This window comes from Miscanthus floridulus, chromosome 3, assembly GCF_019320115.1.
Source record: "Miscanthus floridulus cultivar M001 chromosome 3, ASM1932011v1, whole genome shotgun sequence".
NCBI lineage: Eukaryota > Viridiplantae > Streptophyta > Magnoliopsida > Poales > Poaceae > Miscanthus > Miscanthus floridulus.
In genome coordinates, this window is record NC_089582.1 from 110,182,196 (window position 1) to 110,254,284 (window position 72,089).

The window sequence follows — 72,089 nt, forward strand, 5'->3', positions numbered from 1 at the left end:
ACGCAATAGTTGACACGATCTGTATTTTGTTGTTTCATCAAAACTATTATCCAGCCTATAAAGATTTTCTAGTATCAGACTGTCTTAGGACCTATTTGGATGGACTATGACTAGTTAGCCATGGCTAAAAAAGCAAACTAATTGTTGGGTTCTATAGACTAGAACTAGTTGTTAGCCCCTGATAGTTGGGTTCTATGGACTAGTTGGATAGTAAAAGGTCCTAATATGGCTAGAGGGGGGGGTGAATAGCCTATTTAAAAATCTACAAGATCACTAGAATAATTTGATTAGTATGACAAATAGCTAAATGCAAACTTATTCTAGCTCTACAAGGATTGCAAGCCACCTATCCAACAATTCTAGTTGCTATGATCACTAAGCACACAAATTGCTAAGTCACTACTCACTAAGAGCTCTCACACTTGCTACACTAAAGAGCTACACTAGATAAACTTAAACTGCAAAGCAAGCTCTCAATTCTAGCTATACTAAAGAGCTTGCTACAACTAGTTTGCAGGAATATAAATAAGTGAGTAGGGTGATTATACCGCCACGAAGAGAAGTGAACCAATCACAAGATGAATACCAATTCAATCACCGGGAGATTACCAAAGGGCAAGAGATAATAAATTTTTCTTCTGAGATCCACATGCTTTCCGGCACGCTAGTCCCTGTTGTGTCAACCAACACTTGGTGGTTTGGCGGCTAAGAGGTGTTGCACAAATCTCGTCCACACAATTGGACACCGTAAGAACCTACCCACAAGTGAGGTAACTCAATGACACGAGCAATCCACTAGAGTTACCTTTTGGCCCTCCACCGGGGAAGGCACAAGACCCCTCACAATCACCAGGAGATGGCCATGAACAATCACCAACTCATGCTAATCCTCCTCCACTACTCCAAGCCATCTAGGTGTCAGCAACCACCAAGAGAAATAAGAAATCCATAGCCACTAGATGCAATCACTCAAGCAAATACACTTGGAATCACTCCCAATCTCACTATGATGATGAATCAATGATGGAGATGAGTGGGAGGTGTTTTCTTAGGCTCACAAGTATGTCAAAGTACCAAGAGAGTGAGCCCCAAGCTGGCCAAACACTATTTATAGATGGCCTCACAAAATAGAGCCATTGCCTCTGCCATGGGCTGACCAGATGCTGTGATCGGACGCTGCCCTGCGTCTAGTCGGGTGAGTTCGGTCACCCGATGGATGCCATGCGTCCCCCATTTGAACCAGAGCCGCTCGATCTCAATGGTCAAAACTCGATCACTCACGTGTTAAGTTGTGACCGGACTCGCTGATGGAAACAACTAGACGCCACGCCAACAGAGTCCGGTCAACTCCAGTAAGCATCCAGAGAGGATTTTTCTAGACTAGACATGTCCAATTGCAAGCGACCTAACGTGCCCTAGCGTCTGGTTAGTTCAATGTTCCTCTCCACATGCCTGTGAGCTTATGTCAGCTTACATCAACAATTGACCTGATGCAGCCCCTGCGCATTCAGTCACGCACTGGCGCCTGAGTCCACTTGATCAAAAAAGTGACCGAACATGCCGATGGCAACGTCCGGTCATTCCTTGCCCTTCTTGTTCTCAACACGCCCTCGACTAAAAATGACTAGACGCGCTCGGGGTGAGTCCAGTCACCCCGCATCTAGCGTCCAGTCATGGACTTCCTCCTCCTTTTGTTTTTCTAAGTCCACAACCACTTTACCCTTGCTTCCAAGTTGCTAACCACAAAGTGTAGAACTTGTGTGCACCAGTGTTCACATTTTTCAAAGCATTTTACAAGGGTCAAAGTTAGCACACTAGGTTTCGAAATGCATATACAAGAATCATGTCACCTAGTGGCACTCGATAAACTATTTAGCCAAAGATTTCTCCTCTTTATAGTATGGCTATCGATCCTAAGTCACTCACACCCTCTATGGTGTCTTGAGTGCAAAACAAAAACCTATCTTATACCTTTGCCTTGATCATTTTGGTTTTTTATTTTTTTCTTTCTTCTTTTCAAAGTTGAGCTTGATCATCTTGAACATATGTCCATCTCCAACTCCATGGACCTCATCTTGCTCAATCACTTGGATTGCACCAACCTAGCCCATATCACAACTCATGACAAAGGTTCATGCTAGGTTTAATCAATTATCGAAAAGCAAACTATGACTTTCAGATAGCCCCTAATAGTTACCAACACTGTATTTCATTGTTCATTGACTCATAGTGATCTAGAGCGTCTATATTTCGTAGGGTCAGATTGTCTTAGGGTCCCAAAAATCTCAATAGCTATACACCCACATCCTTTGATAAAAAGGGCAAACTTTGACGGTTGTGATGCCCATGGCAATGCGACGGACGCGGCCCAATCTCAATTCAACCGCATTGATGTAGCAGTTATTGATCATCCTCCATCTAGTGTTTGAAACTGCTGCAACACATTCCCATACTTAAGTGAAAAAGTTAGTAGTGCACAACTTCTTTTGCCTCCCACTTTGTTGTGATGTCCATCCACACAACTATCGCTGCTTCCCACGGCCTCCGATGAGCCCACCGATGACAACATCTAGCATACGGCGCTAATAGAGCACAACACTAGCGCTGTGCTTGGCACTGCAGTTGTCGATGCTGATGGCGCAGTAGTTTGTGGATGTTGGTGGCGCCATGGTTGTCGATGTTGATGGCGCTGCGGTTGCTAACAAGGATGTCATGCCTATTGCTACCGTCGATTATAGGCGACCCATGCTATTTGTCTCTAGGGGCCTGGTGTTGTGGTCTGGCCAATCCACTCCGTTGGATGTGCATCGAGTGTTGCCCTATCTGACGGCGCTGATGACAACTGTTGTGAACAACTTAGCAATTCACCGGATAATGGAATGCAGGGCTACAGTGCTGGCCATGGCCTCAGACTGCACCACTAAGGGGACGTTAACCTCATCTAGGTGCGACTGCACCATAGGTACTCGAGTCTCGGCACCGACCATGTCGACGCCTCCTGATGAGGACATCGCCACGCTGGACACATCGACGCCATGGTCTTCCCCAAGTTGCAATTCGTTTCCAACTCAGCTGCCACGTCGTCCTCGGATTCAGCAGACACGTCGTCACTGTTTTGGTCATAACTTCCTCATACGACATCGAAACGGGCCATTCTTGGATGCGTTGGAAAGGGGACGACGATGCTGTCGTTTTGGATCTGGTCCCAGCTCCAGAAGGTCCGTGGATCATTCTGTGTGACCACGGCAAGGTGCTGCGTCACCTATTTGGGCCAACTTGGCCATGTATCGTGTCGGGCCTTAAGCCCAAGTTGTGGGCGCCCAACCCCTGGCTGTCCCCAACCCTAGGTCGAGTCTTAGACTATAAACACAGCCGCCGCTGCTGCTACACAATTGGGTTTTGTTTAGAGTTTAGTTTTCCATCGAGAAACTGAATCGTTCACTGTAACTGTGGTGACAAATCCTTTTACAGTGATCCAGGGCCCCCGTTCTTGATCTCCTCCACTGTGTCGATTAGTCCTTTGGAACCGAGTTCTTGAATCCTCTATTGATATCTGCGTCATTCATATTTGCAATTTCAGATTGCGTGTTTTACCTTCTTGCTTGTGCTCTTCGATTCGCTTGCAGGAAAAGCCTTCTTGGCGAGGTCAATCAAGTTGTGCTTGGTTGATAACCAATGGAGCAGTGGTGTAACGGTTGCAGGGTTCGAATCATGTCTGATTTGAAGCCGAATCGCCAACGTCGAGATCTCCCCAAATCGAACTTATCGGCTACCTCTTAGAAGATCGGGCCTGTACTCATCACCTCCTACATCATCCCTACAACCAATAATCCCTCCAATGATTCAACCTCGTCTGATGACGAGGGCGCAAGCAATTTGAGTCCTCATGATGATAAGGTCATGCAACCACCAAGCCCACAGGAGAGCCACACCAAGGTCATCTTGGATATGGTTATTAGTGAGTTCACAAAGTTGCTGACTGGGTATCCCTCCTATTACAAGGAGATGTCCCTACCGAACATAGCGCGCTAGATGTTGGTCCCTATCATGCTGGAGATGTTCAAGCAGTTGACATGGTATGATCTGCTAGAGCAACCGAATAGGAAGATGGAGGCTGAGCAAGCTCAAGTACATACTCTTGGACGATGGGTCTGCCTCCTCACCATATACCGAGCTACTCATTGAATTGGTGGTTGACCCCATTATGAAATGGTTGAAGGAGACGTGGACTCCCACTATGTTACCACAACAGGAACAACTGGTATAGTTCTTGCACAACCTACCACCAGAGTTCCCTCATGCTAGGGAATTCTTGCATGATGTAGTGTTGCCTGGATTGTCCAGCATTGCCGATAGGTACGACGCTTCCTGGGAGATTGTTCCAATTAACATATTTTTATTGCCGTGGATGTTGAAAATTGACTGAGACTTGCTATAGCCGATGCTCACCAAGGTGCTGACCACGGTCCAAAAGTTCATGTTGAAGTGTACTGGGGAAAACACACACAAAAATTACGACATTGTGCTGCCATGGAAGCAAGCGGCTTGGCTTGACCTTTGGAACGAGTTTGTCGATGGTGTCATCATTCCTTACCTAAAGCGTGGACTTGGAAATGTCCACAACAAGCCACCGTCGGGAGGAGTGGCAACTATGGATGCGCAGGTTGACCACCTGATGAGGTGGGCATCTGAGATTTCACCCTAGAAAATGCTTGACCTCCTATAGGGTGAGTTCCCTAGAAAAGATTGGTAGGGTGCTCTATGCAAGTGGTTCTTCACGACAAATTGCAACGACAAGATGGTTGTCGACAAAAGATGCTCGATAATCTACCGAGAGGTATCCCACGATGGTAGATTTGTCATAGAGGTGAGCGAGATTAGGAGCGGGATGGTAATACAAGCACCAAGACATAAAATTTAGACAGATTCGGCCGTCAGTATGATGTAATATCTATATCCTGTGTACTGATGTATTGCATTGAGGTGTTGAGTAGGGGACCTCTGCCTCTCCTTATATACTCTAGAGGGGTAGGGTTACAAGGAAAGTATCCTATTTGGTACTATACAATAGCTTGCGGTGCACGCCGAGTAGTGCCATGCACGTCTTGATCTTGTGGGCTAGGCCACCTCTGATGGTGTGGCCCATGTCTTGTCTTATGGATACCGGGGGCCATACCCCCACAATGGTGCTGTAGTATGAGCTCGCTTTTGGTGTGATCGATTGGTGGACGCCATTTGTCGACAAGCTTGTTATACCGCGCTTGGTGTCTCGATTCGTTGCCATTAGTATCGTCCCACTGAATGAAGGGTACAATGTGTTCCACATGCTCATCACCAGGTGGAAGCCAGTCGTGTCATCGAAGTCGATGATGAAGAAGGTCCTAAAGTGCTTCATGGAGAAATGGACCGACAGGCTATGCCGCTGGTTGTTCGATGTGCAACCCACAAAGGAGGAGACCGTGGCCTGGTGCTAGGAGTAGATGCGGCTCCTGACGTCGGATCTACTTGCCATTGATAGTGAAATGCACACTGGCCTCCAACTGATCTATGAAACATATGACATACCATAGGTAACTTAGTAACTTATTAGTGTATTTCTGTTCTAAATGAATGCACCTCCATCAGGCATTGTAAATGTTAATCGTTGGCATAATGTGTATTACTCTTTTCTAAATGCACACGTGAGAAAGTTTGAAACTATGTGATTGTAACGCATCAGACAATGACTGAATGCTTTCACCTACGTCAAGCATTGTATAAATGTTAATCATTAACACAATGTGTACTACTCTTTTCTGAATGCAAACGTAAGAAAGTCTGATACTATGTGATTGTAACATGTTGGACAATAACTAAATGCTTTCACCTATGTCAGGCATTGTATAAATGTTAATTGTTGGCATAATATGTACTACTCTTTTCTAAATGCACATGCAAGAAAGTCTGATACCATGTGATTGTAACGTGCCGGGCAATATCTATTACTCTTTTTCTGACTGCACCCGCTGCAACCTATTGCTTGGAAATCCACAACAATTAAATCAGTATTAAATTTGCATGAAACCTAGAGAGACCAGTGTGCCTAGTTTAGCCATAAATCTATGAGAGAGGTAAGAGCAATGCAACTGCTTTTCTCTGTCTTCCTATGGTACTCCTTCACCTTCTCTCTAGCCTCGAGCGAGTCATGTCTTTGGCCGGAGTGATGGACAATGAGAAACGCCTGGCGAAGAAACCTCTAGAGGGGAGTGGGCCTCTGCCACGTCTCCACTCCCATTTGCGGCGCCCTGGGTAAGGCAATCTTGTTCTTAGTTGCCGCAGTCATTCCATTCTAATCTCCTTAATCTTTTTAGGGCCATTTCTCACGCCACGACACTAGAGGTCGGTCGTTTATCCGGTGTTGCCCGCTCTCTAGACGCACGCCCTATGGAACTGAATGTGTCTTCTCCCCCCGGCTATCGGGAAGTCCACGAGCCCCTCCATAATTGGGATGCGGCTCATGACCCGCGCTTTGACCCTAGGGGCGAAGTTAGTCAGCTCGCGCTCTGCCTCGACACCATCCAGACTACCCTTACTGCCTCAGAGCGAGAGGCTGCTGATGCCCAGGCGACACCTGTTGATGCTCAGGCTAGGATGATTAGTAAGGTTTCCTTCATTGAGAAGCTCTATCCAAATGTCCGTGGCCTTGTTTTGACGGTTTTTAGTGTTGTCAGCCCTAGAGGAGTTGGTCGCTCTTCGAGAGGTGGCCCTCATCGTCATCAATGATGTGAACACAGGGGGTGTCCTGCTTGAGGACTGTCTATAGGCCATGCTAGCTGGGGTTAGGATAGTGGCCCCTAGTGGGGTGCACCATGGGGCTATCTTAGCCCTAGCCATGGCGCAGCTTTGTTTCAGCCACGATCTCCGCCAGCTTGAACCTGGCTTTCCAGTTGGCGCTGATAAGGAGGAGGAGCTCACTGGCGACTTTACCACCACCACAGAGGCCATCATTGTAGCCATGCAAGCAGGAGACATCGTCCTCGCCACCTTCTTTAAGTCATAGATTGTATCTAGGGTCATTCCAATCTTAATGAAAGGCTAGTTTGTTACTTTAAATCGAAGAGCAACTTATGCGTGTCGCTTTATCTTTCACGGTGTTTGCTTCTTGTGCTTCAATGCGATTGGCTTGTGCGGCCAACATGCTCGGATGAGGTGATTAGGAGGTCATGGGCCAGATCCTACCTCCCCTCTCCAAAGGGAGTTAGGTTTTAGGGAAGCTTCCTTCCCTCTTATGAAACACCATAGGTAATTAGTAACTTCACATATTTCTGTTCTAAATGCTTCCACCTGCGTCAGGCATTGTAAATGTTAATCGTTAGCACAATATGTATTACTCTTTTCTAATTGCACACATGAGAAAGTCTGATGCTATGCGATTGTAACGTGTTAGACAATGAATGCGCACCAAGATTTAATTGTGCATGAAAGAAAGTCCCCTACTCTATGATTGTAATGTGTTGGACAATAGATTTCATGTCTGGGCGACTCCTCAACTTGCAATGGGGTTGTTTGACCCTGTAGTTCTCTCTTAAGAGGAACGACTTGAGTTGCAATGAGGTAGTCAGACTAATAGATGTTGCTCATATCGCACTTAGATGTTAGGTTTAATTTACAGTGGCAACATAGTGATAAAAATGGTTCAACATATACAACTTATTACAGAACTATAAAATAGACATTGTGTCATAAGCAAGACTTCAATTATTACATCAAGAATCGTTTTAAATCTAAATTTTGATGCCTACGTGGCAACATAGTGATAAAAAGGGTTCGACATGTACAACTTATTACAGAACCATAAAATAGACATTATGTTGTAAGCAAGACTTCGATTATTACATCAAGAATTGTTCTAAATCCAAATTTTGATGCCTCCGTTCCCTCACCTTCTACCGCATCCCTCCCTTCGATTGTCGAACTATCACCAATCTCTTGTATGTCCCTTCCTTGGTAGGGAATCAAGGTGACTATGCATTCGAAGGATGTGGTGATGATGATGAAGTAGGCATCGAAGTCATGATGGTGTTGTTGAGGTCAAACTCGTCTGGTGAGTGCATCTCGCCTGGTGAGTATGCTAAAATGACATCGTTTGAATCCAATGTCTTATCATGCTCAGTGACATGGTTACCTGGACGAATGGTGGACTCTTCGGTCTACTAAACTGAAGTAGGAGTGTCAGACCCTAGGGTCGACTCAACTCTATTAATGGTAGGATTAGTAGGCTTAGTGGTCACATTAGGCTCCGTGATTGTTGGGGAAGCACTAGGAGGATCTGTATGTGCCCCTATGGCATCGCACGTAGTATCTGGCCCCTCGACTTGATTGGGTGGAGAAGGTCAATCAGCTGCCTCATGAGCTAAATTTAAACTCTGCTTATGTTCGACTATAGTAATACTAGCATTAGCAGGTTCATACATCTTAGTCGTTGGAGAAGCCCTGAGAGGCTTTGTATGTGTCCCCATGGTGGCTTGCACCTCGACCTGAGGGGGCGAAGAAGGTGGATCACCTACCTCATCAGAACCTAAAACTGGTACAGGTATCTCGGGCATTGGAGAAGTCCTGAGAGGCTCTGTATGTGCCTCTGTGGTGACTTGCACCTTGACCTGAGGGGGTGAAGAAGGTGGATCACCGACCTGATCAGGACCTGAAGCTAAACTCTATTTATGTAGCATTGTTGCAATGGGTAACTCTATGTGGATAGTTGTATTATCAGGACCAATCAAATAACCAGCAATGGGGTTGACCTAGCTACCACATTACAACTAAAGCATCTGAAAGTCAGGGGCCTTAACCCCTGTGGCACTGTACAGTTGATTAAAGCAACCGGTGAACAAATTTCACATCAGGTTGATTTTTTGGCCTTGTTTGTTGATGGCCTCACAAGAAGCAGATGATTGCTGGCTCATCTGCTCTTTAAGAAGGACCACACTCTCTGCTTTATTATCAATACTTATTATCAAACACCTCTCTTGTCATTCCATAGGCTTCTGGTTTTCTTCCTAGCCAACAACTAGCCTAGCAAGTATCTGTCTATGCTCCGACGGTTGCTGAACGGACACTGAAGGCGATGCCTACTTAGCTAACATCTCTATAGTAGGTGGAACATCGTCCATCTCTTTATCATCCACACCACCAGAGGACAACCCTCCCTCATTGTGGTCATCTAACATAGGGTCATGATAGTCGCTATCATCGGAGTCTGAATCTTGCATTCATACATTCAAGATTCCTCCAATCCTAGACTGGTGCTTCGCCTGCTCTAGGGCTGCATCCACCATTTCATATCTTTCTCTATCCTATATGGGTAATAGCTCTTAAAAGGACCTAAGGGCACACTGTCCATGACGACAATCATCCAAACTTGCTGGCATGTAGGTCATAACCTCGTAGGTCGACTCATTGTACAATGACCAATTCTTTTTAGAGTCAATCATGCATAGCAGATAACTGATGATGTGAGGGTACACATGCTGCCATCTAGTACTGATAGCGTTAGCTATCACATCCTTGATCTTAGATAGAAAAAAGTGTAAGAAGTCAAACTGCTTGCCTCTCCATATTGATAGTAGTAGCCACTGCTACAGGCTTGTTAATGACTCCCTATTGCTGCCACGAGGAAGGACTGTCTTCCTTAGAGCCATGTGTAGAACATAAGCCTCTGGATGTAGTATGTCCGGTGTATGCAAGGACTCATTGGTGAAGGGCTCCATGAAGAGCTACCGAATCTCTTGGTCTGTAGGAAAAGTACCTCCAACCCTGCTACGACATGGAGGTAAAGCATCTCCGTAGACAATCTTGTGGAGCTTCCTGTCTGAAGTGTCAACCCTACGGAGTTCTTGTAGGTGGTCATAGGACATTCGCTCTGGCTAACCATGGAGCATAAAAACAATGTAGTCATGCTCTGGATGAATCCACGTTGTTGCATAGAACTAACACACCCAGCTTATCACAATTTGATCAACCTATGAAAAGGTGAACGAAGCCTAGGAACCGCTCAAAGAGGGGCCAGATGGGTATACCAGCTGCTCTCTCGAGCTCATCCCAACCAAGTATCCTTTGGTCTACTAGTGCCATCCCTCTAGCATGGTAGCTCCTGAAGAAACTCTTCTGAGTCACAGTCCAGAATTGTGATTTTGTGCCAGGCTCTTTGAGTAGTGGAAACTAGGCTCAATATCGTAGAACCTGATGCCCCGTATCTTCTTTGAGCTATAATACCGAAAGTCATAGAACTGAACCACCACTTTCTTTCTCTCAATATTACTACTCCTCATAGCACCATTGGTAGATATCTAACCTCCTCGACTGCTCCTTGTACCACCATTGGCAGACATCAAATTACCTCATTGACTGCTCCTCGTACCACCAATTATGGCACACATCAATTTACCTCCTCGATGGCTCCTTGTACCACCAATTGTGGCACACATCAAACCACCATGAGTGCGAGCGTGCGTACCCCATGAGTAGCTGCATATTTGATCTAGGAAGGTGCAAAGCGACTGGTCTGGTTTTTGGAGTGGAACTCGGTCATTTGCTATAGTTGTTCCTTAGTGACCTCCTCCTCCCTAAGCTCCATTTCATCACTCTCCTGATGCTGCTGCTGTAGGTGGGCCATTCGAGTCCATCTACGAGAATTCCTAGACTCCAGGGCTAGCATAGCTTTGGTTGCTTCTTCCTCTGCTTCTCGGATACTATTCGTCTTCCTTTGCCTCTTCCTAGGCTATGGTGGTGCTTGTTCCTTTGCTTCTAGGACACTGTGAGCCTTCCTCTGGCTCTTTCTGAGCTATGGTGGTGCCTGTTCTTCTACTTTTCAGAGAATGGTTGCCTATCTCTAGCTCTTTCTATGATGTGGTAGTTCTACCCGCTTTGATTTAACTCGTGCCATATGCAACAATTAGAAAAATTACACATGCATTTCATCAAACACCATAAATTCATGAAGAAAAAAGTGGAGATTGCAGATGGCCTCATCGTGCTAAGGCGAGAAGGCAATCTCGACTGGCTTGCTCGCTGGAGGAGTGGCGCATTAACAGACAGCAGCACGGTAGATCGCCATGGAATAGTAGATCCCTGTGGCGTGGAAGGATCTAGGCAAGAGGTTTCGGTGTGTGGGGGGAGAGGGTGGGTGGAGGGGGGAGGCGGCGTAGGGTGGGTGGCACCGGAGGGGGGCAAACGGTGATGAAAACAGCGCGCAAAAGAGGAAAAGATGGGTATTGATCAGATAATGCCTTTATTAGCGGACTGTCCCATGTGTCACGTAATTACATCACCGACACATAAACGCTGCCAAAAGTCGTCGTCCATCGAAACTTGGGGGATCCACCGAAACTTGGGGGATTAATATTGGTGATCCGACAATTAATACACATTAGTGTATTACTCCATATATATCATCACCATTCATCATATAAAATTTGGTCTTTGCTCATAAGACGCCAGACGGGGCGGCGATCTGCCCGCGCGAAAATTTGATTTCGGCTAAAAATGAAATCCCCGCGCCTAGCAATGCCACCAACACAAACCAAAAATTAGATCTCTTTTTTTGCCCTCCTCGTAGAAAATTGGTTTACCACGCCATTGATTTCAGACAAGGGTATTTATAGTATTGTTATGGCCACATAAAAGTGCAAGGAGTCGTCGTCTCCGTCTCCACCTCCATTCTCTAGTCGACCCAGCCGCACCATCTCTTCTCTCGCTCCAAAGCCTAGCCCCCTCTGCCACCCTAGTCTAAACCCTAGCTAGGCCCATTAGCATAGTAGCTTGACTCCCTCTCCACTCTCTAGCCACACCCTCTCTCATACCTTTATGAACCCTAGCCGAAACCAGAGCCAGATCTAGATCTGATCCCCTTCATCGACAGCAGGTCCACTGACAATGAAAGGACCATAGTCAGCGGTGGTACACATTGGATCTGGACCCCCTAGATCGGCATCTATCATGATCGAGCCCTAGCATCATCGTTGACGACCGCACACCAGATCTGCTACCCCTTCATTGATGTCGGTCGCACCATTTCCATGACTAGGATGACAAGAGGATGGTGCCGACAACGTAGCGTAGCCAAGAATAGGAAGAGGTACCCAAATTCCTTTTATGATGCGTGCTGTACTCTAGTGGTTGAACCTAGATCATGTAGATATATAGTGACAGGGTTATATGTTTCTTAGTTGAGATGTAGTTCACATGTGCTTTATTCGAGTATAATAGCTTCCGTATAAGCTATAGTTCACATGTGCTTTATTCAAGTAATGGCTTCCATATAAGCTATAGTGTAGGCACCTAATTTGCATGCTCCTGCTCTGTTTTGTTGACATTTGGTATAAGGTTAACTCAATAAATGCCTTTGTGATCTACATATTGACATCCAGAATATCTCCCTAAAGCAGGGGAACGTGTTTAGGGATATGGTGATACAGATACAGATTTAGAAGAGCGAGTACCACTTGCAATTGAGGTGCTTGTTCTATCTTGTCATGTTGGGATGGCAGGGGGTTGGTTTAGGTAGCAGTGCAATTCAATTCTTTGTTGTGTGGATAGCAATGCAATTTTTATATACTTGCCGCTTAAGTTTGTTTCTCTAATTTTAGGCTATGGGTTGAACAAGCCATAGTGAAGTCCCTGCCAGTAGGGCAAAAGGTAGCACCAATATGAGTCCTGGGGTATGGCAATCCAAGAGAGTGAAGCCAACTAGTCCAGCAGAGTTGCAACATCTTATAGTTCCAACTAGGTCCAAAAGTTAGCATGCACAAGGCAAACAAAGCCCTATGAGGGACTGGTCACGTGAAGATGACCTTAGCCATGCCGAAGAGAAGACTCCACCTCCCCACCAGCAGAATGACCAAACTTACGAAGGTTGGTACTACCTTAGACATGTCTATAAATCAAGTCACACTATTTGATATCCATGTTACTTTTCTAACAATCTGAATGTATGAAAACTGTGTAGTACCATTATAGAGAAGAGCAAGAAAGTCGAGGCAAGCAACTAAGGGGGTTGGGCTTCACAAAACCACCCAATCAATGGGAACAAGAATGCCCATCTCGGTTGTCGAGGGGAACAGAAGGCCACACGATCCATTGCAAGCTGTTAAGTTTGCCTCAGAGGCAGGTGTAGTAGTCAGGTCTCAAGTACCAATTTTCCCACTCTGAAAATGTTACAAGCAATGGATCGAACATCTCAATGGATTTGTGGCCAAGCTATCTATAAGTATGTATATCCTCTATTGACATTCAACTCTGCCTTGAGCAACTTAGTAATGTATTTAATTTGCATTCACACTTCTGCAGTTGAGGCTGGCCATTGATGACAATGATGAAGCAACAAAAGAAGCATGCATGAGTATATTCTAGTCTGTTGTACGGTAGACATGGTATAGGTTCAAGCGATCTTACTTCAATGGTGTCCCCGCTGATGAAATAAAAAATACCTCTCCTGTGTCTTGCATGAATGACACACAATGGTGTGCACTTATCCACATGTGGTTAAGTTCCAAGAACAAGGTATGTGTGTGAACTCATTTATTTCTTGTGGTCTTTATGTGGTCTACTTGTGCTGTAGACCTGCAGTCTAACACAATTATGGCAATAGGCAGTCTCGAAGCAGAACAAGCAAAACTGTGCAAAAGTCAAGTGCCACCAGGTTACAGGATCTCACTTCTATATTGCCCACCTGCAAGCATATGTAAGTAATGGTTGTGTTACTCTTTTTATATCAAATACACAATGCCTTTTGTATCAATAGAAAGGCATGTGTAATTTTAACAAAAGGACAAAAACAGGAAGGACGCAGGACACGATCAAGAAGTGCTTGGTGAAGAACATGATCGACCTCATGAAGATGTTGATGCAGTGGGAATCTTTAACAACTTCCATACCAGTAGCAACATGGGACTGAGCATTGCTACAAGAGAAGTAGTGGTAAGTACCTTCATTTGTTTTTCTTGAAATCTGTTGAAGCCATTGGCATAAAAAAAAAGGAAAAGTAGGAGGAGCCTAAAGTGACACCATCATTTGAAGTTGTAATATTACAACAGTTAATATGTTACCTATGCATTGTGCTTATGAATCTCTATCGGTAGTAGGCTGAGGAAGACCTATGTATTACTTGTACTGAAATAATCTCTTGGTTCTGAAATTTAAGTCCTCTTCCTAATGTTTATTTCTTGGTTTTCACAGGAAGCTATGGAAACTATAGGAGCAGAACCTGTTGCTGATGTTGTTTCTAAGATCCTCTCCTAGGCCAGTTGCAACACCTTTTCTTTGAAGAATGTTGGTATCAGGACAAACTGCTCTAGACTTTGGGAATGGCTTGCTGCTCATCAGGAAAGTTCAGCTATCCTCACTGAATAAGTGGATCAACTGAAGAGGAAGGCAGAAAACGCTAATAGAGAGTTTGAAAAGTTCAAAAAACAGCAACAGGAGGAGTACAACAAGCTCCATGAGTATATCATGCTCTTAAGCGCGAGTAACTCTTAGTCTTGTTGATGTAGTGAACATGTGGTTTATTTACTGTTTTGATGTGAAATTTTGGTGACTTGATATGTGAACTCTGTCAGTGGTTTGCTATTGAGCTGAACTGCTGTTATTTGATTCAGGTTCAATATAATTATGCATGTAGTCATTTTATGCAGCAGTGTAGATCTGAAATTATTTTCTCTGATGTAATGATTGGTGTGCACGTGGTAGATTCGGCACCGGCACGTTAAATAAGAATCTAACACATGGATGAACAAGTGAATGACACGTGTAATAGCCACGATATGGCACGTGGGCCAATACAAACAAAATACGTAGTATAAATCCATCCTACCATGTGGTCAAATCAGAAAAAGACACGTGGGTAGCTCTGGGCGCGACACATGGCCCAATAAAATACTGACACGTGGATGTACAACATCGAGACACATGGTCGAGTAAAAGAAAGACACATGGGATATTGTGGTCACGCCACGTGGACCAATAAAAATATGACACTTGGTCTAATGAAGAAGTGACACGTGGCCCAACCGCAACATGACACGTGTGCCAATATAAAACTGACATGTGGAACAATAGGGTCCCAACACGTGGTCTAGTAAGAACCTGAAACGTGCAAGAACCAGAGATGGCCACGTTGTGCAATAAGAAGGTGACACGTACCCGAACTATTTTTAATGCAACCGGCTATAGCATGTACACGTGGAAAGTATCTCTAACGGAAGCACCCATCAGCGTGGCTGTCCCCTGGCACGCATGTCAAAGCAGTTCTATGACGATCAGTTTTCGTCATAGATCTATCCAATTCTATGACGAATTTCTAGAATCGTCATAGAATTGCAAGAATGATGCAACTTCTATGACGATTCACTTTTCGTCATAAAATTGAAATTACGACGAATTTGGCTTCTTCAGTGATGAAAGCTGATTGTTATAGAAGTGGATATTCCTAGTAGTGCAAGTGGGTTGTAAGCGGACTAACTATTATATGAATGGTCTGATAGATTGGCTGTAAGTTTTCATATAGACCAACAGTCGGCTGTTTATTAGACTTGCTCTAAAGTGACGCGGCCTTGCTTGGCGGTGCAGACACATGCATCGTTGTGCGTGCTATCACCCTATGGAAGTATGCATGGTTTATTTAATGGATGTTACTATAGCATGGGCGTGCAGTAAATGCACTTTCCGCGTGCACACTCCAATTTGGGAAACAAATAATTTTGGTTGCCAAAAAAGAAAAAAAATAGACCACATCTTTTATTTCCCGACTCCGACGCCCTCGCCCCCGCCGCCGGCCACCGCCGAACCCTAGCGCCCGCGGCGACTGTCCTCTTTTCCTCCCCCACCATTTTCTCTAGCTCCGACGAGCCTCCACCGCCTCGACCTGGTCCGACCGTCCCTACCGCCGCTAGCTCCCCTAAGCCGTCCATCGACCATCCCCACTGCCTGGCCTGCCTGTCTCTCCCAGCCAACCATTCTATAGTCCACTGAAGTTGGAGAAGAAGAAGGGAGCGCTCGTCGGAACCCTAACCCGATCTAAGAGGAGAGAGGAGAGAGAGAAGGGGAGGCCTACCTAGCCCCCGCCGCCACCGCATCTGCCATGCCCGGGCGCGAGGAGCCGGTGGGGCGCGGGTCGCCGGTGTGAGAGAGAGAGGGGGAGAGGAGTGCGGGCAGTGGGAGGGCAGGGTATACGGGTTGCATCCTTATACCGTGCGCGTTTTTGTATTTGCATTTCCGTTATTTAATTTATCACTTACAGTAGTGTATATATGTTGGAGCACACGCCGCTGGTTACCTGTGCCTCGACGCCGACGACAGCGCAAGCATCGAAACTGGGGCAACTGTCAGCGAAACTGCGGCCGGCTGAGCTGGTACAGCCATACATACATATACGCCCATACAGTATAGTGCAACCCCAACCAATCCTAATCGTTTTTTTTTTCTTTTTTTTTTTGAGCAACACCAATCCAAATCGCTAGACGCAGAATGAAAACGCATTGCTCGACCTCGTTACTGGGCCGCAAGCCCGTGTGGAATGAAGGAAGTAGCTGCTGGTCTACGTGGGCTTTGATGGACCGTATTTATCGAATGCCAGGCGGCCTTTTGTTTGGTCCATATATGGTCCGACGAACACTCCACTCCTTCCAGAGATCCTCTACAGTTGCCCGGATGGACTTGTGTCTGCAGTTATTCATCCACGCCGTTTCTATCTGATCCAACCGTCAGCTCAAAAGAAGCTAATCTAACAGGCCTCCAACCGGGTCCATGTAAGCCCATCCCGCACGGCTCTACCCCTCGCGACTCCGACCTCCGCCTCCGCCGCCGTTTCTCGTTCCCTAGGCCAGGCCACGCGGCTCCTCCGTCATCGCCGGGCGCATCACCTGAGCGCCGCGGTGCTCCCGTCTCGTTAGGTGCGACACCGGATCGGGCTGCCATCCTCATGCTCACCCACCGAGACCTACTAGCCATGGAGCTCGCACCGCCCAGCGTGGAGCGTGCAGCTCACGCCAAAGCCCGGCTGTTCCCTCTCTCGCCCCGGCGCCGCGGCCATGTTGCGCCCGTGCCGGCCATGACCATACTGATTGACAGCTCGAGCTCGTGCCCCCGACCATGGAGCTCGCGCTGCAGCCAGATGTTTCGCCTGCGCCGGCCATGGGCCCTGCTGCTCGAGCTCGCGTCGTCGACCAAGGAACTTGCGCCGTAGCCTTACCGTCGCCTCCTCCGCGCTCGTGGAGCTCACGCAGCTGACCTGCTTGCGCCGTGCTGATATCGAAGCCCAGCGAGCAGTGTGGAGACAGCGCAAATGCTGTGTCGTTGGATACCACTGAACGGCCAGATATCGAGCGACAGCAGAGACAAGTCGAGCTGGCCAACTGCAGACGACCTGGTTCCCAGAAGTACACCGAGCCGAGCTGCGGTCGCCAGTTCGCTCCGCCGCGGCGGGGACAACGAGACCATGGCAACGGCGGATTCACCTTGATAGCGCACGTAAGTTCCCTCCATTCTCTCTCTCTCTCTCTCTCTCTCTCTCCGGGCCTTGTTATCCATCGCCCGTCGGGATGCCTTTCTTGTTTTTCGCCTTCCACTATTTTTTCTGTATTTCTGTTGGGCTAGGGTTTGGTAGGCTTGGAGTTAGTCGAGGCGCGCGACGGGGAATGCCGAATGCTTGTACATTTGGTTTTGGTAGGGAACACAGAAAGGGGTGTTGGTTGAAATCTTTTGGCACATGACGGGGAGAACTGGAGGGGTGCTGAATCTATGTGGGAAAAATATTCGGATGGCTGGTTCATATTGTTGCTGGTTCGTGAAGAAGTACTGCGGGCTGGTTTGTGTGAGAGAAAAATATTGTTCCGGCTGGAAATTTACAATCGTTTACGACAAGCCACAGCCAAACGAACAGGCTGAGTAGCGGCTGCTGATGTGAGAACATAAGTTCTGATTGTGCGATGGGGCTTTATTGTGATTAGGACTTTTACTTAAAATTTCTCAATCATAATTTCTTAAACAACTCCAGATAAATAATGCGAGTAGAGTAGTTTCTTCTGAGTTTTGTTCTTTATAACCCTTGAAAGGACCATGTATGGTAGAAAAAAAAAACTTCAGTTTCGTTAGTGGATTCTTTTAGCAATGAAAAACTAAAGCTTGTAGGTAATTTAACCCTTTGATAGATTTCATGTTATTTGCTTGAGTGTCTGTACTCTGTAACTCTGATTTATAGTGTTATTGTTTAATTCAATAAATCTATGCATGCATTTTGCAGGAGTGCTTTTGCTGCTTTGCAAAAAGGATCTGTGCTTTAAAAAGCTTTTGTTTAACAAACACAAGCTGGATTGTGGTTAGTATGGCTTCTAGGAGAAGCACTCGAAGGCGGGCAAAAAAGGAAGAATGCATCATGAACTCCCTTCCGAGAGAACTCATTGAGCAGGTGTTTTTGAGGCTCCCAGCTAGCTGTTTGCTGCGTTGCATTGGTGTCTGTAAGATGTGGCGCATCATCATCCAAGACTACATTTTGTTTATGGAGATAAGATCTTGATTCAACATCGTGATAGTAACTTGTATTCTTATGAATTGCATGGGAAGAACTTTGAGATTGAATCTAGCAAGATGGTTAAGCTGTTAGGTTTGAGTTACATCGGAAAGGATGACTTGCAATTCTATACCTGTGTGAAGTCACTTGTGCGTTTAGATTTATATGCAAAGGCTGCTGTTGTGCATAGCCCAAAGAGGCAGGGGGGATGGAAACTGAAAAAATGGAAGTCGTGGCAGTGGGATTTCAACCTAGAGAAAATGTGGAGAAGAATTTATCGATACGAGGAGCTTCGTATGCTATTATATTTGCTATTATATCATTACCCTTGACAAATACCTGCTTTGCTTGAATGTATTACAAGTTACTAAATGGCCAAATTTTAGGAAGTTGCACAACATGTGCGCATAGAATCCTAGGAAATTGCACGACGCTTGCCAAATGAGGTGATTCGGCAGCGTGTAAGCATGGAAATTGATCGGATCTTGCAGAATATGCCAGATAGTCGAGTTAAGGTAATGGTATATTGAAATAGAGATGGAATTATCTCATTTTCTTATATTGTCTCGAATGGTTTCTATCAATTTAAAGACCGGTGATATGCATAGATTTTAACTAATGTCTTGCTTGAGTGTCAAGCATCCAACTACTGCTCGTTGGCTTAATTGGGTAGGGATAATGGAGAACTTGAAGAAGTTGGAGGTGTATAGAGATGGAATAGAAGATAGATTCAAGGTGCTGTGTGCTGGCATGTTGTATCGAGTATTGTTAGCACTTTTTAATTATGCCAAATTGACAAAGCTAATGACCCTATAGGTCTTTGAGCGGGCACAGGAAGACATAATTAGCATGATCAGAAGAGAAATTAGTCAGAATCGCAGATGATTTTTGTCAGGTAAAGGTTTATGTAGCTTTAAATTATCTTTTCTGCAGTACCTTTCTTTTTCTTGTTACTCATTTCTGCCATGATGTCATTTGCCACACGCAAGATACTTATTTTCTCAAAACACAAGCAGATGTTTTTGTTATCTCCCCTCATGGCAGCCATGAGTTAAAATGTGCACATCTTTTGGCCTTAACTATTATTCTTCTGTTTCCATGAAAGAAAGTCTTCTTTTCTTCTCTTGTTTGAATGACCTGTTTTTATCTGCATCTATATTCATATACATGGAATCATTGAGCATAAACGACACTTACTGTCTTTGAGTTCATTAAATGAAATGTACAGCAGGCTACGTAATAGCTTGCTAATTCTAATTTGTATAAGAGAACATGCTTCCTCAAAATATTTCTACACCTGAAGTTTGAAGAGATTGTGCATTGGTGTCATATGTCCTTGTCATGCCCCGTGGCCGCCGGCGATCGCCGGGACAAGACGAGGAAGGTTCCTCTGTTCTCGGTTCTGTATTTTTCAGATTAGGAATAGTTCTCCCCGATTCACAGTTCAGATCTTATTACATAAGGGTTCTGACCATCAGGTCCCACAATACAGAAATGTAAATAACGCCTTCTTAAGACTACGCCATGGCTACTATGAATACGTATTGCTTCTTGGCGCCATCTCACTCTTCATCAGACACAGGCTTGACACCTCCCCCCGCCGAAGTTCCTGCTTGACCCCAAGCAGCGGCTTCTGGAAAACGCTTGCGTAGCACATGGTAATCTTCCCAGGGATGTTGGACCACTTAATCATCACCTGTGGAATGGCTGCATTGCCTTTGCGCACCAGCCGGCGATCCATGATCTGTTCTGGCGTTGCTGCAGCCACCTCAAGATCTGTGGTCACCGGTAATTCAGAGTACACAGGTGTATAATCTGCAAGAAATGGTTTAAGCTGGGAAAGAAAGACGTCATGTATTTTACTCTCTGCTGGCAACTCCAAGCGATAAGCTACCATGCCAATCCTCTCAAGAACCTTGTAAGGACCGAAGTACTTGTATGCCAATTTTTGGGTATGGTGTGTTGGCGATAGAAGACTGAGTGTAAGGTTGCAGTTTAAGCAGCACCATGTCACCCACTTGGAACTGCAGATTGGAACGTTTCTTGTCTGCCATTGTCTTCATCCTATTCTGAGCAACAGCAAGATGTTGTTTGAGGGACTGGAGATGAAGCTCTCGATGTTCGATTACCTCAGATACTGCCAGTGGCGTGTGAAAGCTCTAGTTTAGTTTTGGTGAATTGATGAAACCCTAAGTGCTAACCTAGTTTATCAAGTGATCATGAGATAGGTAGCACATTCCAAGTGGTGAAGCAAATGAAAATCATGACATGATGATAGTGATGCCATGGTGATGATCAAGTGCTTGGATCCGTTTAGGTAGTTAGAATGTAGGGTCGTTTACATGTAAATTAAGAGAATTAGTTGATACCGCGACTAGGAGGCGTGCAAATATATTATGCGTTCAAGAGACTAAATGGAAGGGTCAGAAGGCGAAGGAGGTGGACAATACATGTTTCAAGCTTTGTTACACAGGGACAGTCGCGAATAGAAATGGAGTAGGAGTTTTGATTGATAAGAGCCTCAAGAATGTTGTAGTGGGAGTGAGAAGGCAAGGAGATAGGATTATTTTAGTCAAGCTTGTCGTTGGTGATATGGTCTTGAACGTAATTAGTGCGTATGCCCCCAAGTAGGCCTCGACGAGAGTGCTAAGAGATAGTTCTGGGAAGACTTAGATGGTCTGATTAGAGTTGTACCTAGTAGTGAGAAGCTTTTTGTAGGAGAAGATCTTAATGGGTATGTAGGTACTACAAGCGCATGTTTCGAGGCAGTTCATGGAGGTTTTTGGTATGGTAGTAGGAATCAGGAGGGGGAGGAAGTTCTGGGCTTCGTAGTAGCTTTTGACCTGATGATAGCCAACACTTTCTTTAGAAAGAGAGAATCTCATCTAGTGACCTTCAGTAGCAGACAATATTCTAGCCAGATTGACTTTGTCCTCGCAAGAAGAAAGGATAAACGAGCATGCTTGGGTTGCAAGGTGATGTCAGGGGAGTGTGTTGTTTCTCAACATAAGCTTTTGGTGGAAGACTTTCGTTTTCAGGTCCGTGCCTGTAGGGATAAACAAGCTAAGATTAAAAGAACAAAGTGATGGAAACTGAAAGAGGAGACGTTAGAGGTATTTAGGGAAAGGGTTATCAAAGAGGGCTCTTAGAAGGAAGAAGAGGACATAAACAACATGTGAAAGAAGATGGCAACCAACATTCGAAAGGTGGCCTCAGAGGTGTGTGGAGTAATCAAAGGAAGTGGAGGCGAGGCTAAAGATACTTGGTGGTGGAACGATGAAGTCTAAAGGGCTATTAAGAAGAAGAAAGAATGCTATAGAGGCTTGTACCATGACAGGAGTGTGGACAACATAGAGAAGTACAAGGTGATAAAGAAGACTACAAAGCGAGCTGTAAGTGTGACAAAGGGTAGAGCGTACAAGGATCTTTACCACCATTTGAGTACGAAGGAAGGAGAGAAGGACATTTATAGGATGGCTAAGGTTCGTGAGAGAAAGATAAGCGACTTCAACCAAGTTAAGTGCATTAAGGATGAAAAGTAGCAACTCTTAGTGAAGGAGGATGAGATCCGACATCGATGGCAAGAGTATTTTGACAAATTGTTCAATGATGAAAATACGGACACAACCTTTCAGTTGGATGACTCATTTGATGACATCAATAGGTGCTTTGTGCGGAGAAGGAAGATATTAGGATAGGACTACATCAAGGGTCGGCTTTGAGATGTGACTTCGGCACTACTACTCGGGAGGAGGAAGATATTAGTTTGGAAGGTCAAGTGGTGCCTAGGAAGGATACCTTTCGATATTTAGGATCAATGCTACAGAGAGACGGGGATATTAATGAAGATGTTAGCCATAGAATCAAAGCAGGGTGGATGAAGTAGCGTCAAGCATCTGGTGTCCTATGTGACAAAAGGGCACCATATAAGCTAAAAGACAAGTTTATAGGACGACGATTAGACCTGCTATGTTGTATGGTGCAGAATGTTAGCCTACGAAAAGACAACATGTTCAACAGATAAGGGTCGTGGAAATGCGTATGTTGCGTTGGATTTGCGGTAATACAAGAAGGGATCGAGTTCGAAACGATGATATACGTGATAGATTAGGAGTAGCACCAATTGAAGAAAAGCTTGTTCAATACCGGTTGAGATGGTTTGGACATGTCTAACAGAGACCTCCAGAGGCACCGGTGCGTAGTGGAATCCTAAGCCAGGATAGTAACGTGAAGAGAGACAGAGAAAGACCGAAGTTGACTTGGATAGGCAATAAAAGGAGACTTGAAAAGATGGAATATACCCAAAGACTTAGCCTTAAATAGGAGTGCTTGAAAAATAGCTATTCACGTGCCTGAACCTTGATTGCTTCTGCTGGGTTTCAACTCTAGCCTACCCAACTTGTTTGGGAGTTAAAGGCTTTGTTGTTGTTGTATATATTATGGATGGTAACCAATTTCTAAACTAAAGAAATTGCACTAAAAAATTCTGAACTAAACTTTCTTTTGTGCAAATCTTTTGGTCTTAACTATTATTCTTCAGTTTCCATGAAAGAAAATGTTCTTTTCTTCTCTTGTTTGAATAACCTATTTTTATCTGCATTTATATTTGTATACATAGAATCATTGAGCATAAACGACACTTGCTGTCTTTGAGTTCATTTAAATGAAATGTACAGCAGGCTTAGTAATAACTTGCTTAATTCTAATTTGTATAAGAGAACATGTCGGTGCAGAAAGTGACCAACATGTAAATATTTATAGTTTTATCGTACGTTGTGATCGGAGGTAGCCTAGCACTCAATGACACAGGGTTTATACTGGTTCAGGCAACGTGCCCTACGTCCAGTTTGAGTCGATCGATGACTTTATTCCTAAGATCAGGTGCTTGAAGTTTGCAGTGGGGTTACAAACGAGAAGGAGAAAGATATGGGGTACAAGAGGTCCGGTCGGACTTTGGTCAGAGGGACCGAGAGTGACAGGAGCTCCGCTATGTGCTATGTATTCGAGCGTGTGCTCAAGGTTTGAACCTGGTGGTTCTATTATTTTGTACTAGTGAACTTGATCGATCTGAATCAACTGTCTTTTGGGAGAGAGCGCATCCCCTTTTATAGATGAAGAGGGAGAGAGTACGTATGCTGCTAAGTCTTGCTGCCCACGCTAGCGAGTACAAGATGATGGTAGGCACCCACAATACTGTTTAATGTCAGATGCATGTGGGAGGTTGCGTCGTCTTCTTCAGGTATGATAGATGTCGGTGTTTGCCACACTGTTTTACCATGTTCGCTCAGTACGGTAAATACCAGCGCCCACAATATTGTTGATGCCTCAGAGGCACGTGGGGGGAGCCTTACCGTATTTATCTGGTATGGGAGTTGATGGCGCCCACAACACTGTAGGGAAAAATGTCGGCGCCTACAACACTGCTTGGGTTCTGTCATGCCAGGGAGGTCGCATGGTACTGTCTGGCAGGTGCACATGGTACGGTCCCTGGTATTGCGGTTTGACTTGTGCACCCTGCCTTACTTTCTTTGTCCGTTTCCTGGTCCTTTCCGAGAGGGCGTCCCCGTTCGGTTGGTCCCAATCGGCTCTGATTGCGCCAGTTGGAGAAGAACAGTGAGCAGGAGTTTGACGCAACCCCGGTCAGAGACGCGGGTCGGAGTCGGAAACGGTGTTTGGCTTGGCCTTCCGGTCGGAGAGGCTGTCCGGAGGTGGGTTGGAGACCGAAGCGAGCGCTCCAGTCGGAGAGACGGGCCGAAGTCGGAAGCGGGCGCCGTTCCTCCTCGGTCAGGCCTTCCGGAGTCGAAAGCGGGCGCTTGTGAATCCTCTTTGTGCACCAAGCGGGCCTCAATGTTTCTTTTCCTTTTGTTTAATTTGTGCTGCATGCCTCTGAATGTGATATGTGCATATTCTCAAGGGGATCAAATCCTACCAGGATTAACCACAATGTTCTTCACATAAATGGATAAAACACGAACTAACGGCGGAATCGCCTCTAATCCAAGAACTTGTGGCTCATGTGTGCACGATGTCGTTTTTGCGTACGGCATCTGACGCACTTACTCTCTGAAGGTTAACATGTATCGACTTTGTGCAAACCTCTTCAATTCAGTCAAAGGTTAATTTTATTTTCACAAAGATCCGTTCATATGGTTTACTGCAATAATATATTTATGAACCTAGTAATACCCGGAGTGGGAGTGTATCGCTCACTATTTTTCTTGCAAAAATAGAGCAATCTGCTCAAGGCGGAGGACTAGGACCGCTAGATGGAGAGATTAATGATGTGTTTAGTTTGAAAAATCAACTTGTTCTTGATGGAGTGATGCATTATGAATCCATTCCTCAAATTTGATGGAATAACCTTATTCGGTCATGGATCAACTCATTCTATTTCACAAACAAAATAAAAAACTAGAGAGTCAGATGGCGATAGACCACATCATTTCACCAACCAAACACCCTATAAGCAATGGTTATCATTGCAGGCTGCTGCCATCGGCTAGGTGAAGAACTGGACATCGCCTTGTGCGTGCTGCGGCTCGGCGTGTAATGACTTTTGCTTCTCTAGTGACGCTGCTTAGAGGGAGTGTTAGAGAGTGAACTTGTTCCGTTTGCCTAAGCCTTCTGTTTGAGCCAATCTCTGGTCTACTTTACCTTTGTAAAGCTGGTATCCCCTGCACGAACTACTCTGTGGGCTAAACTACAAACGTCTGGGGTCTGGGCATGCAAGACAAGGAGTTATTGCAGTTTCTGCCAGATGAGGTAATTTGCAGCTTCCACTTGTAGGAACGATGGAAGTTCAAACAACAAATTAATTAAAGAAGAAACACGTAAACCTGCACCGCTTGCCCGAAGGCATGATTCAGTAGATAATTGTAAGGCTTCTGGCGAGTATTCTGCTGAGGTGCCGTGCCCACACCTACGCAAAGCAAGCACTCGCTTGGTGGTTGCTGTTTGGTTGGGCTATTTTAGCTCGTCAATCGTTCACGGCGTGAATCGATACCGTTGCTTTTGGTTGATCCAACCTGTAATCCAAATCGCCCCAGAACGAAAACGTATTTACATCCGAGCCGCTCGGCCTCGTTGCTGGGCCGCAAGCCCGTGACCATGGACGAAGTCGCTGCTGGTCTAGGTGGGCTTTGATGTTGACCAAATTTGTCGGGTGCTAGCCTTCTAGGCGGCCTTTTGTTTGGTCCATATACGAGCTACCTTCACCAGTCACCACTCCTCCCTCCTGGTCAGACGCGGAGACGCTAGAACACCGAGCCGAACTGCGGTCGCCAGATAGTACCAGTAAGGTACAAAGTATGGACCACCTTCTCTCCAAGCATACGTAACTTCTGTAAATTTATAAATTATTACGACAAAGTGCCTACTTTTTTTTTTATCCGATCCACTTGGGGCTAATGTAAAAAAGCGGGGTTGGAGAAGGCCTTAGCTCCTTCGTAGCGAGGACAACCGGACAAGGAGAACATGGCGGCGGTGGATTTAGCCTGATAGCGCTCGTAAGTTCCCTCCATTTAGTATTTTTTCTCCGGACCTGATTATCCGTCGGGACGCCTTTCTTGTTTTTCCCCTTCCACCGTTATTCTGCATTTCTGTTGGGCTAGGGTTAGTCGAGGCGCGCTTCAGAGAATGCTGAATGCGTATACATTTGGTACGGAGCACAGAAAAGGGGTATTAGTTGAAATCTTTTGGCACATGACGGAGAGAACTGGAGGGGTGCTGAATCTATGAGGGAAAAATAGAGGAATGAAGTAGCGGATAGGGCTTTTATTGTGGGGAATCTATGTGAGAACAGAAATTCTGATTGTGCAATAGGGCTTTATTGTGGTTAGGACTTTTACTTTAAATTTCTCTAGTCATAATTTCTTAAACAACTCTTTTGTCATAGTTTGGACAGTGTAAGATAAATGTTGAGAGTAGAGTTTTGTTCACTATAGCCCTTGAAACAACTCTTTGAGCAATGAGAAGCTAAAATTTGTAAGTAAGTTAACCTTTCATAGATTTCGTGTTATTTGCTTGTGAACAAATAATGTAAGTATTTGTAACTCTGATATACAGTGTTGTTGTTTAATTCAATCTTCCATGCAGTACATATCTGGTCAAATCTTTCCATGCATTTTGCAGGAGTGTTTTTGCTGCTTTGAAAAAGGATCTGTGCCTTAAGAAGCTTTTGTCTTAACGAACACAAGCTGAATTGTGGTTAGTATGGCTTCTAAGAGAAGCACTAGAAAGCAGGCGAAAAAGGAAAAATGCATTATGAACTCATTGAGCAGGTGTTTTTGAGGCTCCCAGCTAGCTGTTTGCTGGTGTCTGCAAGTTGTGGCGTATCATCATCCGAGATTCGCAGTTTGCCATGGCACACCTCGAGCATGTATCAACCTGTACAGTCCTGTTCTCCCCAAAAGGGTCGACTTCAGGCACGCTGCGCCCTAGTGATGCTGTTATCTTTGACGAAGCCTGGTCACCGTCAACATGGGCAGCGCCAGTGATTGGGCCGGATGATCTCTGCAGTACATGCAATGGACTTCTTTGCTTACACACACCTACATCAACTCTCAAGATAGCCAACCTTGCAACTGGTGAATGTCTGCATCTAAAGAAGCCTACAAAAAGCTTAAAGGATGACCACTTTTCGTTCTACAGATTTGGATTTCACCCAGTCACTAAAGAATACAAGGTTATACATTTTTGTCAGGAGATTGGTCCCTTTACTGAAGACAGATTTAATATCCTTCAAGTTTACACACTGGTGATGAGAAATGGAAAGATATTGTAACTCCAGAAGCTCTAAGTTTGAACTGTGTGAAAAAATCCGGAGTAGTTATTGTTGATGGTACAATGTATTGGCTTATTGAAGACGGGGGATCTAATTGGAAGCATGCAGTTATGTCCTTTGATCTTGGGGAAGAAAGTTTTGCACAGATACAGCTGCCAGCGGTTGAGCTTGAAGATTGGGCATTTGGTGATGGTCATAATTACTGGGTCACAGAGATCAACGGGAAGGTATGTGTATCAACTGCTCACAGTTTGGACAGAGTGCTTATTTGTAAGCTGCAGGTCTGGGCACTAAATGGAACTGTGGATCAAAGGTGAAGCCATATGTACAGTATTCAACTTTTGCCCGAAGACTACATTTTGTTAATGGAGATAAGATCTTGATTCAACATTGTGACAATAACTTGTATTCTTATGAATTGCTTGGGAAGAACTTTACAACAAATAAAGTTTCAACAATACAAGGATCATGTGTTTCTTTTTTTTTTTTTGAAAAAAAAGAAACTAAGGTCAAAAGTAGCTTCTTGGGATAAAAGAACATATATAGCGTGGGGAACTGGGGAAGCTATAGCTGCTTGAACCTGCTTAATCATGTAAAAACTATGGAAAAAGTCTACTTAACCCCCCACCTATCAACCATGGTCTACTTCACCTCCCAAACTATAAAACCGTCTATTTTACTCCCCTGAACTTTTCAAAACCGTCTATTTTAGCCCTCCAGGTGGTTTTCGATGGTGGCTTTGCTACAGTAACGACGGTTTGCTACAGTGACAGTGTTTTTGTCTTTTTCTTTTTTATTTATTTCTGGTGAATCTTTAAAAAATCATAGTAAATCACAGAAAAATTATAAAATGAAAAATCTAATTTTGTTGGACTCCACATGAGTAGATCTACACAATGAACATATAATATGATATGCTTTAGTACAAAATTTTTGCTGTAGTTTTAGATTAATTGGAAAATCCAATTTTGTCTGTAATTAATTGGAACAATTCATAGCTGCAGCTTCTGTGGTCCAATTATGGTGAAATTTTTATGGTAGGCTAATTATTGTATGCTTGAACTATAGTAAAAATTTCGTACTCATTGGACCATGTATAACTTAGTTATAGATAAATTCTAATTAATTACAGATAAAATTAGATTTTCTAATTAATCTAAAGGTACAACAAAATCTTTGTACTAAAGCATACCACATTATATGTTAACTATGTATATCTACTCATGTGGAGTCCAACAAAATTGGATTTTCTATTTTATGATTTTTCTATGATTTACTATGATTTTTCAAAGATTCAGCGAAAATAAATAAAAAAGAAAAGGTGAAACCACATGTTACTGTATCAAACCATCGTACTGTAGCAACCACCGTAGTAAACCACCGTCGAAAATCGTCCGGGGGGGTTTAAAATAGATGGTTTTGAAAAGTTCAGGAGGTAAAATAGACGATTTTATAGTTTTGGGTGAAGTAGATCATGGTTGATAGGTGGAGGGTTAAGTAGATTTTTTCCTAAAAACTATTGTTGCCTCGGTGGTTGGTGTTGAGCAGTTGAGCTGCTGGACGGTCACCAGTACGTGTTTGTGTTTCCTTTCACAATCAATCTCTTAATTTTCTTTTCCCTTTGGATACCCTGTATTATGTATGTATGTATGTATGCATGCATGCATGCTCTGTTTGCTGCGAATTGAAGTTCCATGTTTGGCACGCCTTGCAGCAGCTAGAGCCGGCTTGACGGCCTAATTCCGGAGATGCCAGTGATCTCCCTCGCAGCAATGAGGGCGTTGACGTCGTAGCTGCCCTCGTACGAGTACACCGACTCCATGTCGCAGAACGCCTGCACAAAACGCATGCATATGTCCAGCGCATACATATGCATCGCATGTAGAAAGGATCAGATCCAGTTCCCTTCCAACAAGCAACTAAAGGACGTACTGGGCTAACTTCATCAGCTATGTCGACCGACCTTCCCAACATGGAAATCAGTGACGATGCCGTTGCCGCCGAGGAGCTCCCTGCCGATCGCCGCCGTCTCCCGCGCCTGTTTTGTGATCCAGGCCTGCACAATCAACAGAGTGGTTGTGGTTGTTTCAATTTCAGCAATGTCGTCCATGGCTTCCGGACAGATGCCAGATTAATATAGCATGCAGTCGTCATCACAGCTCAGAAACAAGGCCACCGTGTCTGTCAGTCGACTGACCTTGCCCAGGCTAGCCTGGCCTGAGGTGATCTTGCCGGTGTCATGCAGCTTGCAGAGTCGCCAGCCGAGGACCGACATCGCCTGGATGTTCCCCAGCATCCTGACGAGCTTCTCCTGGTTCAGCTGGAACGCGGCTAACGGCGCACCAAACTGCTTCCTCTCTAGCAGGTATCTGACCGCAGTACTGCCAACGTCATAAAATGAACCATATATACATTTATAGCGAACTACTCCCTCCAAACTATAGTTCACCTCTAATAACTTTAATATTTTTTTTCAAAATATATATATTTAGAGTAAAAATGAACAGTGAGCTCTCGAATTTAGCTCGGATATGATATCTAGGTCTCCAAACTTCTAAAAAGCACATCTACGTTGGCCTCTGCACACAGATTTTCTGCAGTTTTTGGATTTTTTTTTCACACACAAAGCGCTTTACGGAGAACGATGGATGTGGTGGGTCCATGGAGTTCCAAGGATGATGGGAACTTCTCCATGTATAATAGAGAAATGTACTCAAAAGATACAACGTGCCAATGAGGTGAGTTCAACTACCTTAGGCACGCATCGTAGACCCCCATCGCAATACCGATGCTGACCCAGGCCACCATGATGCGCGCCACGGACAGGGCCTGCAACCCATGCATGCATGAAAAGAACAGCAACATGCACAAATTTATTTGACTTGGATCTCCAGCTGTAGGTTCTCAATAAGCTGATCATATATATAAGCTGGACATCGATCAACACCGTCTACCAATGCAATTTTGTTACGTACGTACGTCCACGAGATCCTGAAAGGAGTTGGCGCCGGGCAAGCGGTCGTCGTCAGGGACGAAGACGTTGTCCAGCTGGATGTTGCAGTTCTGGACGACCCTCAGCGACATCTTGTTCTCGATCTTGCTGATCTTCAGGCCAGGGCTCCCACCGTGGACAATGAACCTGCAAACAGTGTTTGGTCCAGTCAACAGAAACATCTGAGATGCATATATAGTTGCCTTGCCGACGCACTATATGTGACCAGCAGTGCATGTGTCGAGAAAACAAGCACATACTATCCAGCCTAGTTACCCGTTGATCTGGTTGGTGCTGGTATTCCGTGCAAGAACGACGAACACATCGGCGAAGCTACTGTTCGCCGGCCAGCGTTTCTGACCGTTAAGGACCCACCCTCCAGGGACCTACGGTATAATACAAATGGATTAAATAAATTAGCAATGATGATAGTAAGTTTCAATTTTTTATTCAAAGACTGCTAACTAGCAAATTGCAACCTTTTGGAAGCATTGAATTGAACATGCATGATTAATTCCATGAATTTAATCATTATATTCGATACTTACTCTTACTATATTACCAAGCATCCACATCAATGTTCACGAGACACGTTAAAAAATAAATTCTCATAAAACAAGAAGCATTCAGCCATCCGCTACTCAGTAGAATCTAATCATTATATGTGGATAAAGGTAGTTACTTCAGTAGAATATGAAGAAATAAAAGAGAGCATAGATAAAAAAAATGTTGATTAATTGTGGATTCCAAACTTATTATACATGACTTTCTAGTTCTCATCTCTCATAGAAATGAATGTTCCATGCAACAAAATAAGCTTCCATGTTAAGACTAGCAAACTCATGGATTTAGCTTAAAAGTAAACACATAGATTTGTGCATATAAGATTCCACATAATGGTATTCGTGGATAGTCCTATCACAACATTTGTGCATGTGGGTGCCAGAGTGTAGTACACAATTGCTTAAGTTCCCTTGATGAAAACTTCCCACTTGAGTTTGAGTTTTCATGAAGCATACTCACATTTGTGGCTAACTTTTTTTTAATGATAGGCAACGTGCCCATTTACAGTAAGAAACATGTGAAGACTTCATTGATATTAAAATTTACCATACCAATCTATTAAAATTGTTCATAAGAGTAGGGTGTGCATCTATGCGTTTGTAGGGGTTAATGTGCATGCACGAATGTGAGCATTCATCATAAACACTCAGCATAAGTATGGCATTTCACAAAAAATGTGTATATAAAAACTACCTTATCGGCTATGGTACTAAGAGTACTTGCATCACTACCGTGGTCCGGCTCTGTCAATGCCTGAAAAGTGAGAAATTAGTTACGCAGAAATTAAAGTAGTAGGACACTAAGCCAAACCGCAATTAAAGGTAGCCCTCCGCACTTACATAGACGCAAACTTTGTGCATTTTGCTCAATGACGGTAAATATTTCTTCTTCTGTGCTTCAGAACCTAGTTGCGCTGCTTGAACATATGCAAAGATGTTAATAGCTGTTTGGTTGCTATACCGCTACTGACATCAAATAACTAATAGTTGAGCGGTTAGATTTTACAATGAACAGTAACAACAAGAAAGTATATCTTTTCCGATGGTCAAGAAATTTTATGCCTAGCCTATCATAAAATGTGACAGTTATAGTTCACAGGATGTGCACCATATATAGTTCCATTATATTATTTGCCAAATTCTATTATTGTTTGTCTACCCCTACGTCACTATTAACAAGAATTGTGTCATTTCATATGCTTTCTATAACTATTAAAAACCGACAATGATAAATTATTAATTGACGATAACCAAGTCAAATGTGTCACTTTTTGCATCCTAAGTTTGTCATGTGTAAATTCATAATAACTCCCTTTGTGTTTGGCCTATCTTTGGTGCCCACCATTATGTTTTTGTATGTGTCGAGACTAGCGCTCTTGTGCATGCACATTATGTGCAAAATTCATGGCTCCACTGTATCTACAAGCAGTGGCCGCTTGAAACCTTCTTTATGCCATGTATTCCTTCTGCCTCCACCCACTTAGTGGCCGTTCGGACCTACCTTTATCCAATCCAATCCTATATACAGGTACCCCTCGTACTTGTACCCAAAGCTATCACTTTACCTGACCTCATCTACCAACTTAGATACACTATCAAGAATTTTTCATGTCCACCATTGCTATCTTTGACAATCTTGAGGGCTCCAAAATGATCATATGGATTCTATAGTGTAGATAATAAATCGACACATACCGATGCTAAGCATGGCAAGACACGACTGAACTAGGCAAAAGGAAGCGATGCTTGCATCTACACGAGCCATCTCTGAAATGCACATAGCATAAGCAGTTGCTGATAGCCCAGGACATCCATAGCCCTGAAAATAATAAAAAAACTAAAACATTAACCGAAATCCACATAAATTGAGTGTCCAAGTTTTTCTTATACGAGTGTCCAAGTTTTTCTTATACTCAGGTGTAATTCATAACATAAAGAAGGAAATGTGTTTAAGGTGATACCAGCACAAGCATGTAGGCCACTTTGGATTCACTAATTAATTGGAAATGGCATTGTTATTATGCTATTATTTTCCTAGGAACAATATACATTAATACAACGAACATTAAAAATATTTGAAACTTATTAGATCTTATTATTATTAAGCCTATACTCCTTCGTTCAAAATTATAGGCCATTTACCTTTATCCTAAGTGAATTGAAAGCCCTAGTTTGGTTTTGGATAATTGATGAAACTTTGGGACTAATCCTTGTGCTAAGTGTGTAGACATGAAAGGATGGTCCCATGCCAAGTGGTGGAGCAAGAGGATGATCATGGTGGATGGTGATGACCAAAAGATGATCGAGTGCTCAACTTGAAAAAGAAGAAAGAGAAAAACAAAACCCTATGAACTCGACCGGACTCTTCGTTGCCCTGAGTCCGATCACTTTGAGTAGTGCATTCGGTCTGACTTTAACTTCACGAGCGAATCGTTTTGACCGTTGAGATCGGGTGGCGCACGTTGAATAGACGTGACACGTGGACGACGATGGTTGACCGGATGCTAGGGGTGTGCGTTCGGTCATACTTGATCGGCGCGTTCGGTCGGTTCGGGAAAACAGGCAGTGGAGATCCAATGACTCTTTTGTGGTTGGCTCCCTATTTAAGTATTTTGGCCAGCCCTAGGCTCACTCTCTTGGCGCTTTAACATACTTGACATCCTTGTGAGCCTAAGCAAATACCTCCCGCTCATCTCCATCATTGATTCATCATCATAGTGAGATTATGAGTTATTCCAAGTGCATTTGCTTGAGTGATTGCATCTAGTGGCACTTGAGGATTGTTGTGGCTGAGGATTTCTTGTTACTCTTGGTGGTTGCCGCCACCTAGACGGGTTGGAGCAGTGGAGGAGCTTTGGCATGTGTTGGTGATTATTCGTGGCCGGCTTCGGTGATTGTGAGGGTTCTTGTACCTTCCTCAGTGAAGAGCCGAAAGGTAACTCTAGTGAATTGCTCGTGTCATTGAGTTACCTCACTTGTGGGTAGGTTCTTGCGGTGTCCATTTGTTGGACGAGGTTCGTGCAACACCTCTTAGCCGTCGAATCACCAAGTGTTGGTCGACACATCGGGGACTAGCGTGCCGACAAGCTCGTGAACCTCGGGAGAAAAATCGTGTGTCATTCTTGTGATTGGATGTCTCCAATTGATTAGTTGTCTTCATATTGTGATTAGTTTATTCCTCGACACGGCCTTATAATCACCCTACTCACTCCTTTATTTTCTTGCAAACTAGTTGTCAAGCTCTTTAGTGTAGTTAGTCTTTGAGAGCTTGTGAGTTTGGTTAGCGTGACTCTTTAGTTAGTCCCTGAGAGCACACTAGCTTAGTGAGTAGTGACTTAGCTCTTATGTGTACCTACTGATCATAGCAGCTAGAATTGTTGGGATAGGTGGCTTGCAACCCTTGTAGAGCTAGAGCAAAATTGCATTACGTCGTTTGTTGTACTAATCAATTGCTCTAGTGCTTTGTATAATTTTTAAATAAGCTATTCACCCTCTCTCTCTAGCCATATTAGGACCTTTCACTAAGTTAGACTCATCTATTTTTGACCATAATTATAGAAAAAATATATTAATATATACAATATACAATATCAAACAAATACACTATAAAATGTATTTTATAGTGTATCTAACAAATATAGTTTATTGTTGTAGATGTTTGTGCATTTTTCTATAAAGTCGATGAAAGACGAAGAAAATTAGCTTAAGACAAAGCTAGAATAACTTACAATTCTGAATGGAGTACTAGATTTGATTTTTTTCTATTAATGGCACATACTATTTCCCATCAATTTTCGTTAAATTGAAGTTAATACCACTGGCAATTTTAGGCATGTTTTTAAGTGCTAACATGTGTATGATTTATTGTTTTTCCTTGATCAAGGTTCTTATTGCTAAACTTGCACATACATATCATGATTATGGACATCTGTCATATGTTCACACTGTCTATCTGAAAGATGGATACATGGTGACATTGTTTTGTTCCATTATTCTATACTAAAAATAGTGAATTTATTAATTATAAAATTAACTCTTAAGAACATATTGCTTGAGTCATGAACATAATTTGCAAATTTAGATAAAAAGGGTCACATCTTGTTTTTCTAAGCAATAACACTGAAGTGTTCGCTAATGCAATATATGTTTTACTAATTATAGTATTCCATCTTTCAAATGATTGGTGATGCCAATAATTTTCTATCTTTTTAGCTCCCCACCAAGTCACAACGTTTCTTTTTTTCTTCATAGCAACATCTCCTAGTCATAAATTTTTCAGGCATTATTTCTTCTTACTGATTTAATCATCTATCCAACACCCTCAATTAGCATATATAACATGCATGACAACCACCAAGTATCCGTGTAGCATCTTCCTAATGCAACAAGATTCTCAACTCCCAAGTCACATACCGGTGCGAGCATATATGCATGTACCAAAAGTAGTCTTGTTAATTTCAACAATACTTATAAGTCCCATAAGTTAGTGGATACTTGAAGCACGGTTGGAAAATTTTGGATCAAATAAGCTAAGTTATATCACATGTATATGCATTATATATCGTCAACTCGTGCACAATCCAATCCCAATCTCAATTCTCAACACCATCGGAGACGGCCTCTTTACCGAGTGCTCCAGACTTTACCGAGTGTTTTTTATCGGACGCTCAGCAAAGAGGCTATTGGCCGAGTGCTAGAGAGAAAGCACTCGGCAAACAACTAGCACCCGGCAAAGAGATGGTTTGCCGAGTGCCGAGCACTCGGTAAATAATAACACTCGGCAAAGAGGTGGTTTGCCGAGTGTCGGGCACTCGACAAACCAGAACACTCGGCAAAGGGCCGCCGCCGTTAACCCTTTGCCGAGTGTCTTCTCTTGACACTCAGCAAAGCGGTGATTTGCCGAGTGTTATTTTTAACACTCGGCAAACCATATTTTTTTTTTCATTTTTGACCTCTAAACTTTTTCTGCAGTCCTCATACAATACCTGGTACTCAATGTTCCAATGTGGCACATTTCTCGGATTTTTTCTATATTTCTTTAATTTATTTTATTTAATTGAATTTTCTTGGATAATTCAAATTATAACCGCTAGTCATTCGAATAATAAAAAAATGAATGGAAAAATGATATTCATGTTATTTAGTATAATGTGAGGCCGTATCTAGGAACAGACCACCAATTTCGAATATCTTGTTCACGAAACATGACCACGAACTTGCGGTCGAGTTGTTTTTAAACTCTATAAAAAGCAAACGAAGTCCGAAAATCATGAAACTTGTCAAGATGTCATGATATCATATGTGGAGGTTGTGATAAAAATTTGAGAAGGTTTCGCGCAAGTTGTCACGTACGATGCTTGCAAACCGAAGAATCTCCGAAGAAGTTTTATGATTTCGTGAAGAGGCCGACGAGGTGGTAAGCATCGTACATGACAAACTTATGCGAAACCTCCTCAATTTTTTATCACGGCCTCCACATATGATATCATGACATCTCGACAAGTTTTAAGATTTTCGGTCTTCGTTTACTTTTTATAGAATTTAAAAACAACTCGACCGCAAGTTCGTGGTCATGTTTCATAAACAAGATGTTCGAAATTGGTGGTCTGTTCCTGGATACGGCCTCACATTATACTAAATAACATGAATATCATTTTCCCATTTATTTTTTTCATTATTCGAATGACTAGCGGTTATAATTTGAATTGTCCAAGAAAATTCAATTAAATAAAATAAATTAAAGAAATATAGAAAAAGTATGAGAAATGTGCCACATTAGAACATGGAGTACCAGGTATTGTATGAGGACTACAGAAAATATTTAGGGGTTGGAAGAAAAAAAATAAAAACGATTTGTCAAGTGTCCGCGTTTGGCGCTCGACAAAGGAGCCTCTTTGCTGAGTGCCAGGACGGCTAACACTCAGCAAAGAATTTAAAAAAAATTTAAAAAAAACTTCTCTTTGCCAAGTGCTAGGCCAGGTGGCACTCGGCAAAGAATTTAAAAAATTTAAAAACTACTTTACCGAATGTCAGATTGGAGACACTCGACAAAGAATTTTTTTTAAAAAAAACTCTTTGTCGAGTGTCATAATGACACTCGATAAAGAGTTACAAAATTAAAAAAAATACTTTCCGGAGTGTCAGATCGAGGCACTCGCTAAAAGAGGATTTAACCCCGCCGACCCAGCCGGCCCACACACCGCACACACGCAGGCAGCTGACAGCGCCAGCGCCGCCGCCCCCCGCGCCAGCGCCGCTCTACAACTAAAATATTTGTAAGGGAATCGTCGACCCGGCGTGCGATGCCTCGCTCGCTCGAGCGCTTCACCCCTGCGACCGTGACTTCCCTCGCCCCGCTCCGCTCCTAATCGCGGTTACCGCACGCCCTCGGGCGAACCCACGCCCCCTGCCGGGGCGTCTCCCACCCGCCCCGATGGTTCCAGCCGCCGTCGCCCCTGCCCTCTCCCCTCCACGCCGAGGACGTCCTGGCCGAGGGCGGATCCAACGATGAGGCATCTCGTCCGGTGAGCAGACTGTCAGCCGTTGCCCTTCGGCGGATCCAGTGACGAGGCGGAGCAGCTAGGGTGGAGGCGCTCGCCCTTGGTGGATCCGGCGAGGTGGCATCTTGACCCAGGTTGATTTTGACATGTTGCTTTGCTTGAGATCTACTACTAACCTTAAGTACTTGTGTGACGCCCAAGCCGTTCCACTACAACGACGCCGCCGCCCAACTACGTGGCCGTCGGCAGGTCGCTGCGGTTCAAGGTCGTCGACTTCGGCTTCGGACGGCCCGAGCGCGTCCGTAGCGGCGGGAACAAGAAGATCGACGTCATGGTGTACCTGTACCCTGGCCACGGCGGCAGCAGCATCCATCTGGCGCTGCAGCTGGAGCCCATGTACAGGGTGGACTGGTGGAGAAGGACGTTCACTTCTTCCTGGACCAGGCGGCAGCCTACCGCGTAATTGTACTACTGCTGTTCTCTCTGTCACTGCCCACTCCATGCATCCAGTTCGTTGATCATGATTTATTAACATTATGTGTTGCTTGCTTATATATTGCTTAGTTCCTTGATTGTACAAGCTAGCCTGCTAGGCGTGTTGGATTGTACTATCTGTATTTGCTGGACTTGAGCGGAATAAGGAATTAAGGATGGATTGTATCTGCTGCACTAGCCTACTCAATGCACGGTATGCAGGTAAGCCATTTGATGAAATGCCCCTTAAACTCAATCTAAGCAGTTCTGTACTGATTGTTGCATTGACCCTCGCTGATGAGATGAATCAGTGCTCCAGTGATTCAAAATATCTTATCTTGGCTGGCATTTATATGGAAGAACCGTCGTTAACATGATGCTCTATATCTGCTCCTTTCCTTTTGAAGAACATGTCATTATTTTATTAGTTTGTTGCATGGTGCAGAAAAAAATACCTTATTTGGGATGTGCATTCTCTTCTGTTAATGCAGAATTCTGAGCACTCCAAATGAAGGAACTTGGCCACATGTTGCTTCATTACTTGATAACAAGTCAACTTTTCCGAAGTGGCCACCCGTGGTAAGTAATAAACAAGTTCGTTTCATGTTTAGATGAGTTTTGGTGTGGGGAATCAGTGGAGGGAATGGGGTTTCCCTTCCTTTCAGTTTTCAGCAAGTTGTGTTCACAGACCTTTGTTGTTACATCTGACAGTTTGTACTAAACCTTTCGTTAGATGCCTTTAAGGACCTCAAATTATTTTTTGGTTGCCTAGAGAGTTATAGGTTTTTTCTTAAGCTTTCTAGATTGGCAAACTAGATCTTTAGAGGAGCTCTGGAATCCTGATACGAATTTGTTTTTAGGGGTAGAAATCTGTGCTCAAGTGATTTTAGCTAAGTTGAGACGATGTTTACCCTCTCTGGTTTTACCGGATAAGAATGACTTCAAATCAGAAACCATTAGTTCACAGAGCTGTAGGTTTGGAGGCCATAGTATGCTCACAAAATTTCAGAATTTTTGGAATGAAGGTTTGACGTAGTTAGCATTTCTGACAATTAAGTTGTTGTTTTCTGTCTTCTTTCAGAAATTTAGTTAGACATTCAAGATTTTGTTCCCCCAAATCTATGTCAAAAGAGGGCTCTTGAGGTGATTTTGTTAGTCGTCATGGATCTGCAAGCCCCAGTATTTGGTTTTGCTTAATGTCATATCAGTTTGCTGTTAGTTTCTTGAAAATTCTTTCCACGTTGCATTTTGATTTGATTAGGATTAAATCAGGCCTTACAGTTTACAATGACATTTTTATTTTCCATTAATGCAGAGCTCACAGAGGAGCAGAAGGCCGCCCTCGTGGTGTGGTTAAAGGTATTTTGTCTTATATCTACCTCTTCTAGCCTCCAGGTGATGCCGATTTCACTGTAGTCTTTTGTATGATTCTACTCTTATGCAAAACAAACTGAAGGGGTTGGTCACCCGCAGCACTCAGCTATGCTCGACAGCGTCCCTCTCAAGGTCAATAAATGCGTGGAGGTGCTCAGAGATATTTAGGTAATTCAAAAGCTAATCTTGTAACTTGTCCCATGGCGATGGTGTCATGGTGGTGTTTGCACAATGGCCTTTTCACTCTACTCTGTTTTGGGCATTGGAGTCAGTGGCCACATCTTAGCGTTGGAGTCAGTAGCCACAGTATTATTAATCTGACTGCTCTCTGTTGCCGCGTGCATGGTGCTCTCTATCCTATTGGATCCCAAAAAAGTTCAGATCCTTGTGATAGAATCATTTGCTGCAGTAATGGCTAGCACGGAGGGGAGGTAGAGCATGCTTAAGCTGGCTGAAAGGATGGCGATGAGATTTTATGGTGGCGTCAAACACCCAATGACCCAAAGGCAGATTGGGGTGGGAACCGTGTTGTGTCTTCTAGATTTGGTATCTCGTTCAATTTTGTAGTTTTAGAAACAAAAATTCCAGCGTATATGCCTTAATGTGATGTTGATGGTTATTATTGTTCAATGATGCATCCCATCTATCTGTTATATTTTAAAAGTAGGTGACATAATCTTTGACCATTTTGTTTGATCCTATTAATTATATTCTAATCATTGGATCCCATAGCAACGCAGAGGCATATATGTTATGTTGGCGATGTTTGTTATATATATCTTTTGTTTGTTTGGATGTGATGTAAAAAACAAATAAAAAGGTTGTTTTCAGTCACTTTGCCGAGTGCAATAGCCATGACACTCGACAAAGTGACTACATGAGAACATGCTTTGCCGAGTGCAAAGGCCATTGCACTCGGCAAACATCACAGATTTGCCGAGTGCCACGGGCCAGGCACTCGGCAAAGGTATCCTGTTTGCCGAGTGTCTTGACGGTGGCACTCGGCACAGCGGCCACCTTTGCCGAGTATCTGAGTCAATAACGCTTGGCAAAGCGGCGACCTTTGCCGAGTGCTTGACCTTGACATTCGGTAAAGCCACCGTCACGACGACTTTTCTTTGCCGAGTGTTAGATTAGCACTCGACAAAGGCTTTGCCGAGTGCCCAATAAAGTGCACTCGACAAAGAGGTCTTTGCTGATAAATTGTTTACCGAGCGCTCTTTGCCGAGTGTATATCGGCCTTTGCCGAGTGCGTGAGGCACTTGGCAAAGAAGCTGAATCCGGTAGTGCAATTAGGGATGGATCTGGATGTTAACAGATCCAAAAGTTCTGATATATCCGTATTTGGTTTAACGTTAATATGGATATTCGTATTCATATTCAATTCTAATGTGGATAGCAAATGGATGTATATCCATATTCATTTTCTAATATTTTTCTCCCACATCCGTATTTGAAAAATGTAAGATATCCAATATTATCCATATGTGCGAACAACAAAGTACCCTATAAAGCCATATAAAACTTATATCTATGACTAATTAATAATATAAATGATATCAATTTTAATATAACAAATATATGCATCATTTAAACTATTTAAAGCTTATCTATATGGCCAATAATATTATATTAATTTTATTATTACTAGAAGCATATAAAGGTTAATTTTATATGGCTAATCATATTAATTTTAAGTACTTTAGCTATTCATATATTGATGAATTTATTTTATATATTTTAAACTATTTATCGATAAATATTTATTTATAGTTTTATTGGTTTTTTAATATATTTAATTATTGACATATTTATTAAATATGTTAGTTATGAGTTGTTGTTATTATAATCATATTCTCTACGTACATAATGATTTTTTTCTAATAAACTATCGACAAGCAAACAAATATATGTTATCTTCAAAATCTAGTAGATATCCGAATACAAATCTGAATTCGAGAAATTCGTTTTGCATTCGTATCCGATAATATCCGTATCCGTATACATATTCAAATTAAAAATGTGGTAAATTGATGCTATCTGTATTCAATTTTATACGGATCGTCTGATCCGAACCCTCCTAGGCTTAAGTCTTCTCATGATTTGTTCTTATACTTCACTCCTCATCTTTTTGGTCAATTAGGTAAATAATAATTAAGTGGATGAAGGCATTTTTAGTGACGTGAAGAGGTTTTGTTGTGTACACACGTTGTTATTTTTATAGTATGTAGATGTTTTTGTATATATTACTCCCTCAATCCTAACATATAAGGCGTAACAACTTTTTGATCAAGTTCTATAATACAAAGTATGCTCTCACTGGACACGTGTACATCCATACAAGTATTAGTGTTGATAGAGAAAATTAAATGCATCCATTGATCCTTGAATCATAGGTGATTACATCTTATATATTAGGATTGAGGAAGTATTACAAAACATACATATATGCATATGCCTTCCGATCCAAAAGAACATTTCCACGTACCTTGATGATGCCACCAGTGAATCCAAGAGAGCCCAATTTCGGAATCAGATGGTATGGGAACTCCGCTGTCTCCCAGTACTATCATGGTATCCGCAGGAACAACAAATAAAAGCTACTAATCAGCGTGCATCAATACTCCTTTTTTCCAAATTAGCATGATGAACAACATTAAACTAAAAAAATAAAAAAAATATACATATATACTGACTAGACTATATATATGCGTACAACACTGCAAGCTGCCTAACCTTTGGTATTATTGGAGCAACTTCTTTCTCCATAAACTGCCGAATTTTGATTCGTAATTTCTTCTCCTCCGTCGCCAGGAGTTCATCAAACTGGTAGTAGTCTGACACTAGAAACCAGACGAAATGATGTCACTCATGAGTCAATGTAGATTCTCATACAGACGTGGAGAATATTCGAAAACATTATGTGGATGGGTCCAAAATATAACTTACTCTCTCTGTTTTAAATTATATAGCAAAAAAAATTATGTATCTAGAAAAGCCAAAACATCTTATAATTTGGAAGAGAGGGAGTAGCTCACAACCATTTCTTCATATATTAGCACAAACTCTAACACGTCGATGGTCATGTGCTTGCGACACCGCGCCGTCGCTGGTGTCGCTGCCTCCGCCGGAGGCGGGTTAGGGTTTGGCCGTCTACCCCGGCTCTAGATCTCGTCGGTAGGTTGGCCCAGCGGGAGGTGGCGGTGGGTAGTCGGGGCGGCGAGGCGGCGGAGCGCCACCGGCCGTGGTGGTGGAGGCGGTGGTTTGGACCGAGCACCGAGTAGGGGCGAGGGGGAAGGAGTCTCGTTGGCAGCCGGTTGATGGAGGCGACGAATTAGCGAAGGGCAGGGTCGATGGGCGGAGCCACAGAGTGGGCGGTGTGGTGAGGCGGAATGTCGCTGGCATCAGTGGGTGGTGGTGGGAGGCAGCGGCAGGCAGGGTCGCACGCTTGCGTGGGAGCGCGACCCGTTGCGCGATAACTCTATCCATATATTAGCTACACAACATTGCACATAAATAAACACATACAAACCACGTATTGATACCCCTAATATTAAACTATACTCTTATGCTCATGCACTAGTTTTACTTAGGACTTTATCTACCCTAATATTAAACTATACTGTCTCGTCGATATTTAAAGTATCAAAATTTCTTCATCCATCCCTGAATCCTATCTCTCTTCTTTTGTCACTTAATTAATTATTTCAATCCTTCTCACTTCGACGGTTATCTCTCACTCCCATCCATATATTTTTTATGCCTTGGTACATCATCTCTTACTCAGTTTAGAGCTACAAAACTTTACCAAAACGTTTACTGATACCGCACTACTCATGTCTTGGCCCAGCCGGCCGAACTTAAGTGACGCTACGACTTGCCACGTGGACGTGTATCTTACCTTTTGACCTCTTTCTTAAAATCACAATAAATATGGACAATATCCATTTATTTAAATTGAGTCAATGTTCAATCAATTTCTCATACTAAATTTAATCTTTTATTGCAGCTAGCATTTATTATGAGGCTTAGTATTTAGTTAAAATAAAGTTAACCAAGCGAGATTAAATCCAACAATATCGCTAGTTCTTAGCGACCTCGTAATAACAGGCCAGTTTCAATGGGGATTTCATAGAGTTTCATAAGCATCAAATATGCTGACATGGCACTGTCTTGATGAAGAGAGAAGATTAAAGTTTCATGGGCGTAGAGAGAGTTTCATGAGGATAAAACTCTTCTGCACTGTTTCTAAAATATGGATGTGTTAGAAACTGGGAGATGAAACCCCCACTGAGACTGGCCTAACTCCCGCCCCTCTTTTTCATCCCTTGGTTCGTCTATGTGATCTCGTGACTTGGCACATGCACGTGTAGCTAACCTTTCATCTTTCCTATCCTCATAATAAATATAGACAATTCCACTTGTATAAGCTAAGTCAACTTGTATAAGCAAGTCAGTCTCCAGTCATTTTCCATACATGATTATTTTTTATTGTAGCTAACATTTATTATGGGCCTTAGGATTTAATTTAATTAAAAAAAGGTTGAGCCAAGCCCAATTAAACCCAATATGATAGATAGCTCTATGTGACCAGTAATAAACTGTATGTCCCTTTGCAATGCCCAGGCATGCTTTAATATTAAAAGGGGAAAAATTCTTGTTCCGTCCCTTGGTCTATCGTTCTCTCCTTCGAGCATGAGAGTTAAGAGTCGTGGCCAGTTTTATAAATAGTAGGAGTATCTAGTAATTTTATAAGACTAATAGTATCCGATTGCTTAGAGAAAACTTAATTTCTATATACATCCTGCATTCTAAAATAAATACAAGCCAAATTTTCTTAAGTTTAACTAGATTTATAGAAAATATGAACAACATTTGTATCTCCAGTTAAGTTTATTGTAAAAAATATATTTAACAATTCATCTAGTAACACTTATTATGCACCATAAATAGTAATGATTTCCTTTGTATATACATTTGGTCAAAGTTAAAAGCATTTGACTTCCCGGAAAGTAAAAACGGCACTTATTTTGGGACCGAGGGATTATCTCATAATTGGGTGGATCCTAACAAAAAAACCCTCTTAAATATCTGTGATAGGTGAACTATTGGAGAAGAAAAATCTAAAAAAAATATATGAAGTCCTTAGATTTTGAAATTCAAAATTTTAAAATTTTAAATGACCTCGGATAGAGAAACACCCTATATCAAAGTTATAGTGCTCAATAAGATCTAAAACTTTATTGTTCATTTTTTTTATTTAAGATCATCTTGAAGCTAAAATATTCAATACAAAATTCATACTTGTTAATACAAAAGAATAACATGATATCCTTATCACAAGTGACCGTGTGGTGTGGTCGTAAAAGAGGGTGTGTGCGAGGCAAGATGTTGCATGCTCAAATCCCTGCAAATGCACTTATCTAAAACACTTCGTAATGATTTTGAAAACTGGTCCTAAAAACCGATTGACCATCGTCTCAAAATCTTTTCTGTGCTAGTGATGTAGGGTGGACAACATGTCACCCCAAATTTGATGGAGAAAAGAAGGGTGATTTAGAATGCCACGGGATATAGGATGTTAGATGGGGAACCGATGGAGACTGATTGCAAAAACCAGTACTAAAAATTGATTGACCATCTCTAAAAATCTTTTGTGTTCTAGTGATATAGGGTGGAGAACATGTCACCCCAAATTTAATGGAGAAAAGAAGGATGATTTAGAATGCCACGGTATGTAGGATGTTAGATAGGGAACTGATGGAGAGTGATGTTTGTTGCAAAAAAAACTTATTTTTTACTCTAAGGATTAACTGCAGCACTGATTATCCAAAGAAAAACTTTAGCGCTAGTATTGACTACTGTAATTTATACAGGTAACAAATATAATTTTTAACGTACCTGCTGCTGGAAAGGCTGATGCCGCCGGTGTTAGCTGAGGACAATCCACGGATAGGTCCAACGCCGACGATGATGGCCTGAGCTCTGAATGCTTCACCATGCCCTTGGAACAGGGTCCTACAATATCCATGTCTTATATATTGCCATGTGTATAGTGAATTATGGTATTTTACACATGCATGCATGCTACTCTACACAATAATAACCAAGTCGAGTTTCCTTCAAGAAACACATCTACAATATGGAAGACTCTCGATGCATAGCACTTGTGTAATTCATAAAAGGGTAAAGTTCACTTTAGGACCTCCAACTATCGTAGAAGTATGGATTTCAACCTTCAACTTTAAAACCGGATAACATTGGCCCTCCAACTCTCGAAAAAGTTCACTTTAGGACCCTGGCCGGTTTCCCTGGCGGTTTTGCATGGCACTGTAGCAGTGCTGACGTCAGCGATGACGTCAGCACTCCTTTTTAATTTGCAAAATTGATATCTTTTTATTCGGAGCTCCAAATATAGCAAATAATATATCAATTTTGATCGTCTCGACGAGCTCTTTGCAATGGTGTACTCCGTTTTGTTGTTTGAGATAATTTTATTTCATGAAAAAATAAATATTTCTACAAAACAAGTTATGCAATTAAGCTGACGTATGCAAGTATTTTATATACTTTGTATATTTGTATATGTACAACACCAACGTAGTCAATATATAAAACAGGGAGTTGGACGGTCAATCAGACCTGCCACGATCGCTTAGATATTTTTGAATTAACCTTCCCTAGCTTAACTGTCAACATATGACACGATCAAACGATATGTTTACTGCTCCTAGTGTAGTTTTTTTTTTCTGTTTTTGTGGTGAAATTAAGTAGCTAGTGGTAGTAGTAGTATTATATTTATCTTGTACCCAAATCCGATACAGTATACGATTCGTGTACACCTGTCCTTTTTCCTTTCCTACGGCTACTATTGCAGCACACAGGAACTGGACGACCATTCGGCCGACCTGTACGTATCTGTTTCCTGGCTGGCATGGCATGAGTATGACCGCATGAAGTGGCAGTGGATAGCTAGATTGAATTGAGGGAGCAGGTAGCAGCAATAGTGAGTGGCTTACTTATGGTCTAGAATCTTGTGCGGCATCGGTAAGTTGAGCGCGTGCCCCCGCGGGAAGGTCGTCCAGGCGAGGATCTCCGTGGCGTCGGCGTTGCGGTGCGCCTCGTCGCCCTCGCGCCCGCCCGACGCGAGGTGGCAGCACACGAAGCAGAAGCTTGTGTCGTGCAGCCAGAACCGGACGGACACGGCGCCCTTGTTGAATTATTGCAGAAATATTTTGAATTATTGCAGAAATATTTGCGGACCGGGCGGACACGAAGCAGAAATATTTCTACAAAACAAGTTTTGAATTATTGCATTTCAAAAATGGTCAAACTTATATATTCTATGGTCAAATGAACCTAAAAAGACAACATTTCGTGTTACATAATAATAAAATATTATTTATCTAACAAATTCCACGAGTTCTGTTATTCTAACTTGTTTTGTAGAAATATTTATTTTTTTCATGAAATAAAATTATCTCAAACAACAAAACGGAGTACACCATTGCAAAGAGCTCGTCGAGACGATCAAAATTGATATATTATTTGCTATATTTGAAGCTCCGAATAAAAAGATATCAATTTTACAAATTAAAAAGAAGTGCTGACGTCATCGCTGACGTCAGCACTGCTACAGTGCCATGCAAACCCGCCAGGGAAACCGGCCAGGGTCCTAAAGTAAACTTTTTCGAGAGTTGGAGGGCCAATGTTATCCGGTTTTGAAGTTGGAGGTTGAAATCCATACTTCTGTGATAGTTGGAGGTCCTAAAGTGAACTTTACCCTTCATAAAAAGGAAGAAAATCTGAGAACGATGCATGGTTATATGTGTGTGCATGCAAATTTCAGAGGTACGGTGATCAATTAATCTCACCAAGTTCTTGCACTATCTTCTAGTCGCAATAAGACATGCTGGGGCACGAGCGCAGCGGACGCGGGTAGAGGACTAGAAAGATGGTTTGCTATATGTGTTAGTTGATTGTATGCAAGTGCAGGATGCAATGTATGCCCAAATAAGAAGAGACTTTGTAGAAGTATTCCATGGTCCATGCAGGACTGAGATCACAAGAAACAGCGTAACGGCTTCTGGCTTCACCTATATGTGTGCGTTATTTGTCCGATTATTTAATTTTCTTTAGAATTGGTCGATATATGTTGTCGACAGGATGCGGGGAAATATTATTTTAGATGGTTTGATCTGGTTCTGCAAATCTACTCATATTAAAGCAGGTTACTTTGGCCGATGCTCAGGGCATCCACGGTAGCAAAGTTAATTTGGTCCGTTTGATTTCCGCTTCCATGACTGAGGCCCGACCCATTTACTGTGCAGCCGTGGCCGCTCCCAGCCTGCCTTCGTTGTTCCTAGTGCCCGTCCTACTGGCCCGCCAGCTTCTTCCCTTGTTCCTAGTGCCCGTCCTACTGGCCCGCCAGCTTCTTCCCTTGGTCTCTCCGTCTCCCATTCCGCGTTTGTGTCGTCCTCGCCTGCTCCGTGCTCTCCGCCGTCTGCCGTCGTTGACGCCTCCGTGGGTCCCGTGCTCCTCGGTTTTACTGGGTTTGTTACGTACTAAACAGTTTCAGTTTGTGTCGTAAGCATCTATCTCAAGACACCAAAGCTGACCCACACGGGGGCCATAGGGGATGCAGCCATGCAGGTGGTCGGCTATCGGCGGCCAGAGAGCCCCACGTCCATTGCAGCGGCGAGACCTTCAACTTACCAGTTGTATCATCTCGTAAGTCATCTGTGTCGATATGAGATATTTTCTCTCCTCTTATATATTATCCTCATCCAATTTTAAAATAAGTATTTGGGACCCTAAACAAATTCAAATGAAAAAGTTCTCAATCACAAAGTTGTAGATATTATCGAGATCTACAACTTTGGTTTTGGTCATTTATCCATCCGATGTCATCTGAAAATTTTGAATTTCAAATGTGAGAAACTCAAACGTAATTTTCCTTAGGTGGATGACTTCAAATGAGAAGGTTATAAAATCCAAAGTTATAAACTTCTCGAGATCTACAATTTTGGTTTTAGTCGTTTCTCTATCCAAGGTTGTTGAAAAAATTTGAACTTTATTGTGATGCACTTATTTTTAGAGACGACTCCATCCAGCCGCCTCTATAAATCATTTTTTTAGATATGGCTAGAAATAACAGCCAACATTACAAAATGCATTTCTAGAGATGGCTCAGTTCGGACCGATTTGTAGAGACGGGTGTAGATTGAGGGAACACTCCACATGCCGTCCGAGGGCGATGCCGAGGAGGCACTTTGCCTCGTGAAGTTTCCTGTTGGTCACCGGGTCCAGTGGCTCTGGGATGTCGCCTAGGTAGCACACGGCTGCAACCATGTTGTGTGCCGCGTGCGGGAAGTTTGGGGTGCCGAGAGCCCCGCGTCGTTGTTGATGTCCTCCTGGACGTCGCGGGCATGGGCTTGGCCCCGCCCGTTGGCGATCCATTTCCTCACGCCTTCGCTCAAGCTCTTGGTGCTCGGCCTCAAGATCGGCCTGCCTCGCCTTGAGGCGTTCCGTCTTCTCCTGAATGTAGGCGGTTCTACGGCTGGGGGCAAGTCCGGCGGCATGACATCAGTGTCATTGTTGTCGGTTCGGTCTCCTTCGATTTAGAAGCATTCACGCTCTGGGTGGTAGCTTTCGGCTTCGTCGAAGTCATTCCCCAGGTTAGCAATTGGGGAGTTGGTGGAAACTCCTCTCCGATGATGATCTGGTGGTGGATGTTGGACAAAGTGTAGAGCATCCGACGTCGATCCGCCACGGTGGGGCTCGGGCCTAGGCCTGAGGCGAATTTGGCAAGAGAGGACCTCCAAATTGGCTCGTAGAAGGCCGCTCAGAGGAGACGACACTGGGGTGTGGTGCCCTTCGACATCGCTCTATCACGAAGATGGAGCTCGCCGTTGTGGTCAGTGACGTAGTTCATGCTCCAAAAGCTGAGAGCCTGTCCGGGTGTGAAGGTGGTGCCAGCGGATATGACCTTTGTCATGACCCAGCCATGCCAACCCAATTATCTTAAGCATCTAAGCATATTTAGCACTTAAAAATTTCCACCCCCCACGCCGGAGAACTTGCTGGAGGAGCCTCTCCTCCTCGTCCTCTACCACCTGCTTGCCGGAGTTGGAGCCACAAGCTTCCCCAAGCCTTCATCTTTCTTCTCAAGCTCATGGAGGTGACCGGCGTCGATCTCCACCCTCAAGCAACCTCTGTCTGAGCTGCTGTAGGTAGACATCCCCCCATGGCAAACCCGCGCTTGTTTAGCCGCCAAATTGGCGGCACCATTCCAAATTGCTAGACCCAGAACGAAAACGTATTATTGGAGCCGCTCGACCTCGTTGTTGGGCCGCAAGCCCGTGAGCACAGTGTGGAATGGACAAAGTTAGCTGCTGGTCTAGGTGAGCTTTGATGGACCATATTTATCGAGCGCTAGCCTGCTAGGCGGCCTTTTGTCTGTGTTGTAAACACAGGAATCCTGGTCCTAGCCTGTTTGTAAGTCGGTTCTTACCAAAATTTTTAGATTTTGGTAGGACTATATACGTGGCTATGTTGTAATTATCAATATTTAGAAGAATAAAGAATAGTCTCCCTATCTCTTATGTTTATGTGTTCTGCTTTCATCTACTATATTGATTATGAGAGACGGAGAGGGAAAGGTCTTAACCGTTGGCAACATGTTTTATAACATGTTATTAGCATGATAAGCACTTCGCTGACATCGCCATTGGAGTCGTCGTTGATCTTCGATGCCGACGCTGGTACCATCGTCGTCCTGTTGCGACTACTTCGACGATGTCGACATCCTGACGTTCTTAGCGGAACGGATCTGCAACCTCTACTTGCAACGAATCTGCACTGCATCGATATGCACCGTCACTGTCAACCAGGCAGTTCTACGACAGTGCCAAACGCACTACGCGGTATGCATCTACTAACCACTGCCTTATGCGACATGTGAGGTAGATCAAATTGGCATCCTCAGTAAGGTATGAAAGAAATTGTATCTCGTAGATTGCGTTTGTCCTAACCAACAAGACAGGCTTTTGCTTTGCTCCTAATTACGGCATACGTAGTACGTAAAATTGGTATATGAAGTGCATACGTGAGTTGCCTCTAGGGTTAATTGTTAAAAAAAACAAGAGCATCAAGGCTGTCCTGTAGCCAGCAAACTTGATATCTCGTTGATCAGAACCTAAACCCCTGCATGAGCGCGCATGACCATGTGGCTGGTATGCTGCCATGGCACCATGGCCGTCCCCAGATGAATCACGGACTCTGGATGCCATGCACGGCTCGCTGACAGGATGCCCCTCGTCGGCTTGCAGCCGTGACAGCCACCGTCTCCCTCCTACAGGTGGCTTGCGTTGGTTGCCACCAATCTCGCACACGGCCGGCACGCACGCGCTGTAACCGTGCACTGCCCGTGCCTCACTCTCTCTATTCGCCATGGCCATTGATCTTGTGGTTTGCATGCCACCGCCACCGGTGCCTCATATAATCACCCGTTTTTTTTTTTGCTGGCACATAGCCAGTATGTCGTAGACGGTAGATGGCCGCACACCATGCTAATCAAGGCAATCATGGCACGGCATAGTCAGCTCGCAGCTGGCTTGTCAAGTGTCATGTGTCGGCCGGCTGCCAATCTAGACCCCACCTTCGCAGTTCGGAAACATGCCGTAGTCGCTCACGCGCAAGCATGTAGCTGTGGTGACGGACCGGTTTACTCTAAGATAAGGGGCAATTAGTGTTTTACTATCCTACAACTAAAAAGATTAAAAATAAGACTATTTTTTGCGACTTTTTTTTTGTCGCTCTTTCCTTCCGGTCATGCGATACCCCGCGCGATAGAAAAAGAAACTGTCATCCCTGTGATCCCCGTCTGCTTTGAAAGAAACAAATCGATCATCTGAGGCCACATGTACGGAGGGAAACAATAATCATGCATGGAAGGAAACAATTGGCAAAGATCAAGCAAGACTCCTCCCTTCCGGCCATGCGATACCCCGCGCGATAGAAAAAGAAACTATCATCCCTGTAATCCTCATCTGCTTTGAAAAAAACAAATCGATCACCTAAGGCCACATGCATAGAAGGAAACAATAATCATGCATGGAAAGAAACAATTGACAAAGATCAAGCAAGACGACTCAATGAGGTTGGCCCTTAATTTTAGTGTTTCCAGCATGCAGATCTGAAATTAAAAAGTGGCTACTCCTTGAGAACATCAGTGGTGCCAAATAAAAGATGTACATGTTATACATGGTGAGACCGGTGAACCTTCTGTAATTTCCTAAATGAATATTCCCACCATTCGTATATAGGTCCATTCACCTGTGTTTCTTCATGCTCCAATTAGCATATAATATAAAAGTATTGTTGTGTTTATCACGACTTCCAGTTCACTACTCCCATTAGCATATACTTCCTATGCCCCAAAATATAAGTCGTTGTGGGATATGTGTAGGTCAAACTTTCTCAACTTTAACTAGGTTTGTAAAAAAATACGTGCAACATTTAACAATCAATTGGTCGACTCCTAAGGCCACATGCATGTAAAAAATACATGTATTATAATTGGTCAAAGTTAAAAAAAAAATTGATTTCTCGGGAAACGAGAATGAATTTTATTTTGGGACAGAGGGAGTATATGAAAGCAGTGTTGAAAATATTTTAACAATCAAGTTTATCTCTGTCTGATTGGTAAGTTTAGACATCATAATGGCATCAAAAATTTCGACTCTCATGGACACCCTCGTGGATCAGTGCAAAGTATCCCAATCCTACAACATATACAAATGGCAACCTTAAAGATCATCTTAGACGTTCTGACATTATAGTATATACGTGCAGACATATAAGCATGGTGGTGCAAGTGAGCAGCTAGCAGAAGTTGAGAGTTAGGGGGTGTTTGGATCCCAGGACTAAACTTTAGTCCCTGTCACATTGAATTTTTAGATATCAATTAGGAGGACTAAACATGAGCTAATTATAAAACTAATTACATAAGTTGTGGCTAATTCACTTGCCAGCGCCGTGTACAGGATGGTATGGAGATATGGTAGAACTTATTCATGGATTTGTTGGCACACGAAAGAAATGGATATCGGAAATCTCTTCTTGCCGGTATAAAAAATGATCATAGCCACATCAAGAAAAGATCTACACAATAGAGTTTGTGAGCCTGGGACGCCATGTTCTTTGTGACTGTGTAAATTTTACGAACTTAGCTTTTTGATTAAATATCACTTTAACGTCGGTCATATACTTTTACAGTATTGTTATCTTATCGTGCGATCCGTGTGTTTTTAATACAAAAGTTTAGCTGTCCCGTAGCAACACACGGGTACGAACCTATTTACATATATACTCGAACCCATGTGTACATGATTATATGGAGATGCAGTGAAACATATTCATTGATTTATTGGCGCAGGAAAGAAATAGATATCGTAGAATTCTTTATGCCGATATAAAATATTATCTTAGTCGTATCACGAAAAAGTCTATACAGTAGAGTTTGTGAGCCTACGACGTCGCGCTCTCTATGACTGTGTTAATTTCACGAACTTTGCTTTTTGAATTAAATGTCACTTTGATGTTAGTATTTATTTTAACAATATTGTTATCATATCATATGATCTATGTGTTTTTAGTATAAAAAATTTAGTTATCTTGTAGCAACATACAAACACGCTACCGAGTGAAAAAAAACTCTAATCCACATCGGATCGGACCGTAAGAAGTGGAGAAGGCCAAGAAAGTATTTAACGGGATGAGAAGAATACGTGGCAGAATTGGCCTTACAGCAATGAAAAAAAACAGAAAAAGGAAAAGGCTGAATTTTCACCAAGAAGCCTATGTTTCCCGTAGAAACCATGCATACGTTGTTTATTCGCGAAGAATTGCACTTATGCTTTCTGAAAATTATGGTTTTAATTAATTAACTCTAGACCCTCTGTTTATGCATATTTACTATATATATCTTATACCCGCATATATAAAAACTTGTATATACAACATTAAATCTATAGTTTAATTATTGTTGTTTTGCGTAGATTTATTTTTCTGAATTAAATAGTAGATTAATTCTGAAAATTGTCTACACTTTGAATTTAGTTCTGAAAAATACTAGCGCAATATTATTATGAACTATATACCATATAACTGCAAGAATAAAATCTTGAATGATTACACTAGAAACATGGTATAAGGTATATGAGCTTTCTAAATGCTACAAACCTTAGACTTATCATCTTTGAAAGGCTCATATTTGTTTTTCCTAGTATAATAAATTTTTGGGATGAATGAATGGTTGGTATTAATTCTGAAAATTTGTATATACCATAATCCTAAAAAATACTAGGATGTTTCTAAGAGTATTTTTTGTATAACCATCTGGTATCTTTTTGTACTTTGCCACTTGTTTATATGTAGTAAACTCATATGCACATGATGATTCTGGTAATAATAACATATGCATACCTTCATGAAGAAGGAATATCGTGGACTTGTCCTGAATGATAGAATTATATAGCATGATCATTTATTAAATCCTAGTAGGATATTCTACTGCCATTGAAGTGGAGTGGACCTTAAGCATTACTCCTAATATTACTCTTAAAGAATGAGTACGTGACCAAGCTAAATTCAGAAGGTCTTATAGGACTCACTGAATGAAAAATTCTAGAAGATATCCTACATTATGATTGCATAATGCTAGAAATATTGAAAATTGAATTTTCAAGCTATATGACCATATGAGATATAATGCTGCCATATAAACAAATACAATGAGCTTGAAGCTTTGTGATTAAAAGTCATAGAATACGAGATGATAAATAAGACTTTGTCTAATTTTAGAAGAAATATTTCTTGAAATAGAAAGACCGAGAGCATTGAAGTACTAGAAGTATTTAAATTTATCATCCATAATTACTCAATATCAAGTAGAAGTTGAGTTAGAATTTTTGGACAGCATTATGAATCAAGATATATGACTTGCATATGTTGTACTCCTAGAAGGATCATGATTACATATCACAACTATGAAGTAGAGCATATATAAAGCTACTAAATGTCAAGCATAGAAGCTAAGACATGTAAGAATAGATAAGAATTAGAATATTTAAATGTTCTCTTGAAGAAGAGCTTAGCCGTGTGCTTATAGACTTGTATGTCTTTAAACTTACTATCCTAAAGTATTAGTAGTAGTTGTAGTGGTGCTTTAAGTTTTCATTCCCATTGAATTAAGTGGATAGATTTTGTAAACTCGTAGAAGAGTTAATGGTTATTTTATTAGCTTGAAGACTAATATGAAGCATTTAATATTCTTAGTTGTAATTCTTACTTACAGTAATATGTGTTAACTTTGCATGGAATAAATAAGATTATATGTTTCGCAGATAAACAATTGCCTATTTTTGCCTATCTAAATAAGTTTTGTATTAATTTTATCCATAAAGAAGTCTTAGTTAACCATGAAGGTTATAGTTCTTCATGCACTATTACCATTAGGTAGAAGGGAAATTGAATTTTCTAAAAGCACATGAACAATTAGACTATACTGGCATATGAATTGATCTTAGAAGGACCAGTTTAGCCAAGAGATAGTATAATCCATAAACTAATTATTTAATACTTCAGCCTAAAAACTAGAAGTTTATGTTCTACCCTGAATTGTTGTACAGTGAATAGTATGCTCGATATGTGAATTTCATACCACAACCAATGAATACTAGAAGTATGGTTGGATTCTATGAAACATTAGAAATGATTATTCATAGATGATGGATGAAGCATATTACTACTTGAAGTAATAATGGCATGAAAAGGAGGAGGAATTTTGGGTAAAGGTATAAGAAAATATGGATAATATATATTTAATAGGCATAGCCTTCCTAAATTTATCTTTAAGTGCATGTATTAGGATTTGAAGTCCTAGCCGCGTCTCTTCCGGACGAGTTAACTTTCTCTACATTACACTAATTTCAAGCAAGCTTGTAGCTTTGTATTTTGTTGTTATCTATTATGTTGGATTGAATACAAACATTCCACATTACACATGAATGTGTATCACTGTGTTGTGCTCTCGTTGAGCTGCAACTGCATATCTCCACTCCTACATCAATATTAACATAGAAGCTATATTCGTAGCTTATAGCTACTACTTTTCTCCTCATAATCAAATTGGTTAACTAGCATGTTATGCCAAAATAGTTTTTATTGAAGTAATAAATATGTTGCTTTTTAATGCATTGTATGCATAAGCAATATGATTAGTCTAAGGCCAAGCAGCCTATGATCAGGGGAGTGAGTTAATATGAAATTAGCTCAATGGAGACTTACCCAATTAATGGGATGAATAATTGGGGAATTAAGATGGTGGATAACACACTTATGATGATTTGGGATTTAAGAAGAAAAGGCATTTATGGATTTTTGCATTAATGGCAATTAGAAAATTCTAGAAGCCAAAGGGCCTCTAGTCCAACTGGTTAGAGTGTCCCGGTAGCACTCCTCAGGTTCTGGGTTCGACTCCCCATATGAGCAAATTTTAGGCTAGGGTTAAAAAATTTCTCTCATCTGTCCCACGCCAAAGCATAGGTCTAAGGACCAACCCATTCTTATAGGGCGATGGTGCTGCTGTGTAAGGGTAGGGCAGGGGTTCGGGGGGTTTTCTAGGCCTACATGAGAAGATCTTCTTAATACAATGCCTAGGTATGGTCATACCCTCGCAGATCTAGTTTAGAAAATTCTAGAAGAAATTCCATGTAAGTTTGAATGTTGCGTATTTTATACATTTGAAGTATATGATCCATTTTTTTATTATATATGAGTAATTGGATCAATTTTTTGGCTAAACTATAAAGAAGTTAGACAATGAAATAGTTCTCTAAACTATGATATGTGCAAATTAGGGGGAGAACATCTCTGAATTTGTAGGAATGCTCAATATTCTTAAGTGCACTTTATGTATTCTAGCTCGCTGCATAATAACCCCCATATTTAAATATGTGTGTGGATATTTCCCATAAAATTTCATCATAACATACATGAATGGGCCTCCGCTTGTAGTTAGAGATGCATGAATTTGATTATTTTAAGCCCATGATAGGGGATATCTTTTTGAAGTATGCTATAAAGATCTAATATTGGCATTAGGGGGAGAGAAAGCCTATTTTGAATGCCAAATATTATTTCTATAGAAGAAAAATGATCTAAAGAAAATAGGTGGAGCCGAGGTGGTTGAGGGATCGAGCGAGACAGACTCGCGGATCCAGGCATCGGGTTGAGCCCTGTTGGGCTCGGTTGGGGTCACTTTCGTGCGTTACCCCATCCGTGGTTTCCGTAACCGGAGGGGCTGAGCTAACATCGCTTGCCTCGATGGCTCGAGTGACGTGCTTGGGAGCTCGCTAACGGCCACGTTTGAGTGAAATCCGGGTTCGTCGTTCGTGACGGGTCGGCATAGCCCTTATGTGGCATTCCACTGCTCCTTAACCCACGTCCCAACAGATGCCTAGGTCATTCTAGAGACCGACCTAGGTGGCCCGCTGGCATCCCCTTGATGGAAATTCTGTGGGCATAGCTCGAGGTTAGAATCAAACAAGAAGGTTGAGATAACCCTGTCTGCTTTAGAGCAGACTAGACTAGGGCCGCTCGGGGCTCATATGTGTTTTCTCCCCTGGCTCTGTTTAACGCGAGGCGGCCTTGAGCCTTCATGGGCTAGCCTTCAAACTCCGGCCGGTCGTTGCTCATGTTGAATGAGGCAACTGCCGCTTCGTGACGCAACATGGAGCGTTGTGATGTATTTAACTGCACATGCGATGCTTCGGATGTATGGGATAAATGAATACATGCATGGATGAATGTGTGAATGCGTGTATGAATATATGAATGATAGCAGATGATCATATAAAGAAATAGTGGGGGTTTGGTAATGTTACCTAGATGACTCGAGCGACAGGGTTTGAGGAGCTTTTATCGGATATGTCCGACTGGGATCCGCGCTCGTCATTCATGATGGAGTCAGCATAGCCCACATGGGGCGTCCCTCTACTCCTTACCCATCTCTTGGTATTCGCCTGAGTTGTCTGATCGACTTAGGAGGCCCGTTGGTCTCCCTTGGGCGGTGATCCCGTCGTTGGGCCCTTCCATATCTTGCCTGGGAAGGTGGAGGGCTGCCTGCACGTAGTTGCGCCATGTTTTCCATGCCCGGCATGTGGTAGTGGTAGGCCATGCCTAGGCCACATCCCGTCTAACGTGGCACCATCTCGTCAGGCAGGGCGCATCCCATTAGTCAGGATGTGTCCCACCGTATCTCATCCACATTGAATGGGGGAAGAGAGAGGGTTTTTCGCCCCAACCCCTCGCCTTTCCCCAACTGCTGCGCCTCCTCTTTAAATAGGTGAAGGGAGAGGGCTTTCGTCCATTCCTTTGCCTATTCCCTATCTGCCGCCTCTCCTTCTTCTTCCTTCTCGCCAAGAGCATTCGTGTGCCGTGGTGGTTCCTAGGAGAAAAAGGGTAGAGCAAGGGAGAGGAAAAACTCATAGATCTGTTCGTGAATCTGGGGCGCAATGTCGAGCTAGAGGTCGTCTGTCATGAGTGAGTCGGTGTTGTCCGCCTTCGCCGAGAAGGGGGTGTCACCGCCGAAGGAGGTGGGGCACTAGAGGGCTCCCATGGGGGAGGCCTTTCCATGGCCTCAGGCCAGTGAGGTCATCACCTTCCTCGCCTTCCACGAGCGTGGGCTAGGATACCCCACGCACTGGTTCCTACGTGGGCTCCTCAATGAGTGGAGCCTAGAGCTATAGCACCTCAACCTGACTGGGGTGCTGCACATCGCTAGCTTCATCACCGTCTGTGAGGCCTTCCTTGGGATGGAGCCACACGTGGACTTCTTTCGGTGGCTCTTCTTCGGGCGGGCCCTATTAGAGGGGGACCTGCCTAGGATCACGCTAGTGGGGGACTTTGTGCTACAAAAGAAGCTGAGTGCATCTGGCGGCTACCCTACATACACCCCCTACGACTCCAACCGGGGGTGGCACGGGGAGTGGTTCTATATCAGGAACTCGGTGGAGGCATTGTTCTCGTTGTTCACCGGTAGAAGGCCGGAGAGGCAGGATAGCTGGTCGTGGGCCCCCTAGCTAGCAGAACAAGCTAGAGATCATTGAGGTGGAGCTCCAGAAGCTAGTGAAGCACGACCTTGATGGGATAGGAGTGTTCCACACCTTCTTCCACCATCGGGTCACCCCGCTGGCGGAACGGACACGACCGATGTGGATGTACAATGGCCCAACGGACCACGACCGCACGTCGCTGGAGGAGTTGCCAAAGGATGAAGTCTGGATCCAACTCGATCGGGTGCTACGACTAAGGCCCAAGGAGTCTCTTGATGGAAAGCTCAGAGTTCTTCATTCTTCAAAGCTACCCAACCTGGTACATTCTCCTCTCCTTATTTCATGTCCCTTTTGATCCCGCTCTCCTATAATCTTGACTTCGAGTCATCCATTTTGTAGGGACTCGAATGTTACAAGTCCTGACTGCATCTTCCAAAGGGGCCAGAGGGCGTGGCTCGGCAAGCCACCCTAAAGCAGGCAGTGAATGACCGGAAGAAGAAGAGAGGTGAGAAGGCTTGAAGGAGGCACTAGAAGGAGCATGATATCACCCAGTGTGTGCGTGTCAGGGAGAGTAGGAGCAACATCGAGGCAGAGCTCGAGTCGAAGGACCTCATGGAGATGGGTGATGATGTGATCTCCTCTAAGGAGGAGGGAGGCCAAGATGCCGACGCGACCTCAGTGGCGCTTCGTGAACCTACGACCACACCTACCAGCGGTGGGCGGGATGCAGAGAGGCGTGGCGATGCTCCCACGCCAAGGAAGCGCGCTGTGAGCTCGGACGCTATTAGCGAGCGGGAGGCGAAGCAGACGTGGTCGCCGCACCCTTTGGAGGAGCAGGCTTGTACCCATGTGTCATCGGGGCTGACATCGGCATGTGGCCCACACCAGGGGGATGCCCCACCAGTTGCTCCAATCAGCGTGCCCTAAGCCAGAGGTCACGGTGATTCATGGGCTGATCGGGAGCTGGCCGGATCATCTCCCTAGGTCAAAGCGAGGGGGAGTGGGTCGCAACCCATGAGTGGCCCTCATCTGGTGGGCCCATTGCCATTGGGTTAAGGCTTCAGAGCCCTACCGCTTATGGCTCGACATGTATTTTTTGTTTCTTTTTGATCTCATAGTTCAGTTTTTAGAGTGCGACTGACCTATTCTTTTCGACAGCGGCTAGATGCTAACGGGACTGAGCATCACCCCAACTTCCGTGCAGGAGGAGTGGAGGCCCCCCTTGTAGCGCGTCGTGATGAGCGGTGGGGAGAGCAGGGTGGTGGTGGCGTGTCCTTCCCCTTCGGGGGCGATGCCTTCCTACCCGGTCGCTAGTACGGCGGCAGCGGCAGAGGTGATGGTGGCGATCGCGGTGGCATCGGAGGTGGCGTTGGAGGTGACCCTTGTGATCCCTCCTGCACTGGTTGCGGTAGAAGAGGAGAGGGAGACCGGGCTCCCTGCCTCACTGGGTGGAGGGCCACATGGCTCACCCTCCCGATTAGATCCAGAGGTGTTGGGGGGGTATGGCTTGGCCGGAGGCGGAAAGGCCACCAGCGGGCCATGAAATCGAGGTAGTGGAGGTCTCTGAAGCTGAAGCGGGTGACAGGGTGGAACCGTCGGCACCATTGCAGGAGCTGGTGGTGGTCCAATCATCGGCTGGGCCTTCTAGTAGGCTAGGGGTGATTGACCTAGTGTGGCCCTACCCTGAGGACCTGAGGAAGGGTTAGTTCATCCTTCAGGATGAACAGGAGGATCAGCTCTGGGAAGTGCTTGGGGGGAGAGGACTTGCGATGGAGTCCGATCTTGCCCAAACCAGGGTGAAGCTAGAGGAGGCCCTGGAGTGGGTCAAGTTCATTCAGTAGGCAGTCATGGTCGACCTGTCCTACATGGCAAAGGTGAGTTTTCTACATTCATGTTTGACTCCTTGGTCTTTCATCGGTTGCCTCAGCATGCTTGCTTCTCGTTTTGTAGGGTTTGGAGGAGATGTCGAGCCACAAGTCATGTTTCCTCTAGATGGAGCACGCTCAGATGGAGCGGGAAGCCATAACATCATGGTGCATCGCCAAGCTCGAGCGCCAGCTGGAGTCCACTCATTGTGAGTCCTAAGACCAGGCGGCGGAGGCAACCAAGGCGTGGGCGATAGAACTACTTGTGGTGGAGCGGGCGACCGCTGTTGAGCGGGGGCTTGATGCGGTGATGGTTCACTAGGTGAAGACCGAGGTGGCACTACAGAAGTCCCTGGCGGACATCGAGGTGGTGTTCTAGAGTTCCCTAGAGGCCCTAGAGTCGAAGCAGAAGGCCCAGTCGGAGGTCGACCAGGAAGTGCTCACACTCTGAGGCCAGACACTGGGGATAGAGGAGTCGAACACTTGGCTACGCGAGCAGGTGACTTGGTAGGAGGAAGGTCTTTCCATCCTCGAGAACACTCGCCTCGGTATGTACTTGTTCCACTTGTGGTTGATGTCTTGGTTTTTTCCTTTCCCTTGCCTCTGAGCTTGTCGTCCTTTTTCTAGAGCTGGGCAGAAGATTGGAGTTGCTGGAGAAGGACCTAGAAATAGCCATGGCGACGATGGGTTGGAGTGCGGAGGCGCTGGCCAAGTCCTTTGAAGAGCGATGTGCTCTCAAGGGGGAGCTTGACCTACTCCACAATGTCACCTAGGTCATCATCTCGGAGGTGTTCGCGTTAGCACCGAGCACCAGCATGCCCGCCATCCGACTGGCGGAGGTCCCGGATGAGGTTCGAGCCCTCATCACCGATGGGATGTTCTATGGGATGTTGGGGGTGTTGACTTTGGTGGCGACACACCACCCAGACCTAGACTTCACCACCATCTATAGTGGGTACGCCGATGGCTAGAGTGCGGAGGACATCCACTCACTCAAGGAGAGCTTGCTGCGACACGCACAGTTGGTGGCCGAGCAAGTCTCCGTGCAGTGGGTGATGGATGCTCGCCATGTGAACATGGCCGAAGGCGTGCGCTAGGAGGACGTCACCCAGCCTATGGATGGAGTGGAGCCCAGGTCAGAAGCGAATGTTTCCCCACCTCTGACCGAGCCAAACATCGCCTAGCCAGAGGATGAGCAGCCCCTACCCTCGCCGGTCATGCTGTCAGCCAATGCCATAGGGCAACCATAGTAGAAATTAGAGTAGAAGTATTTAGCTTATGTAAAGCATAAGTTCATGGAGAAGCCCTAGTGTGAATGTTTTTTTGTATATCCATGAATATAGCAACTTTGTTTTTGTGATGGAATCACTTTGTGTGGGGAATCATGTCCCATTTGTTCCTTGTTTTTACCCTAGCATAGCTCTGCTTTTATTCTTTCCTTTTCACATCTGCCAATTTGAATCGTAGGCTACAACCTTAAGAGCCTGGGTGTGGTCTGCGAGGCTTAGCTGCTTGTAACCGTAGGTCGTAGTGGGGTGTGATCGGTCGGAATGTTTAAAACAAAGTTATGTAAGGTAATTAAAGGAACAGACTACCCTTTCGTTCGGGTGAAAAGTATTTACCATATGATAGTAAAAGAGAGAGAAGTGGTATTGCACCCCCGTGGAGCCCCTGAGCGACCCGGGCCAAAAGTGTTTGGGCCGAGGTGCTTGTAGGAGCAAACATTAAAAAACAAAATGGTAAGACCGAATTTTAGGGGAAGAAACGACGTAGTTGTTCACTGTTCCAAGTGTTGGTGAGAACATTGCCATTGTCGTCCTTCAGTTGGTAGGTGCCCGGTCAGATTACTTTGGTCACTGTATAGGGACTTTTAGTCATCCGCATCCTTGCCTACCACGCCCCTTTTCTTGGCTGCTACCTCCTTGCTCTTTCCTTCCTTCGGCCCCCTGGCCTGTCGCAGAAAGCGCTTGAGGAGTTCATAGTCCTTATAGAGGTGCTTGACAGGGTAAGCGTGGTTGGTGCATGGGCTTTCCATGAGCTCATTGAAGTGGTTAGTCAGGCCCTGCTAGGGCTGCTTGCCTATGCGATCAGCCACAACGACCAACGCGGAGTTGGCCGGTTGGCGCCGATCCTTCTTGTTCTTTCTACCCCTCTACGTGGAGGGGCCCTCATCCTGATCCTCGCACTTGGCCTTGCCTTTATCCCAGCCTCCATTGAAGACCGCTCCGATGGCCTCCTCGCCAGAGGCGTGGTTCATGGCGACGTCGAGCAGGTCATGGGTGGTTTGGGGCTTTTCAACTGTTGATCGGACACTGGAGTTGATCGAACACGCACCCAGCGTCCGGTCGCTTTTCAACTTCAGCGTCCGGTCGCACCAGATGACTTCACCTTGATCAAATGAACTGACCGGACTCAGTGCTAGCATTCGGTCACATCGGAACTAGTGTCCGGTCAACATTTGACCCTCCATTCACTTCCAACTCGCAATCATATATGAATGAAGTTTGCTCCAATTGATCTAAGGGCTATTTAGGAGCTACCTAGTGCTAGTTTTGACAAGTTTGCACCACACCTAACCCACTAGACTCACCTAGGTCAAGCTACCCATTCATACCCCACTTTATAGTATAGCCAAAGAAAAAACAAAGTTCTAAACTACTCTAAGTGTCTCTTCAACACCAAACAACACTTAGAACTAGTCCATCGTTAACATTGTCGTCCATCCTTTGAAAACCAAAATGATTTCGATCGTAGGGGCATGGCAACCATGATTGCTCAATCAATTGCCATTACCGTGACCTAACTTAATTGCATCTACAAAACACATGTTAGTCACAGTAATCTTGTATTGTCATTAATCATCGAAACCCAACTAGGGGCCTAGATGCTTTCAGTACTAAATGATGAAGTGGTCATCATCCACTCCTCTGGCTCGACAAGCGAGCTAGAAATCTTCAAGCCATATACTGGGGTTCATCTCCCTGGTGTACTTGGCGATGTTGGTGGGCGGTCAGAAGCATTGTGGGAACGACACTCTCTAGATGCGTCGACCAAAGGCCCATGGTCCTAGGCCATATGGGCTAGGACTTCGATCGTCCAGCCAGTGACCATGCTTGTTATGCGTTTCATCGCTCCCCTCGATGGTTCGGTCGGGGTCCATGTCGCCTGCCCTTACTGTCGCCTGATAGATGTCATCATCATGCTAGGCCTAACACTAATTACTGATGGCGCTATGAGCGTCTTGGTTCGGCCTGAGGTGTTCATGCATAGGGGGTCGGTGTGGAGCGGGCACCGGGTCAGGCCATGGTGTAGCTGCGTCCTCTTGTGCCGTGCTCGGTGGCTGTAGAGGTGAATAGATGGAGCGATTCATCTGGCGCGTCCCTTCTCCCCTGGTGGGGAGAGAGGCCATGAGTCAGTGTTGCGATGTGGAGCTCTCCGCCTATTGAATGGTGGTGGTCTCCACCAGCACCCAGAGGTTCCGGTGGACCGCCCGCTCCTAGGGTCGATAGGCTCGGGAACGCCGTGCAGAAGCATCACCACAGAGGTGATGTTCTGGCCTAACCGAGCAAACTGTGGGGATCACTTCCCTTGCCCATGATGTTGTGCTGGACCTGATGGGCGCGCCCTCGGGCACTGTTCGCCGGGTTATGCACACAGGGCGCAACGTGGTGTGCCGAGCACACCGGTGTAGGTGGCCGCTGGTTCTACCACCTTTGTTGTAGCTCCTCTCCATGGTCTTGCGCACATGCAAGGGCCCCCATGTGTGGGTCCAGAGGGGTGTGGGTCTATAGAGACTCCGCTACCACCGGCGGCTATCCTAGGGTGTCTGCCATAACGCACTCCCAGGACAGTGGGTGGCTAGGCACCATGACATAGCCGATGCTAGAGCCGCCGCTCTCAACGTCGTCATCGAGGAGCTCATAGAAAGAGGTGCGAGCATAGCTCGCTATCCTCATGAATTCAGATGTGAGAGGGGGTGGTGCTAGCATCCTTTGGAGCCCCTGAGCGTATGCATCCATGGGGGATGCAAGGCCATAGGGGAACTGGTTGCATAGCGGTCGTGGCAGGGACAGCGGGGTCCCTCTAGAGAATCGGCGAAAGATAGTAAATAGTGAGTAAATAATAGTATGTATGTTACTCACAACAAGGTTTGAGCCCAGCATGGGCTCGTAGCGAAGCGCAGGCGCCTCATCATTGAAGTCGTCGTGTGTCCCTGTGTTAATGGAGGGCGTCCCTCCGACGGGTGTCAAGATGGGTGCCTCCTCGCGGAGACGAAGCACGTCGAGCCAGTCAGCGATGAAATCAAGGCTTCCAAAGAGGAAGGTCTAGGATGGCTCGAAGATAGATGGAACCCACATCCCAATAGGTGGGAGTGTGGGAAACTCCAGTGAGCCGAAGCGAGTCATATCGCTTGAGCCTGCCATGGCAAAGATGGCAGAAAAGTGGGCCATCCAATGATCAAAAGCATGAACGTTTATAGTACAGCCAAAGGAAAAATAAAGTCCTAAACTACTCTAAGTGACTCTTCAACACCAAACGACACTTAGAACTTGTCCATCCTTAACTTTGTCGTCCATCCTTTGAAAACTAAAATGATTTCGATCGTAGGGGCATGTCAACCAAGATTGCCCAATCAATTTCCATTACCATGACCTAACTCAATTGCATCTACAAAACACATGTTAGTCACAGTAATCTTGTATTATCATTAATCATCGAAACCCAACTAGGGGCCTAGATGCTTTCAATCTCCTGCTTTTTGGTGATTGATGACAATACCACCTCGACTATGTGAAAGAGTTGAGGTTTTTAACATGCTTGGTTCATATAAGGTTTTGACAATAAGAACAAAAGAGTTAGCCAAGCTTATATGACCCAAGCCAACATGGTGTACTTAATAGATATGAAATAAGCATGAGTACAAGAAATAAAGCTCATTTGCATCGGAGTAATACACGAAAGTAAAACAAATGAGCATAACCAAGTGATATGACATATAAATAATTCAAAGTAGAGAGCACACATGTCATATATCACATAAATATCACTATCACAAAGATATTACGATCACATATATATAGTTCAATGCATGAAACTAAACATGAATGCATAATAAGTATCACACATAAAAATCCAAATATAATAGATAAGCTCCACTAAATGTATCGCTCCCCCTAAGTCTATCATACTCAATCCCTCTCTCCCTTTGGCGTCAAACACCAAAACCTAAGGATCGGTCGGTGGGGCTACAGCGGACGAGTCGGGCGCTAAGGTGTGATGAGCGATCTAGAATTGTGTGCCCTCATCATCTAATCCCAAGCTCTGTGTAGTCTGACCCTCTATCGCTGGAAGTGATGCTAAAGTGGTCTGGGTTGGATCTAGAACTGGTGTTGTCTGCTCTGATGATGCAACTGAAGATGGGAGCGTCTCTGTAGTCCCAGTAATAGGAGCAACTGTGGAAGGACTAGGGACATGTAGCTCTGGTGGTGTAGGCTGCCCTGTCAACTCACTAAATGAAGCACCAAGGCTCCTAGAGACTAGGGTGAGCACTGACAAACTTTGAGGCAGAGTGAAGCTCATATGAAGAGGTGTGAACTGTGGGGCTGGCACTAGCGAAGCAAACCACTGGGACACCTGCTCTGTAGGTGAAGGAAACTGAGGCACTGGCTGTCCTTGACTCTAAAGCCCACTAGGCTGAAAAGCTAGAGTCATAGAAGTGGTGGCATGCTGACCAAGCTAGGGTGAAGGCTATGGTGGTGGAGCTCCAATAGCAGAGACAACATGCTGCATGAATCCAAGTAACTACTGCTGTATGAGGAGCTACTACTGCTGCTACTGGATAGCCTACTACTGTCGTTGGAACTCCTCCTGTCTAGCCTGATACTATGCAAATGTAGCAGCGGTCTCCTGAGCCTGGCAAGCCTGATCCTGCCTCATCCGCTCAAGGATAGCAAGTAGAGCGGGGTCTGTCTGTGGTGCAGGTGGAGCTAAACTGGAGCTATCGGCCTCATAGTCATGTCGTCGATGAGGCATCTGAGGGATATCCTAGTAGTCATCATCTGAGCTGTCACTGGGGTCACTCTCGACCATACCCTCTTGCTGAGCATCTAACTGCTCCTCCTCTATAGCTGCAATGCCCCTAATAGTCTCATCCTACTGGGCTATAGTCTTTGGCGCCTCTAGGCGATGACACGACTAGCTTGGTGTCCTCACTGCACTATGGCGGAGCATCTGAGTCATGTTATATGTAGAGAACTCTATAGTAGCACCACTATACTCTACCAACATCTCAGGAGGCCTCACTGTAACTGCCCTATGAATTAAGAATATAATCTAGTGAGCATAGGGCAACTATCGGTGACCTTTGAACCCCTCTACAATAGTATCATCCATCTCTGATAGTATGAGATCCCAAATATCAAATACAGTCTGTTGCATCAGAGAGTTCAGTAGCCATAACTAAATATGAGTCAACCCCTCATAATATCCCATCCATGAAAGAAGGGTCCTCCTCATGATAGCATCAAACACTCTATCTATAGGAGTGAGGTCACTGGGTGTCCTGCTCGACCCCTTGTCGAATGCCTCTATGAAACAATGGCGGACTAGATCCATAGGACGCATAAGACCGCTGTGAGGGCATCTAGGAGGCGTTGTATGACCATAGCAAACCTCATATAGCTAGACAGGTTGCTCCTAAAGCCTGAGTATCTCTCTGATCCTAAAGCTCATTAGATTGTAGTCTCTGCCTCTGAATACAAAGTATATAAATCTGTGTTGTGGATCAATCCAAAGTGTAGCATAGAACTCATGGACCCAAGATGGAACATATCTGTCTGTCTGTCCAAGTAAGTCTATCAGCCTTGGCAAGTAAGATAGATAAGGGTGAATCTGCTCTCCTGCTATTGCTACAATATACTCAATGGAACAAACCCTCTGAGACTTGAATGCTACCCCACTATTAAGATATGCATTATAAAAATCTTCCTACAGTGATGTGTAGAAGCCCTCTGATGCATGCTCATCCCTCCTAGGCGGGAACCACTCCTCAAACTACATAAATCTGAGCTGCTGCACCTGCTTGGCCGCGATGGCCCTCAGATCCAGATGAGTCACTAGAGGTGGACCCTGTGGTCTATGAGGCGGACAAGAACCCCTCCTCTGTGTCTCTAGCCTTGGTGTCACCTAGGTACGAGTATGACCAAAGCGATGTAACTATGGCGAGGTGCCTACTCTGTCTCCTCTGACTACACTCCCTCTTAAGTCTACTCTGTCTGCTCCACTGGCTGTGCCTGCTACTGTGACTCCCCCTAAGGCTGACTCTCATCTATAGCAACACATCGTCCTACAAGCATGTTTGTCCTAGCTGGACTACCATGATGATGCTCAACCTCTTGGACGGTGGCCCTCTATGCTGGTGAAAGTTGATTTGCTATGACAACACCACTCCAAGCACCTCCTCTCTCTTCATGCTCTACGGCGGCTATGACTGTTGCTGCTCTCTCTGTATCAACATCTGAATACTTCCTCTTCTTTGTTGCAAGCTTCTTCGTCGCCTTGCCTTTTGCCTCTGAAGACAGGTGAGGCAGGGGCCTCAGATCCTCATCACTGGGACCACCTCCGACATTCTTGACATGAGCCATCTGATGGAGCTAAAAAGAACAACTGCACTGACAAGATTCAACTGCCAACTATCACTTCCAAGGCTTGGCCTCGATCTGTACTTGTGAGCTTGGCCCCGAGTTGAATGACAACTGCCAAAGTGACCTCAGAAACACTGACTCGCTGACAAACCAGTGAATTGAAGAACAAGGAACGGATCACAAAGAACCACCAGGTCGGCACTATGAAGCTAGGGTTCTGGCAATGTGCTGTGATAGTCGAGAAGATGTAGTGCAGTGGATTAGGGCACGACGTGAAGCAATGTGGCACGGCATGGAGCAATGGCATGGGCTAGCAGCGTTAGGGCATGGGAGCGGCACGAGCATGGTGATGGTGCAGAGCAGAGGCATGGGCGCGGGAGTAGTGCGGGCATGGTGGCATGAGATGGCGGCACGGGAGCAGCGTGGACACGACGGCGCGGGACGCATAGGTGAGATGCGATGTTGCTGCTGCGTGGCTAGGGCACGGATGCATAGAGTAATGAGCGGCAAGGGTCTGCGTGGCAGGTAGGGTACCGACGATGTCGGTGTAGGTGGATGCAGGTTAGGTCAGCGGCGTGATGGTTATAAGGTGGCTCACCCGTGATAGAATAGGAAACTAAGAAGATTTTTAGATTCGCACGACATCTATTGACCGCACGCTCCGATGACAATGATCGGACGCTGCCACCTAGAGTCTGGTCAACTCCAGAGAGGTCTAAAACCTCTAGAGCCGGGACCGAATGCATCCGATCACAACTGACTGGACACAACTAGAGTTCGGTCGATCCTGTCTTCATCGTCTTCGCTTGATCGGATGTAGGATCACCTTCTAACTGGATGTAGGGAGAACACTGTTCTAGCATCCGGTCACTCCTTTGCAGCAATGGCTCACCACCTATGAACTGACCGAACACTAGACGCCAGAGTCCGGTGCAGCGTCTGATCACTCTTTTCTAGCAAATCTGCAATGATCCTCTGAGCTGCCTGTTCCCAATCAAGTCCCAACTTCAATAAGACTCAAATAAACATCAATTAGGACTGATGTGAGTGACCTCTCTCAAACCCTCAAATTTTTCAAAGTATTTTGTCTTAGGCTATAATTCTTTTTTAGAAAATAGGCAATAAAAGGATGATTTAAGATAAACGACAAAACAATATTCATGCATATGCAATCCAATACTTGAAAGCAATTCTAGTTGCTTATCAAGTTTGATCCAAGGTTAAGCTTCTTCACACGCTTTTCGGCGGTTATCTTAACCATGTTAGACAAGCCCTAAGTGCATTACCACAAAGTAAACATGTTGTATATTACAATGCAATGCAAGGGACAACACAAGCTCATTTTCTAGTAAAGTTACTAAAATCAAGCACATTGAGCTCATTCCTCAACCAACAAAATGTCACCTCATCTAGCGGTTTAGTGAAGACATCCGCCAATTGATCCTCGGTCCTTACACCTTCTAGTGATATATCATTCTTAGCAATATGATCTCTAAGAAAGTGATGGCGGATATCTATGTGCTTGGTGCGAGAGTGTTGAACCGGATTATTTGCAAGTTTTACCACACTTTCATTGTCATACAAAAGAGGTACTTTTTCTAGAACTACACCATAGTCTAGCAAAGTTTGCTTCATGTATAGTATTTATGCACAACAAGCACCCACGGTAATGTATTCCGCTTCGGTGGTGGACAATGCCACACTATTTTATTTCTTGGAGGACCAAGACACAAGTGATCTACCAAGCAAATGGCACCCCCCGGATATGCTTTTCCTATCAACTTTGCAACTGGCATAATCCGAATGAGAATAGCCAATTAATTCAAATCTAGCTCCTTTGGGATACCAAAGACCAATGCTTGGTGTGTGCTTAAGGTACCTAAGGATTCTTTTAATGACACTTAAATGAGCTTCCTTAGGATTAGCTTGAAATCTAGCACACATACACACACTAAACATGATGTCAGGCCTAGATGTGCTTAAATATAACAAGATACCAATCATAGAGTGGTAGATAATTTGATCAACCATTTTACCTCCCTTATCTAGGTCGAGATGTCCATTAGATGGCATTGGTATCTTGATTGGCTTACATTCATCCATTTTGAGCCTCTTGAGAAGATCATTTGTATATTTCTCTTGAGAGATGAAAATTCCTTCTCTCATTTGCTTGACTTGAAAACCAAGAAAGAATATAAGCTCTCCAATCATTGACATCTCGAACTCCTTCAACATCAATTCACCAAACTCTTTGCAAGAATCTTCATTTGATGACCTAAAGATGATATCATCAACATATACTTAACAAATGAAGATATATCCATCAAGCTTCTTGGTGAATAGTGTAGTGTTGACCTTCCCAATAGTGAAGCCCTTCTCAATGAGGAAGTCCCGAAGGTGCTCATACCAAGCTCTTGGGGCTTGCTTAAGCCCATATAACACCTTGGACAACCTATAAATATGATTAGGATATCTAGGGTCTTCAAACCCGGGAGGTTGATCAACATAAACTAGTTTATTAATAAAGCCATTTAAAAATGTACTTTTCATATCTATTTGATATAGTTTCATTTTATGATGTGATGTATATGGAAGGAGGATACGAATGGCTTCTAGTCTTGCAACCGATGCAAAGGTCTCTTCAAAATCCAACCCTTCAACTTGAAAGAATTCCTTTGCAACTAGTATTGCCTTGTTCCTCACAACAATGCCTTGATCATCTTGCTTGTTACGGAACACCCACTTTGTTCTAATGACTCTTGCTCCTTGTAATCGCTCTTCAAGAGTCCAAACTTTATTGCGGGTGAAGTTGTTAAACTCTTAATGCATGGTGTTTATCCAATCTAGATCTTAAAGAGCTTCTTCTACCTTGGTAGGCTCAAAGCAAAAGACAAAAGAGTGATGTTCAATGAAAGAAGTAAGTTTTTGTGAGCAAGTCATTACACCCTTTGATGGACTCCCTATGATGAGATCTTATGGATGAGCTTGTAGTAGAGGTGTATTTCTTCTATCAACCACTTGAGGGGGAGGTTGTGGAGCATCAACATCTTGTGCTTGTACCACCATTTGATCATGGAAGACATGAGTATCTTCATTATTCAACTCTCCCATCTTTATTACCATCTTGTGACACATTTGATGAAGATGGATTAAGCACTTGTACATTATCTTCATCATCTTGAGGCTTGATGTCTCCAACCGGAATATTCTTCATGGCCTCCCTCAATGGTTCATCACCTATATCATCAAGATTCTTATGTGCTCCTTGGGAGCCATTAGATTCATCAAATTCCACATCATATGTTTCTTCAACCAAGCCGGTGGCATGATTAAATACTCTATATGCTTTGGACTTTAATGAGTAACCAACAAGAAAACTAATATCACAATGTCTTTGAAACTTCCCTAGGTGTTGTCGCTTCTTATAGATGTAGCATTTACAACCAAACATCCTAAAGAAGGAGACGTCCGGCTTCTTCCCATTGAGCAACTCATAAGGTGTCTTGCCAAGAAACTTTTGAAGGAATAGGCGGTTGGATGCATAACATGCGGTGTTGATAGCTTCCGCCCATAGAGCTTCGGGGGTGTTGTACTCATCAAGCATTGTTCTTGCTAATGTGATTAATGTCTGATTCTTTCTCTCAACTATACTATTTTGTTGAGGAGTATATGTTGTGGAGACCTTATGCTTGATCCCAACTTCATCACAATAGGCTTCAATGTTTGTGTTATCAAATTCTTTCCCATTGTCACTTCTAATCTTTTTTAGCTTTACTTCAAACTCATTTTGTGCTCTCTTGGCAAACTTATTGAAGCATGATGCAACTTCGGATTTGTCATGAAGGAAAAACACCCATGTATATCTTGAGTAGTCATCAACAATCATAAGATAATAAAGATTTCCTCCCAAACTCTTATATGTTGTTGGTCCAAATAAGTCTATGTGTAGGAGCTCTAGCACTCTTGTTGTTGACATGAAAGCTTTTGTAGGATGAGTATTTGCAACTTGCTTGCCGGCTTGACATGCACTACAAAGCTTGTCCTTCTCAAATTTCACATCCTTCAACCCTCTCACTAATTTATTTTTCATTAGCTTCTTGAGTGAACTCATTCCAACATGAGCAAGTATTCTATGCCATAGCCACCTAAGTGATGTTTTGGTGAATAAGCATGTCTTCAAGTTAGCATCTTTGAAGGTGAAATCCACTAGATATAGGTTGTTGTATCTAAATCCCTTAAA

The 72,089-nt window shown here is 44.0% G+C and overlaps 1 protein-coding gene, 2 long non-coding RNA genes and 1 pseudogene across 7 annotated transcripts; 3 read left to right on the top strand and 1 right to left on the bottom strand.

The window, feature by feature from the left end:
- Window positions 1-16,813: 16,813 nt before the first annotated feature.
- LOC136546437 (uncharacterized) lies at window positions 16,814-18,668 on the top strand. The gene is made up of 2 exons (XR_010781353.1): window positions 16,814-17,499; window positions 18,272-18,668. It is a non-coding gene; the product is annotated as an uncharacterized lncRNA (long non-coding RNA).
- A 7,280-nt stretch (window positions 18,669-25,948) lies between these two features.
- LOC136546436 (F-box/kelch-repeat protein At3g06240-like) lies at window positions 25,949-27,898 on the top strand (annotated as a pseudogene).
- Window positions 27,899-29,037: 1,139 nt separating this feature from the next.
- On the bottom strand, window positions 29,038-45,224 carry LOC136544211 (acyl-coenzyme A oxidase 4, peroxisomal-like). Its single transcript, XM_066536444.1, has 12 exons — window positions 45,125-45,224; window positions 41,960-42,066; window positions 41,712-41,789; window positions 32,571-32,694; window positions 31,716-31,789; window positions 31,570-31,629; window positions 30,589-30,698; window positions 30,300-30,459; window positions 30,073-30,149; window positions 29,518-29,689; window positions 29,284-29,376; window positions 29,038-29,154 (listed from the first exon to the last, which is right to left on the bottom strand). Exons 1-12 carry the CDS (start codon window positions 45,222-45,224, stop codon window positions 29,038-29,040), a joined length of 1,272 nt encoding a protein of 423 aa, XP_066392541.1.
- On the top strand, window positions 37,096-39,914 carry LOC136546438 (uncharacterized). 5 transcript variants are annotated; one of them, XR_010781357.1, is made up of 6 exons: window positions 37,096-37,492; window positions 37,577-37,840; window positions 37,940-38,071; window positions 38,341-38,428; window positions 39,165-39,244; window positions 39,323-39,913. It is a non-coding gene; the product is annotated as an uncharacterized lncRNA (long non-coding RNA). The 5 variants fall into 5 exon arrangements; XR_010781358.1 differs by having other exon boundaries at window positions 39,165-39,208; window positions 39,306-39,913; XR_010781356.1 differs by having other exon boundaries at window positions 37,577-37,834; window positions 39,165-39,914.
- Window positions 45,225-72,089: the final 26,865 nt, after the last annotated feature.

Excerpts from the sequence above, each read along its gene's own strand:
- LOC136544211 (XM_066536444.1), bottom strand. The coding sequence starts at position 45,224 with ATGGTGAAGCATTCAGAGCTCAGGCCATCATCGTCGGCGTTGGACCTA. Across the intron at positions 31,790-32,570 it reads TCTTGCCATGCTTAGCATCG|CGCAACTAGGTTCTGAAGCA; the intron begins GTATGTGTCGAT and ends ATGTTCAAGCAG. Across the intron at positions 29,155-29,283 it reads CTGATTTCCATGTTGGGAAG|GCGTTCTGCGACATGGAGTC; the intron begins GTCGGTCGACAT and ends CGTTTTGTGCAG.